Consider the following 71,936-nt stretch of genomic DNA (forward strand, 5'->3'; position numbering starts at 1 on the left):
AAGAGGAGAGATGTGGAATGACTTGAATAATTGACAGTGCTTGGCCAACTCTGTTCGAGGTTTAGAATTCCCATGTCCACTGGAAGTTCAAAAGGTCATAGCCACAATTACATAATACATGTAGTCTATTGCTCAACCAGCAACAGCTACAAAATGACAAGCCTATTTGGGCAAACAGGCTGCTATTTATTTTTTCATTCAACCCCCTTACATAAAAAGGCAGACCAGACAAGCTTAATTTAAAAAGTGTTTTACAAGAGAGATACGATCAGTGAATGTATTATCTTTGTAAACAATAAAAGTGAGGCCTGTGCGTGATTGTTTAAGGATCTGGGTGTAGCTGGTGCATAGGAGTCAGGCGCAGGACAGCAGAGATGAGTAATAGAAGTAACTTTACTCAAAATGTCCAAATACATGAAGTAATACCAAGCCCAGAAACATCGGACCGGACTTACAATAAATCAATCACGCACAAAAAACATGGGGAAAACAGAGGGTTAAATAATGAACATGTAATTGGGGAATTGAAACCAGGTGTGCAAAACAAAGACAAAACAAATGGAAAATGAAAAGTGAAAAGTGAATCGGCGATGGCTAGAAGGCCGGTGACGTCGACCGCTTCGGCGGAAGTCGTGACAACCGTAGAGTTACAACAGGACAATGCAACTGTACAAAGGTTAACTGAAGAAGCCTACTCTCATTAACCCGTAAACTAAAACTTGACACGGTTTACGTGACTTCACTTATAAAATCTAATCTAATTCTTAGAAAACGTCCTCAGTCACCTTCCCTCACTCTCCTTTTCCTATTGACCACAATTCGTTTCAGCTGTTTTTCCCCTTATCAACCGTTTTCTGTTACCGTTTTTTTTGTTTGTTAAATGGCTCAACAAGAGTATAAGCGTCTCGGTGAGAAGTTGTTTACGTATAAAGGCCAGGTGTTTCCCGTGGCTGACACGCAGGAATTAACCACGGAATATATCGACAGCTTGGAACACTTTGAGATCAAGGACAGTGATGTTTTCCTTGTCACTTTCCCCAAATCAGGTAAGTAAATGATTGAAAAGTATTACTTTCACACTGACAGTAGCTACAGAGGTATAATAAACATGACTGGTGCTTGAACATCTATGACAAATTGAGTAGTTTGTAATTAAAGCATGAATAAGCCAACGTTCGTAGTAAACACATTAACAGCTGACTTTCAGCATTCTGATAGGGAAGATATATGGCACTTACACAAATGATGATTGGCTGAAAGAAATTGACAATAAGAAGATTGTGGGAGCTGTTTTGATTGACTTCAGTGCAGCTTTTGACATGATCAATCATAGTCGGCTGCTGAAAAACATGTGTTATGGCTTTACATCCCCTGCTTTATAGTGGTTCGAGAGTTACCTGTCTAACAGAACAGAGAGGGTGTTCTTTAATGGAAGCCTCTCCAACATGATCCAGGTAGAGTCGGGCATTCCCCACAAGACATGCCACCAGGGGTCTCTTCACAGTCTCCAAGTCCAGAACAGACTCTGGGAAAGGCACAGTACTACATAGAGCCATAAATACATGAACTACACCTTATGGGACAATGCAAAATGTGAAGAAACACACACAAAGGCACACACTAGCTAACACACACTCTACACACAAGTACATTGTGATGTGGATATATTGTGGTATTATAAATGTTGCAGTGTAGATATGTAGTGGTAGAGTAGTGGTGTAATAATGTTTTTCTTGTATTATGTAGTTTTATTTGTTTTAAATTGGGATCTAAATGCCTTAATCTTGTTTGGACCCCTGGTAGAGTAGCTGCTGCCAAGACAGCAGCTAATGGGGATCCTTAATACATACAACAAAAATTATAATAATATAACTATTTGTGGTAGGCTATTTCATCTCAAACATATTGGTTAAAGTTTGCCTTGCTTTGACAACATCTCTCTCTCTCTCTCTCTCTCTCTCTCTCTCTCTCTCTCTCTCTCTCTCTCTCTCTCTCTCTCTCTCTCTCTCTCTCTCTCTCTCTCTCTCTCTCTCTCTCTCTCTCTCTCTCTCTCTCTCTCCTCTCTCTCTCTCTCTCTCTCTCTCTCTCTCTCTCTCTCTCTCTCCTCTCTCTCTCTTCCTCTCTCTCTCTTCCTCTCTCTCTCTTCCTCTCTCTCTTCCTCTCTCTCAGCTCTATATTGCCCATTGTCTTTAGACCAGCAGGTCTGCTCTCACACTCTGAAGGATTGAGGAGCCCATATGTTCCTCCAGCATGGCATCTGAGGTTTGAGTTATGAACAAGAGGTTACCTCTGAGCCACAGGGAATAGCAGGAACACTGTATAATCAAGTGCAGCGCTGGTTCATACAGGGAACCCTTGTATTGGCTTCATACAGGGAACCCTTGTATTGGCTTCATACAGGGAACCCTTGTATTGGCTTCATACAGGGAACCCTTGTATTGGCTTCATACAGGGAACCCTTGTATTGGCTTCATACAGGGAACCCTTGTATTGGCTTCATACAGGGAACCCTTGTATTGGCTTCATACAGGGAACCCTTGTATTGGCTTTATACAGGGAACCCTTGTATTGGCTTCATACAGGGAACCTTTGTATTGGCTTCATACAGGGAACCCTTGTATTGGCTTCATACAGGGAACCCTTGTACTGGCTTCAGCGGTGCATCAGCGACGTCGCATCAATCATATTCTACAAACACTTCCTACCTTAATATGGCAGTCTACTTGGCTGATTAGTTTTACTCACTCATGCTCTGCTGCCTCTACTGCTGTTGGGTGCTGGATAGCATTTGCTAGCACCGCCCACCACCCCAGGCACCACCTGTTAGGTTCTGGGTTTCCTTCCTGCAGGGGGATTGGTAGAGCGTACCTTGCTCACTGCCTGTATTTATTATCATCTTAACATGATGCATGCCCTGGCGGTGAGCTAACCTGAAGGAGGAGAGCCTAACGCCAAGACAACTTACTGCATGTCCTGTAACCTATCTACTAAATGGTTCAACAAATACGTGGCGTTTCCTGTCTGAACTATGACTACTCTTAAGAGATATATGGACTATATTGATCTGTGCTATAACCTGTTGTGATTATAATGTACAGTTCTTGCCCTTAGGCCACATAGCTCTTGAGAGTAGCAATGTACCTGTCTAGTTATTGGTCTGATAACCTAATTATAAACTGGTTGATTCCAGCCCTGAATGCTGATTGGCTGACAGCCGTGGTATATCAGACAATATGACAAAACATGTATTTTTATAATAACATTGGTAACCAGTTTATAATAGCAATAATGCATCTCAGGGGTTTGTGATTTATGGCCAATATACCACGGCTAAGTATTGCATTGTGCCTAAGAACAGTCCTTAGCCGTGGTATATTGGCCAGCAGGTAGCCTAGTGGTTAGAGCGCTGGGCCAGTCACCGGAAGGTTGCTAGATCGAATCCCCGAGCTGACAAGGTAAAACTCTGTTGTTCTGCCCCTGAACAAGGCAGTTAACACGCTGTTCCTAAGCTGTCATTGTAAATAATAATATGTTCTTAAGTTACATAGAAAATAAATATGCCACATTATCTTAACTATAATATACTGTACATGGCTACAGTATATAGCCTAGTTATCTGTGTTACCTGTAAGGTCAGTGTAGTATTGGACAAAGGGATGGTACCTTGGACAGCAGCCTTATTGACAGAACCTGGGATTCTTTTCTCCCTCTCTTTATTTTTTGGGGGACAAACTATATTCACCTTCACTGCCACCTTTCTCTCTCACTCTCTTGCTCTCTCTCTCCCTCTCCCTCCCCCTCCTCTCCCAGGTACAGTATGGACCCAGCGTATCATCACCCTGATGTTTGAGGATGATTTCCCAGAGGAGGCTAACCAGATCACCTTTGTGAGGATGCCATGGCTGGAGATCCTGGAGAAGGGGAAGACCTACACCCAGAGGCCCTCTCCACGCCTCTTCTGCTCCCATCTACACCAGCATCTTATGCCCAAGGGCCTGCAGAAGAAGAAGGCCAAAGTGAGTGGGGTTAGATGGTAGTGAGTGGGGTTAGATGGTTACACATACAGCATTATGCCTTCAGTGAGTGGGTTTAAATGATAGTGAGTGGGGTTAGATGGTAGTGAGTGGGGTTAGATGGTAGTGAGTGGGTTTAAATGATAGTGAGTGGGTTTAAATGGTAGTGAGTGGGGTTAGATGGTAGTGAGTGGGGTTAGATGGTAGTGAGTGGGGTTAGATGGTAGTGAGTGGGGTTAGATGGTAGTGAGTGGGGTTAGATGGTAGTGAGTGGGGTTAGATGGTAGTGAGTGGGGTTAGATGGTAGTGAGTGGGGTTAGATGGTAGTGAGTGGGGTTAGATGGTAGTGAGTGGGGTTAGATGGTAGTGAGTGGGGTTAGATGGTTACACATACAGCATTATGCCTTCAGTGAATGGGTTTAAATGGTAGTGAGTGGGGTTAGATGGTAGTGAGTGGGGTTAGATGGTAGTGAGTGGGGTAAGATGGCAGTGCGTGGGGTTAGATGGTAGTGAGTGGTAGTGAGTGGTAGTGAGTGGGGTTAGGTGGTAGTGAGTGGGGTTAGGTGGTAGTGAGTGGGGTTAGGTGGTAGTGAGTGGGGTTAGATGGTAGTGAGTGGTAGTGAGTGGGGTTAGATGGTAGTGAGTGGGGTTAGATGGTAGTGAGTGGGGTTAGATGGTAGTGAGTGGTAGTGAGTGGGGTTAGGTGATAGTGAGTGGGGTTAGGTGGTAGTGAGTGGGGTTAGACGGTAGTGAGTGGGGTTAGACGGTAGTGAGTGGGGTTAGATGGTAGTGAGTGGGGTTAGACGGTAGTGAGTGGGGTCAGACGGTAGTGAGTGGGGTTAGATGGTAGTGAGTGGGGTTAGATGGTAGTGAGTGGGGTTAGATGGTAGTGAGTGGTAGTGAGTGGTAGTGAGTGGTAGTGAGTGGGGTTAGGTGGTAGTGAGTGGGGTTAGGTGGTAGTGAGGGGTTAGACGGTAGTGAGTGGGGTTAGATGGTAGTGAGTGGGGTTAGACGGTAGTGAGTGGGGTCAGATGGTACTGAGTGGGGTTAGATGGTAGTGAGTGGGGTTAGATGGTAGTGAGTGGGGTTAGATGGTAGTGAGTGGGGTTAGATGGCAGTGAGTGGGGTTAGATGGCAGTGAGTGGGGTTAGATGGTAGTGGGTGGGGTTAGATGGCAGTGAGTGGGGTTAGATGGTAGTGTGTGGGCTAAGAGGGTAGTGTGTGGGGTTAGATGGTAGTGAGTGGGGGTTAGATGGTCGTGAGTGGGGTTAGATGGTAGTGTGTGGGGTTAGATGGTAGTGTGTGGGGTTAGATGGTAGTGTGTGGGGTTAGATGGTAGTGAGTGGGGTTAGATGGTAGTGAGTGGGGTTAGATGGTAGTGGGTGGGGTTAGATGGTAGTGAGTGGGGTTAGATGGTAGTGGGTGGGGTTAGATGGTAGTGAGTGGGGTTAGATGGTACTGAGTGACGTTAGATGGTAGTGGGTGGGGTTAGATGGTAGTGGGTGGGGTTAGATGGTAGTGAGTGGGATTAGATGGCAGTGAGTGGGGTTAGATGGTTACACATACAGTACTATGCCTTCAGTCAGACAGGCACAGCAGTGAGGGGGAAATCTAGAGAAATACACATACTTACAATGTACAAACATCTGCAGGCACTCTCTTAACACACTACACTGTTAACCCTATATCACCCCTATCTCCTTCATACACACTACACACTGTTATTCCTATATCACCCCTATCTCCTTCATACACACTACACACTGTTAACCCTATATCACCCTGTCTCTCCATATACACTGTTAACCCTATATCACTACTGTCTCTCCATACACACTGTTATTCCTATATCACCCCTATCTCCTTCATACACACTACACACTGCTAACCCTATATCACCCTGTCTCTCCATACACACTGTTAACCCTACATCACCCCTGCCTCCTCCATACACACTGTTAACCCTATATCACCCTGCTGTCTCTCCATACACACTGTTAACGCTATATCACCCCTCTCTCTCCATACACACTGTTAACCCTATATCACCCCTGTCTTCTCCATACACAATGTTAACCCTATATCACCCTGTCTCCTCCATAAACACTGTTAACCCTATATCACCCTGTATCTCCATACATACTGTTAATCCTATATCACCCCTGTCTCTCCATACACACTGTTAACCCTATATCACTACTGTCTCTCCATACACACTGTTAACCCTATATCACCCTGTCTCTCCATACACACTGCTAACCCTATATCACCCTGTCTCTCCATACACACTGTTAACCCTATATCACCCTGTCTCTCCATACACACTGTTAACTCTATATCACCCCTGTCTCCTCCATACACACTGTTAACCCTATATCACTCTGTCTCTCCATACACACCGTTAACCCTATATCACCCTGTCTCTCCATACACACTGCTAACCCTATATCACCCTGTCTCTCCATACACACTGTTAACCCTATATCACCCTGTCTCTCCATACACACTGTTAACTCTATATCACCCCTGTCTCCTCCATACACACTGTTAACCCTATATCACCCTGTCTCTCTATACACACTGTTAACCCTATATCACCCCTGTTTCTTCCATACACACTGTTAACCCTATATCACTACTGTCTCCTCCATACACACTGTTAACCCTATATCACCCTGTATCTCCATACACACTGTTAACCCTATATCACCCCTGTCTCTCCATACACACTGTTAACCCTATATCACTAATGTCTCTCCATACACACTGCTAACCCTATATCACTACTGTCTCTCCATACACACTGGTAACCCTATATCACTACTGTCTCTCCATACACACTGTTAACCCTATATCACTAATGTCTCTCCATACACACTGTTAACCCTATATCACCCTGTCTCTCCATACACACTGCTAACCCTATATCACCCCTCTCTCTCCATACACACTGTGTGGTGGAATCATTGTAATCAAAAGGAGAAACTTTTAGATTTCTTCAAAACAATCAAACTGTATTATTTAATTAGTGCAGTAATGGAGCTGGTCAGTAATCAACCCTGGAGGTGATCACTGAACTCAACCAGCTGGTTTGAGCCACAGCATTTTATAGCAAAGTCCATCCTCCAGTCTACATGACAAACAAAAGATGTATGGAATGGGTCACAAGGTTAAGATTTGTATGAAAGACACTTATAATTAAAATTGTAAAAACTGTACTCACTGTGTAGAGACCAGGGTCTGCACCCAACTCCATACTGGAGCCATCTCCCCCTGGTACCCCAGTACAGAAACATTAAATCATGCTCTGGAATGCGGTATCAACCAAAGACATTGCACATCTCCTGTCAGTGTTAAATCTCCCAGAGGCCCACTTTCAGTTCACAGAGACACTATAGAGTTATAAGAACCCTCTATTCTGTTTCATAAAGCAACCATTTGATGCAATTACAGCATTATAACAACATCTTGCAATTTTGCTCTCACAACTGTTAACCCTATATCACCCTGTCTCTCCATACACACTGTTAACCCTATATCACCCCTATCTCCTTCATACACACTACACACTGTTAACCCTATATCACCCCTATCTCCTTCATACACACTACACACTGTTAACCCTATATCACCCCTATCTCCTTCATACACACTACACACTGTTAACCCTATATCACCCTGTCTCTCCATACACACTACACACTGTTAACCCTATATCACCCTGTCTCTCCATACACACTACACACTGTTAACCCTATATCACCCTGTCTCTCCATACACACTACACACTGTTAACCCTATATCACCCTGTCTCTCCATACACACTACACACTGTTAACCCTATATCACCCTGTCTCTCCATACACACTACACACTGTTAACCCTATATCACCCTGTCTCTCCATACACACTACACACTGTTAACCCTATATCACCCTGTCTCTCCATACACACTACACACTGTTAACCCTACATCACCCTGTCTCTCCATACACACTATTAACCCTATATCACCCTGTCTCTCCATACACACTACACACTGTTAACCCTATATCACCCTGTCTCTCCATACACACTACACACTGTTAACCCTATATCACCCTGTCTCTCCATACACACTATTAACCCTATATCACCCTGTCGCTCCATACACACTACACACTGTTAACCCTATATCACCCTGTCGCTCCATACACACTACACATTGTTAACTATATCACTGCTTTCTCCTCCATACACACTACACATTGTTAATTATATTTCACTCCTGTCTCTCCATACACACTGTTAATCCTATATCACCCCTGTCTCTCCATACACATTGTTAACTATATCACCGCTTTCTCCTCCATACACACTACACACTGTTAACCATATATCACCCCTGTCTCCTCCATACACACTACACACTGTTAACCCTATATCACCCTGTCTCTCCATACACACTACACACTGTTAACCATATATCACCCTGTCTCTCCATACACACTACACACTGTTAACTATATATCACCCTCTCTCCATACACACTACACACTGTTAACCCTATATCACCCTGTCTCCTCCATACACACTGCACGCTGTTAACCATATATCACCCCTGTCAACTCTATCACCCCTTTCTCCTCAATATACACTGTTAACTCTATATCACCCTGTCTCTCCATGCACACTACACACTGTTAACCTTTTACTGCAGTGGACTAAATCAGGGTCACACAGAGTGTGTCTTGGTAGTCAAACAAATCTACTTTGAAACAAAAGTATACACCTCACACACATGGTTATGGGCTTAAAAAAGAGGACACCTGTACCATGTCAGATATAGAGTTGAAATGTATTACATTTTGAGTTTGCATCCCAATATTACACTTGATATACATCACAGAAGACTGAAATATAACAAAACGATTTGACGTAAAAACACCAGATTTTTTTATTTAAAAAAAAATGTTTAATTATGAAATGATGAAAAATATGAATAATATTCCACCCATGAGGCCACTAAAGGGCGCTTTTGGTCCTTCGACAGCAGGAAAGAGCTACTATATCCCCTATCTCCTCCATAGGTCATCTATGTGACCAGGAACCCTAAAGACATCATGGTGTCCTACTTCCACTTCTCTAAGTTCATGAAGCATCTGGACAGTTCAGAACACTATGACGAGATGCTGGACAAGTTCTTCTGTGGATGGAGTGAGTGCCACTAATCACCCTCCCTCCATCACATGGCACTTCTTTGGCCAAATTGGCTTCATCAGCGTAACACAGTATCATACACAACCGTAAGCTAATTAACAACTAACACACTGACTAACACTTACTGTCTGCTGTCCTATGTGAACCCGTCTCTTCAGTGCTTGGTGGCTGCTGGTTCGACCATGTCAGAGGATGGTACAACCACCAGGACAGATACAACATCATGTTCCTCAGCTATGAAGAGATGATCAAGGTAACATGACATTTACCCTGATTAACGCCATATGTACCACATGAATACCTACACCACTGCGCTGACCTGTTATAAGATGCAGTAGCCTACATCAATGATGCAGCTGTTACTACTGCAACAAGTCGTGCAACAGATGTAGTATTCTGAGTATTTAGGTGATTTTAAATCAACCTGAGACATCCAGCTGAAATAAACTTGACTGCTATAACATCTGCAGTGTATATGGGAAAGGGGGATACCTACTTAGTTTAACAATAATGCTCGTACGAGCTCGAACCCAGGAGCAGAGAAACACAGCAAGCAGAGGTCAGGGTAAATCCAGAACGTTTACATTGAGTCTTAACAGAAACAAGGCGACCGCACAAGAGCACACTAATAAAACATGAGACCTAAGCAAAGATACAGGCCACCTGAGGAACCTAAATAACAAGGCAACCAGGTGAAAAGAGAAGGTCATTAAACACAGGTGAATCCAATAAGTAATAATCAGGGTAACCTGGAAACTAGAAATCGATATCCATGTCTTCGGCACCCGGGGAGCAATTGTTGTTGGGGTTAACTGCCTTGCCCAGGGCCGGAACAACAGATTTTTACCTTGTCGGCTCAGGGATTCGATCCAGTACCCTCAGTTACTGGCCCAATGCTCCAACCCACTTGGCTAATTGCCAGTATCTGGGTACTGGCATAATAATCCTATTTATTTTTTATTTTTTTTCACATCACAAATATACTGAACAAAAATATAAACATATAAACATAAACATGCACCAATTTCAAAAATCTTACTGAGTTACAGGAAATCAGTCAATTGTAAGGAAATTAGTCAATTTAAATAAATGTATTAGGCCATAATCTATGGATTTCACATGACTGGGCAGGGGTGGAGCCTTGGAGGGCATGGGCCCACCCACTTGGCAGCAAGGCCCACCCACTGGGGCACCAATCAGAATGAGTTTTTCCCCACAAAATGGATTTATTACAGACAGAAATACTCCTCAGTACCCCCCCTCAAACGATCCCAGATGTAGAGATCCTGGGCTGGTGTGTTTACACGTGGTCTGCGGTTGTGAGGCCAGTTGGAAGTACTGCCAAATTCTCGAAAATGACGTTGGAGGCAGCTTATTGCAGAGAAATGAACATTAAATTATCTGGAAACAGCTCTGGTGAACATTCCTGCAGTCACCATGTCAATTGTAGGCTCACTCAACGCTTGAGACATCTATGGCATTGCGTTGTGTGACGAAACTGCATATTTTAAAGTGGCCTTTTATTGTCCCCAGCACAAGGTGATCCTGTGTAATGATCATGCTGTTTAATCAGCTTTATAAAATGCCACACCTGTCAGGTGGACGGATTATCTTGGCAAACGATAAATGCTCACTAACAGGGATGTAAACAAATGTATGCACAAAATTTGAGAGAAATAAGCTTTTTGTGCGTATGGAAGATTTCTGGGATTTTTTTATTTCAGCTGATGAAACATGGGACCATCACTACAAATGGTTTATATTTCTGTTCATTTACATGCCATATTGGTTTTATTCCATGTGTCCTGCTACAACAGGACCTGAGATCGGTGGTAGTGCGTCTGGCTGAGTTTGTCGGGAAGAGCCTGTCTGATGCAGCTATAGACAGCATAGTGGAGAAAGTCACCTTCAATAACATGAAGAAAGATGACAAGGCCAACTATGAGTTCTTGCTTGACAACGTCAAAGACAAGAACAAGGGGAAGTTCCTACGCAAAGGTGAGGAAAATAAGAAATGTTTAGAGGCTTTATTGTTGAAATTGATACATGAAAAACATGAGTATAGGTTTGTATGGGTATCGTGGGGGCAGAAACGAGAGGGGGTGTATTTAAAGAGGTTTATAGAACTTCCAGTCAGAAAGTGAGCCCCCTAGACCCCCTTCCAGTTTCAATGTATCTGAAATACATCAAGCATAGCTTTATCTATAGCATAGCTTTATCTATAGCATCTATAGCATAGCTTTATCTATAGCATAGCTTTATCTATAGCGTTATCTATAGCATAGCGTTATCTATAGCATAGCGTTATCTATAGCATAGCGTTATCTATAGCATAGCGTTATCTATAGCATAGCTGTATCTATAGCATAGCTGTATCTATAGCATAGCTTTATCTATAGCATAGCTTTATCTATAGCATAGCTTTATCGGCAGGTAGCCTAGAGGTTAGCACGTTAGGACAGTAACCGACAGGTTGCTAGATCGAATCCCCAAGCTGACAAGGTAAACATCTGTCGTTCTGCCCCTGAACAAGGCAGAACCCACTGTTCTTAGGCCGTGACTGTAAATAAGAATTTGTTCTTAACTGACTTGCCTAGTTAAATAAAGGTTAAATAAAAATAATTAATAAAACAATCTCTCTCTCTCTCAGGTACCATAGGAGACTGGAAGAACTCGTTGACGGTGGCCCAGAGTGAACGCTTTGACCAAGTCTATCAGGAGAGGATGAAGGACCTGTCTCTCAACTTCGTCTGGGACATCACAGAGCTTCAAGGCTGAAACAGACACATATGCAAGCATGCGCACACACGGTTCTAGCTTGTATGGCTCCTTGGGCGAACCTTCCCTTCAGCGCACCCCCCCCACCCCCCCAAAAAAAGCATAATTCTGCACTAAATAAATAATAAATAAATAATTATAACATGTAAAACTATATAAATATAAAAATACTAAAATAAGACTCATAAATATCAAAAAGAAGTAACAAAGACAAATAGAAACAAATTGTAGTATATATATACAAATAAAAAGAGAATTTAATTATTACACTGTTACCCTATTGCTAACAAAAAACACACAAATAAAACTAAACTGCACAAATCCTATATCACACAAATAGAATAACACACTTATAAAGAAGAGAACCTGATTATTACACTGTTGCACTTCAAACAAGAAACACAAACTAAATTCCAGAACTAATTGCATTACTAATTACATTAGTACTGTACAAAGTTAGAGGTGCGCTATTTGATAGATTCCCCGCCCCCCTACCTCTGGCTTCCAGTGGGGAGACCTGAGGTCAACCTACCCACGCCCCCCTACCTCTAGCTTCCAGTGGGGAGACCTGAGGTCAACCTACCACCGCCCCCCTACCTCTAGCTTCCAGTGGGGAGACCTGAGGTCCACCTACCCCCGCCCCCCTACCTCTGGCTTCCAGTGGGGAGACCTGAGGTCAACCTACCCACGCCCTCCTACCTCTAGCTTCCAGTGGGGAGACCTGAGGTCAACCTACCCACGCCCCCCTACCTCTAGCTTCCAGTGGGGAGACCTGAGGTCAACCTACCTCGCCCCCTTCCATCTTGTACTTCTGAGTGGGAGACCTTCCCAGGCAGTAGCCTACCTGGCTCACAAACTAGAATCAGGGCTCCAACTCCGACAAGGTTAATTGACCCACAGACCCACAGTCCCATACTATTCTGAATGGTGACATGATATCATTGATGTAACGAGCAAATGAGTGATAGAAAACCGATCGAGCAAATGTCACCATTCAGAATAGTATTATTTTATTATTATTATTATTTTGTGTGGGCGCCCCATGCCGCCCCCGGCAAGATGCCCATGTCACCTATGCCTAAATCCGCCACTGCATACACACATAGTCTCTCTCTCACACACACACACACACACACACACACACATTGTCTCTCTCTCTCACACACACACACACACACACATACTCTCTCACACACACACACACACACACACACACACACACACACATACTCTCTCACACACACACACACACACACACATTGTCTCTCTCTCTCACACACACACACATACTCTCTCTCTCTCTCTCACACACACACACTCTCTCACACACACACACACTCTCTCACACTCACCCTCACACTCACACTCACACTCACATACTCTCTCTCTCCAACACACACACAAACTGTTCAATTTAGTTCCACAAATATCCTACTCTTTTAATAATTTGAATAAAAATGAAATATATTAATTTAATTAAAAGACTGCAAATATAATCGGTATAATATACTTCATTATATTAAAATGGAATATTGTAGTAACTTGTGTTTGTGTCTGTTATTATTGTAGACTATAGGTTATTATTCGTTTTTTATGGGGAATTACTGTATTATAAGTAATAATCTGTAGTATTGTGCTTTTATTATGGTGAACTAGGTAGTTGAAGTCATACGGTAAAGGGAGACGGGTTGACGTCAGGGTTTGTATTTACATGGATCCCTAAAACGCTTTCTGATGTAGTCTACTCTCGTAATTAGCTCCCGTATGGAATGGATGACATATCGGAAGCCTAGGCTATTCCTGTAAGACCTGAGCCGCAACCGCTCCCCGTCACATACACAAACAACCAACCGGGAATCACCGGGAATCAGGGGGTGCCTTTTTTGGTTTCTTTTCTTTTACGGAGAAATAGTCTACAGAGGCTCGAGAGGGAGAACATACGAAAACTCCTTACCGATATGGCAGAGGCGAATATTTCGGTAACAGAGAGACAATTCAGGTGCCCTATTTGCCTGGATATCTTGAAGGATCCGGTGTCCATTCCGTGCGGACACACCTACTGCATGGCATGCATGAACTGTTATTGGGACCAAACCGACCTTGGTCACTACAGTTGTCCGCAATGTCGGGAAGAGTTTATACCTCGACCGGTGCTACGGCGGAACACGGTGCTACAAGAGGTAGTGGACAAACTCAAACTGAACGAACTAGTTACGGCGCCGGAGTTGTATCTAGGCGGCGTAGGGGACGTTCCGTGCGACTTCTGCCCGGTTCAGAACAAACTGAAAGCGCTCAAGTCGTGTCTGGTGTGCTTGGCGTCTTTCTGCGAGCTCCACGTCTTGCCGCACCGCGACGTGGGGACGTTGCGGCGGCATAAACTTGTTGCCGCGGTGGAGAGCTTGGCGGAAAGGCTGTGCGCGCAGCACCGTTTGGGCCTGGAGCAGGGCGGCGACGGGGGCGATGCGGTGGAGTGGAGCGGCGAGTGTTTGCTGTGCGAGTCTAACCAAGAGGAACTGCACAGCATCGACGAGCAAAGGGCGCGGAAACAGGTAGTAATCATAATCATAATACATGGGACCAGGGGCGAAAATCTGAGATCAACCTTGGAGGGGACAATTACATTAAATTTTCTCAAGAGCAATTCCTGAGGGGGACACCAAAAGTAGTGCTGTAACACATAGCATACGTTGTTAAATGTATATTGAGGAACCATAATTCCTACAACTGGATAATTGATAGGTACAGTAGTTAACTGAAGGGTTTTCCCAACTTGTTCAAATGTTTAAATCATTATAATTCTACTACTAATAATAGTTATATCAGTGCTCCTTACCAGTCCAGTATGTATGCAGGTATTCGTACTTACAACCAGCAATATCAAGAAAGGTCAGTAGGTGACAATGGTACTGTACACTGTATGGGTGTAGTTTTCATAAATACAATGAACATGGTGTGATCACATCTAAAAGAATCTCCATTGAGAACCATCACAAAGTTGGTCTCCGTATTGAATTGACCTTTTAATTGGACGTTTTCTGATACATTTATATAGTCATTAAATATGTCCACCTGGCCTGAGTCTACAATATCTTTGCAAGAACAAAAAGCTTAAAATAAGTAGTTCTAAAAGCAAAATAACTACTTCAATGAAAAACCCAAATAAATCAAACAAAATATCCTTCAGTGTCTCAACTCAGCCAGTGTCTCAACTCAGCCAGTGTCTCAACTCAGCCAGTGTCTCAACTCAGCCAGTGTCTCAACTTTTCAAACAGCAGCTATGGACAAGTATGTCGCACAAAGTAGGCCATTTTAAATAAAATAACATGAAATAAATCATTTGTAAGTGTCCTGAAAACTACTAAACAAAAGAACAAATATCAATTACACCAGGGGTTCTCAAACAGGGTTCCATGGACTAATTGCAAGGGGTCCGTGAAATAAAAAAGTGTAATGAATGTAGTCAGTACCACAAGGTTTCCAGTAAGTTTACATATAATATAGAGGGGGTGGAGGTCCCTGAGGACTGCTCAAAACCTTGCCTGCCTTGCCTCAAAATATGCAGGGGTTCCAGTACCCCAAAAAGGTTGAGAACCACTGCTATACACACTACTGAACAAAAGAACCGAGCATATGTTTGCGGGTTTCCTCAACAACACATCCGTTGGCACTTTCGCAATGCCCTCGCCTGTTGTCTCCGACACCCTGTATAGCCCAATAAACTCCTTGTGAGGGACATGGTCATGGTCAACATAACGCAGACAGACATTCTCCTGTTCAGCACCAGAGACATCTTGAGTACCATCAACAATTAATGAAAATTGTACAATCGGAAGAGACCTAATCTCAGCTGCAATGCCTCGAATGACTATTGGCCATGATGTTCAGAATTTCATTCTGTGCTTTGGGGCCTGTGTACATTGTGGTACGCTCTGTTAACCACTTCAGTAAAATGGGATCATCCTCTTCTGCCCTAAGTTTCAAAATCTGGTATAAATTCCCAATGTCATCCGTGTGGCCTCTAAAGGCTTGTCCCTGTCTTACTACATGCCGCACCGAACTAACAATTTTCATCAAGCAATGCCTTGCGTCATCCAGCTGTTTAACCCACGCGCTGGACATAACTGGACACTGATTGGATTTAGCTGGTGTGCTGTTACAATTACAAAGTGGCGGTGGGTTTGGCAATTTTGATGTGCTGTGAATTTTTCAATGCCTTTTCTCCAGTTCCTAAATCCTGCACTAATGAAGGCAGCATCAGCTCTTTGGCCAAAAGATGGCTGGCTTGAAAACCCTTGGCTACAGTGAAAACACAACACTCCTTTTATTGATGGATTATAATGTAGCCAGGGGAAATCGCGAAACCATCTCTCTTGAAACGTCAACACTCTGTTGGCAAGAGTTTGCGGTTCTATAAATTGTGGGTGTGGCTGATATGGTTTTGTGCCATCACTGTGGTAACTGGACAATGCTGTGCCACTGTCCCCTATACTGGTGCTGCTGGCAACAAGGGTGACACTTGGTCCTGCCGTGGCTGTGACACTGTCCTCTGAAGTCTCTCTCCCTGGCTCTTTCCCTTTCACCCCCCTAACTGACTCAGTCTGTCTCCTAGAAAATAAATAAGGTGTTTGCCGTACTCCTAACTACCGGTACCCAAAACTACACAATTAATCACAACAGCAATACCATTGCCGTAAACAAATCTTAGTTTAGTCACCAGTTTAAGTTGAGAGTGGGGGTATCCATGGCATTTTCCAATTATGTCCCTATTTTACAAGTCCAAAAAATTGAGAACCTTTCATAATGTTGCCAAACAAAGACTCAACAAACTTACCTGAGACTCCCTGTCTCTGCCAGTCTGTCCCTGCATATCTGTCCCCAGCTCTGCTGTCTGTGTGCCATCTGTTGCCTGCTCTGCCTAATGACATCATTGTGAAACATTACCATTAGCATTTCACTTCTTTCTTATGAACATTTTATCAACTAGTCTTTGAGATATTAGGATACTAGAGTTCTTACTATGCGTTTTGGTGTACTGACAAATACTCTGATGTCCGTCTTCTTACTTTTTTCTGCCATTTTTCTACCTGGCTGGCTGGCTGGCCTAGCTGCACACACACACATTTACACAACACATGCTGCAACCTTTTGTAATTTAAATAGTTTGTTTCATATTGGCTGGCTTCCAACAATAGCTGAATTTGTAAAGCTAGCGAGCACCAATTCCGTTTCTGTGTGTTTGCTATAATCTTTGCTACCTGGTTAAATAAAGGTGAAATAAAATAAAATAAAAAAAGTTCACTAGCGACAATTTATCTTTTGCAACGAGACCATTATATATATTTAAGACAATGGTAGAAGAGAGTGTAGTTCTGTTCTGTTCAGTTTGGACTTCAGTTTATTGCTAACCTTATCACAGGGACGTCGAAGCACTACAGCTGCATGCTGATCTTGGAATAAACTGACGATAGCAAAGATTCCATCTTTGACGACGCCACATAAATGGAATAGGTACTAGCTAGCTTGATAGTTAATGTTTGCTTTAGTTTGCGCGCTAGCTCTGCAAATTCAACTAGTGTGTGAACCCTGCCAACATAAAAATAAATAAATAACATTGCTATGGACCTGCTATGGATTGACTGGATTAACCTCACGTCAGTTACGTACATGTCCCTTTCGGACAGTAGATACGAACCCTTTATTACCTTGCCAGCTAAAGAACTGGCAGTGGATCAAACCATTGTGAGGCAAAGGGCGGGGGGGGTCGCAATCTTTTGAAATTTAAATGCGCTATTAAGTGTCTATAATCAGCACAAGTGCTTTCATTGCGTATTATTAATATTATTGAAATTACATAGTTATATTTACAGTGATATATTGGGGGGGACAAATCATATTTTTCCCAAGATGGGGGGGTCGTGTCCCCCCCGTCCCCCCTGGGATTTCCGCCTATGCATGGGACTTATATAGCGCTTTTCAAGGACCTTTACAATTTTGCAAAGCCTACTCATCACTCTGGTGATTAAAACTGATTCAAAACAAAGTTGTTTCCCAAAAACACTTGTTGATCTTTCCACCTAGGAGTACAAACTGTTAGCCTGGTTCCAGACGTGTTTGTGCTCTTGCCAACTCCATTACACATTACCAAGCCGAACATTGTTGGCATGACAATGAGAGACAAAGAGTTGGCACCCTACTTTAAATGTCTATGGTTGGCACAACACATGTCTGTACCCTGCAGGCTAACAAGCTACCACTATCCCTAACAACTGAATAGAGGATAAATAGCTATGTAGCCTATGAATATGATTGATTGTGACAGATGACATCCCTCTGCACCAGTTTGATGCAGGTTAGTTACTTCACTGGGAAACACCCCGCTGTGCCCCCTCTGCTGTGGGCAGGCTGTACTATCTGGGGTATCGCTCCCATACCAGGAGAGAAGTAGGCAGGTGCTGTAGGTGTATGTCACTAATGGGGCTATAGTGTGAAAAATTCAGAGGGTGAATGGGTAAGACAAAAGATTGAAGTGCCTTTGAACAGGGTGTGGTACTAGGTGCCGGGTGCACCGGTTTGAGTGTGTCAAGCTGCAACACTGCTGGATTTTTCACCCTTTCCCGTGTGTGTCAAGAATGGTCCACCGAAAGGACATCCAGCCAACTTGACACAACTGTGGGAAGCATTGGAGTCAACATGGGCCACCATCCCTGTGAAACGTTTTCGACACCAAAAGGGAGTTCAACTCAATAATAGGAAGGTGTCATATGTCAAGGTGAGTAGATCATCTCTCTCTCTCTCTCTCGTTCAGTTGCAGGATTCTCAGAGGTCAGTACAGGGGAGAATCAGGAGTAGAGAGAGGGAGCTGGGAGAGTTTCAACAGAGCATAGAGGCCGTCAAGGTGGGGTTCGCACACACACACACACACACACACACACACACACACACACACACACACACACACACACACACACACACACACACACACACACACACACACACACACACACACACACAGTGAATCAGAAACATAAAAAAAGCAGTGAATAGTAACCAGATTAAAAGTATTTTAGTGCCGGGGCGACTTTTTTCAGACAGTCACCCCGGAACATAAAACTGCTGCTATCTGGAAGTTTAGTTTATAAATTCAACCATTTCAAAAAAACAAGCACACATAAAACTAGAAAAAGCCGTACATGCACATGAGTAAAATCCTGAAGGATAACACACAATTGTCACGTTCTGACCTTAGTTCCTTTTTTATGTCTTTGTGTTAGGTTGGTCAGGGCGTGAGTTGGGGTGGGTAGTCTATGTTCTTTTTTCTATGTTGTTATATTTCTGTGTTTGGCCTGGTATGGTTCTCAATCAGAGGCAGCTGTCGATCGTTGTCTCTGATTGAGAATCATACTTAGGTAGCCTGTTTTCCCCATTTTGGTGGTTTTATCTTCGTTGTTATTTTGTGTAGTGTTCAGTTTTCAATTAAATTATGACGAACACTTACCACGCTGCATTTTGGTCCTCTTCTCCTTCACCAGACGAGAATCGTTACAACAATAAAGTCTGGGACTTATTTCTATTGTGCCCTATTGTTCCCTTGAAACAAGATGGCTAGGCAAGATCCAACACGGTTGCACACAAAAGGGGAGAAACGTTCTACAGATGTAGGATTTTATTTGATCAGTCTGTTGCAGGAGAACTTTCCTGCAATGTAGGACATTTAAAACGTGTAATGTACTTGAGGTTTAAAAAGTCTTGAGGTTTGTAATTTCCACTTTGGAAATTCAGACTTGATTTTCCCTTACGAAACATGTATCTGTGACGTGGTGAGGTTGGACCCAGGTGCAGAGAAGAGACCAGACGAGGAATCAGTGGTTAAGGATAAACATAATACTTTACTGAGGAACTGTAGCCGCAGGATCACAGTACACTTGAAAAAATAACAAACACTAAGTCTCAAAAACGCACTCAGGAAACAACCACACATGGTAACCAATTCAACCTTCAGCCTAGGACCACAGAAAACACGCCTCTTTTAACAGGGACATGATCATGAGTAAATAAGACGCCTGAGTGTCGTTAATGTCTCTTGGTTGGTCTCTGCCGCCCTCTGGTGGAACCATGACTATCAACCCTTACAAAAAGGTCCATTAATTATAATTGACATAATAATTGACATTTCATGTTGCTGCAGGATTATTTTCCTGCTGTAGCAAACTGTCAGGTCAAATGAAGGTCCTACATCTTTATTGTCTGGCCATGTTGTTGCCCGCTGTCAAAAGCCAGTCAAGCCAGGCTACCGTTCTGCCCTCTATTCCCCTGCCAGTCAAGCCAGTCAAGCCAGGCTACCGTTCTGCCCTCTATTCCCCTGCCAGTCAAGCCAGTCAAGCCAGGCTACCGTTCTGCCCTCTATTCCCCTGCCAGTCAAGCCAGTCAAGCCAAGCTACCGTTCTGCCCTCTATTCCCCTGCCAGTCAATCCAGGCTACCGTTCTGCCCTCTATTCCCCTGCCAGTCAAGCCAAGCTACCGTTCTGCCCTCTATTCCCCTGCCAGGCAAGCCAAGCTACCGTTCTGCCCTCTATTCCCCTGCCAGGCAAGCCAGGCTACCGTTCTGCCCTCTATTCCCCTGCCAGGCAAGCCAGGCTACCGTTCTGCCCTCTATTCCCCTGCCAGTCAAGCCAGGCTACCGTTCTGCCCTCTATTCCCCTGCCAGTCAAGCCAGGCTACCGTTCTGCCCTCTATTCCCCTGCCAGTCAAGCCAGGCTACCGTTCTGCCCTCTATTCCCCTGCCAGTCAAGCCAGTCAAGCCAGGCTACCGTTCTGCCCTCTATTCCCCTGCCAGTCAAGCCAGTCAAGACAGGCTACCGTTCTGCCCTCTATTCCCCTGCCAGTCAAGCCAGTCAAGCCAGGCTACCGTTCTGCCCTCTATTCCCCTGCCAGTCAAGCCAGTCAAGCCAGGCTACCGTTCTGCCCTCTATTCCCCTGCCAGTTAAGCCAGTCAAGGCAGCATTGACAAATAAAAGTACATTTCAGCCGTATGGTTTGAAATCAAATTAAAATAACAAATGAAACCAACATTATTTAAATGTAAATGTTTACTTTCTTGGTGCTTATTACTGAAGACAATTTTGCTCCTTTGCTTTCCTTCATTTGGTGTCCCTTCTCCCCTTACCTAGACATCAGCTGCGTTAGTCCTGGAGGACAGCAATATCCTGTTTGTGGACCTGGCCCTCCGTCTGGAGAGGACCAGGGGGGAGGTGAGGGCCAGGCTGGAAGCCCGGGAGAGAACTGTCCTGGGCAGGGCAGAGAGAGAGCTGGAGACCCTGGAGAAAGAACTGGAGGAGCTGCGGAGGAGAGACCAGGCAATGGGCCAGCTACTGACGGAGGATAATGCTCAGTTCTTACAGGTGGGGGGGGGGACGGGACTGAAGGAAGAGCAGAAGAAGAGAAGAAACAGTCAGGAATTGATGGGAAAAGAAAGGGATAATTGAGAGAGAGACTGGATGCTAAAAAATAAAGGAGAGAGAAATATTAATGAGGAAGAGATGGAGAAAAATAATAATGCAGTCAAAACAGACAGAGAGAGAGAGAGAGAGAGAGAGAGGGACGAACGGTGACATGATAAAAATGCTCCACTCATCACCCCTCTCTCCTCCATTCCTCCCTCTCTCTCTCCTCCATCCATCCCTCCTTCCCTCGCTCTCTACATCCCCAGGCGGCTCCCCTGCTGTGTGTCCTCCCACCCACTGGGCGGCGCCACCGAGCCCCTCTCATCCTTCCCGCAGAAGGCTTCAGTGCAGCCCGCAGAGCTCTGTCCCACCTCAGGGCCCGGATGGAGGAACTCTGTAGAGAGGAAGTGGACAAGATCAGCCGCGCAGGTGGAGGGAGTAAAGACCCCACACACACACACACACACACACACACACACACATCCCCCCCCCCCCCCCCCCACACACACACACACACACACACACACACACACACACACACACACACACACACACACACACACACTGGTTCATACTCAAACACACACAACTGCATGCATCTTTTCATAGCTATGCTCTCAGAGACTCCAATACTGCATCTCGTATGACAATGTGTGATGTCACTATGTGACACACTTTTTTATCTCTCTGTAGTGAACGAGAGCTCCTCTGTCTGTCACATGTCTGGTGGAGAGTGTTTGAAAGGTAAGCCCAGAGAAACAGGACACAAACGCACACACACACACACACACACAGCTCTCTCAGGGTCACCTCTGTGGTGTGTTTCTCATCTAAGACTCAGGCTTTAGGGTGAACATGTGGATGTTAGTTGAATTGTTTTCAGTAACTTCTGATATGATTCATTTGGATGGAATGTAACACTGAATCCTCTTTGTCTCATTCTCTACCTCCCTCCCCCTCCTTTCTATTTCTGTCCCTCGCCTCCTTACTCCTTACCCCCTCTCCCTTCTTTCTTCTTCTCTCTCTCTGTAGCAGTGCCTGCATCGTTTCCTCTCTCCCCCCTCTCTCTCCAGCCCTCGGACCAGAGGATGAGAGTATCCTTCCTCAAGTGTAAGTACTGACACACACACACACACACACACACACACACACACACACACACACACACACACACACACACACACACACACACACACACACACACACACACACACACACACACACACACACACACACACACACACACACACACACACACACAGCAGCCTTCCTGAGGTGTAAGTACTACCCACGAGACACCTTGTCAGTCTGACGATGCCACCAGTATACCTTGTCACCGTGGCGATGCTGCCCTGGTCGCGTGGTATCCCGAGATGACCTTGTTTTCACACCCTGCCCTGTCCTATGACAACCACGCCATTCCTTCAACACACACACACACTGACACTCACACAAACACACACACACAAACACTGACATACACACACACTGACACGCACACAAACACAGGTGTTTGTGCTCTGGGCACAAACCCAGAGCTACTAAGAAAGGGGATCTCTCTCTCTTTCTCCCATGCCCTTCTCCCCCCCTCACGTTCACAGTTAATGAGGGTGACAGGGTAACCTGAGAACGCACCGCACTTGTGTCCCTAATGGCACCCTATTCCCCATATAGTGCACTACTTTAGACTAGGGCCCTGGTCAAAAGCATTGCATTACATAGGGAATAGGGTGCCATTTGGGAAGTACTCCATGTCTGTCTGGTGCTTTCTTTACCTTCATGAATAGTATGTGGATATGATATTTCTGACATTTAGTAGTCTGTTGTTCACAGTGAACAACGGGTACATGATGAGACAAGCCCATGGACAGGATGAGATCATGGAGACGGGTGTTAGGTTTAATAATTCACACTGTCTGGGTTAGAATAAAGGCCGCTACGCACTTTACTCAAACTACACAAACGCAGCGACGGAGCGTCGTTTTCCTAGTTCTACGTACTTCTGTGCGGCTCAAATTTTGGAACGGACCGTATATGGCGCTCTGTCGCTCTGTTTGCATACGGTGTGTAGGGCCCTTAAGAGTCTGGCAGCCATATACTGTATCTGTCTGGGCTAGATGTCAATCAGAACACTGTCCCTCTGGCCAGGCAACCACGCTATTGCATAATAGTGCATTGTTCATTTCTTGTATTTCATTCTAATAGTTCTATTAGATTAAGACTGTCATATTTGCAGACAGACATTCATAGGGTCACTGTTCTTTTTACTGCGCCGAAAACTGTTGCGTATTTAGTTCAATAATCTCTGTTAGAAATAGTACCCGGTGGTCATGATAATGCTATTGAGAGTTTATGACACTTCTAAGCTAACAGGTAAATAATTGTCATGGATTGTTCAATCAATCACTCTGGACTCAGGCATCTAATTGATTGATTGGTTGGTTGATTGATCTCGTCAATCTCCTGTCCCTGGATCCAGACACGGCCCGCCCCCACCCTGGTCCTTCTGGAGGGTCCCGATGGATCTCTCGCTCGCTTATCTTTAACCCCCTCCTCTCTCTCTTCAGGCTCCTGTCGTCTGTCCCTGGATCCAGACACGGCCCACCCCACCCTGTTCCTCTTGGAGGGTCCCCAGGGGGCTCACTGTGGAGAGGAGCCCCAGTCCTACCCCCTCCACCCCTTGCGCTTCGACTCCGTGGCCCAGGTCCTCTGTAGGGAGGGCCAGTTTGGAGGGGCCAGCTACTGGGAGGTGGAGTGGAGGGGAGGAGGGTGGGTGGACATTGGGATGACGTACAAAGGGATCGGACGTAAAGGTAGCTGCTTCTAGGGATTGTTTTTTATGTCAGTTATGTTGAGCAATTTGCAAATGTCAACATTTCACACACAAAGTGTTTGTAATAATCACTTTCTAATCAAGGCTTTGTCTGAAACGGTATCCTATTTGGCTCGGGACAAAATGTGTGCATTATATAGGGACAGCCAAAGGTTTTCTAATCTTATTTTCTTTCTTATTTTTCTAATCTAAAGGAGGCGGAAAACCCTGTCTGCTGGGACGGAACGAGAACTCATGGCGTCTGAGATGCACGCACGCCGGGTACGCCGCGTGGCACGATAACCGGAAGATGACCGTAGCTGCGCCCCTGTGCCCGCGGATCGGCGTGTTTCTGGAACACCAGAAGGGAGCGTTGTCATTCTATAGTGTGGCGTCGGACGCGGTTTCCCTGCTCCACACGTTCAGGGGTCCGTTCTCTCAGCCGCTCTACCCAGCGTTTCGGTTGGACCTGGACGCCACACTGTTGATATGTCCACATGAAACACACAACGGGAACTAACCTCTTCTGTTTCTGGATCTCTTATTTCCACCCAATGGGAACTCTTCCTGCGTACTGCCGAACAAATACCATTGATTACAAGTAAACACAAATGGTCTTTTCTGCCCCAGAAAGGACTCAACATGAACCCTACCTAACTCTTTACTGCTCCCGAACCTCTCTCTTTCTGAACACCTTCTCTCGACCCAATGGGAACCCATCCTAGAGCCCAAACCTAACTCTGCTGCCCTCTCTTGTTATGGCCAGACCCCTGCTTTAGCTTTACCGGGTACCTCAACTCCTCCACTGTTTTTTAAAATGAACCCCCTAAAAGCTACAACCAACAACTGATTGTTTACTCATTGCTGTTGCTCTACATTTCAGTCATTTAGCACACGCTCTTATCCAGGGCAACGTACAGGAGCAATTAAGGTTAAATGCCTTACTCAAGGGAACAATCGACAGATTTTTAACTTAGTCAGCTCGGGGATTCAAACCAGCAACCTTTCAGTTACTGGCCCAACACTCTTAACCGCTCGGCTACCTGCCTCCCTGAAATGTCGACTCAAGATGTCAACTCAGCATAGGTCCACGGTAAGGGATTAATCATTTACATTGACATCAATCAATAATTTTTGAAGTATCGTTGCCAAAAAAACTCTAATCTGTGCTCAACTCCGTGGAGGCATTGTGTTACTTGGATAGCCTTCCCTAGGCCTATCTCAAGTCACCAAACTAGTGATGCTGATAATACAATGTTTTTGTGTAAGGAGAGTCTGAACTGAGCAGCATATTGTATGTATGCATGGCCTCTCCATTCAAATATCATTCACAATGTGGCCCTATTGTAAACAAAGACTTCACTTCAGCAGCCATGAAGACATCTTGATCAATCACCCTATTCTATTGATCACTGTGACTGTTACTTAACAATAACATCATGTGAAAAATAAGCTCAGGTCAATCCAACTAAATGCAATGTAGCCGAATGTCGAATGTAGCTATTTCAAAATACTATTAGTTGGAAAGGTTTTGAATGCCAGTATATCATCATGAAGGGACATTGAAGGAAATATGTATTTGCTATAAAGTGCATTATTTCATGAGTTATAGTCAAGACGAATAGTGGGATAGGCTATGCTGGGTAGCCTATGGTTTCTATGGCCCCATCTCTCTCTACCTCCCCATTCCTTCAATCATTTATTTCTCTGTGACTATTACAATGAATGCGTAGCTTTGTATTCATGTGGGCTGTGTAACTGTTACTGTCTTCAATAAACCAATTATACATTTTCAATCTCAATTTTTCTATCAACGTTCCAATTTTCCCCTTCAAAGTATAAAAAAAGAATAGGACTGCCCCTAGAGGGCGTGGTCTGGGGGCAAGTCACATGATATAAAAGATACATAAACAAATGTCACATGACTCGTGGTTGTTTTCCAAGATGGCGACTCCGGTGTATACACCGTTTGTGTTCCTCCTGTTATTATTTCAAAGCGGCGTTTGGGGCTTTCCCGTCCGTCAAACACCCCAAGAAAGTCCGACATGTGGATACAAGGTACGTCTATAGTTCCTATCCCTATTGTGGTTAATAAAAACGCAACTGAAACACTTAAACCGTGTATTGGTATAGCAGCTTTGATAAACTTTTTCACTGTTTCCCGCTTTAGCCGATTTCAAACACTTTCATTTTCGTGTAGAGAACACAGTAGCAGAAGTTATATTCCTGGCATAACAGATTTTTACTTCCACATAAAACGTGAAATGGAAGCTACAAATCACATTCGATCTAACCAGTGTTGCACTAAGTCTGGTCTTGCACTGTTATCATTGGTGGTTTAATTAAATTACAATTACAACGTTACAATTTTTGTAAAGCTAAGTAGCCTCTGATATGCCTCTCTCCTTCCCATAACATTAGCCCACCAGCTAAAATCCCTAATTATTTTCCCATTGTGTGTACTACACATCCTAGTCATGTCATGCTACCAAGCCTGGGATGTTGAACGTGCATCTGGTGCCACACACCCACGACGACGTCGGCTGGCTCAAGACCGTGGACCAATACTTTTATGGAGGTCTGTACCCCCCCCCCCCCCCCCCCATCTATCATGTGGCTCACATCTAGACACACAAACACACTGATAAACAGCTATGTCATAGGTCAAGGTGGTATAGTTAAAAGTTAAACTGACCCATTGTTAAAACCATAGCTGTGAGGCTTTTATTATATTTTATTATAGGCACACATAACACCTACAATAACCTAGAATCACATGGTTTTACAGTTCAAACCTCATGACTGGGTGGATGTGAACCGCATGATAGATGTTATATCATGTGTGCATACGTCTTATCACGTTAGTGTGTGTGTGTGTGTGTGTGTGTGTGTGTGTGTGTGTGTGTGTGTGTCTAACCTGTGTATGTAACCTGCCTGTGGTGGTTCCAGACCGTAATGACATCCAGCACGCGGGGGTGCAGTACATTCTGGACTCTGTGGTGGACCAGCTGCTGAAGAACCCTGACAGACGCTTCATCTACGTAGAGACAGCCTTCTTCTACCGCTGGTGGAAACAACAGACTGATGACATGCACAACACTGTCAAACAGCTCGTCAATGAGGGTGAGGCCAGAGAGGGGTTATAGAGCCTTTATAAAACATGTCAGGAAGAAGTTATAAAGATGTAGAGTCCACCTTCTACCGCTGGTGAAGGAGCCAGTCAGACAGCAGGTTAATGAGAGGAGGGATGTAGGTGTTATAAGGATGTAGAGTCCACCTTCTACCGCTGGTGAAGGAGCCAGTCAGACAGCAGGTTAATGAGAGGAGGGATGTAGGTGTTATAAAGATGTAGAGTCCACCTTCTACCGCTGGTGAAGGAGCCAGTCAGACAGCAGGTTAATGAGAGGAGGGATGTAGGTGTTATAAAGATGGAGAGTCCACCTTCTACCGCTGGTGAAGGAGCCAGTCAGACAGCAGGTTAATGAGAGGAGGGATGTAGGTGTTATAAAGATGGAGAGTCCACCTTCTACCGCTGGTGAAGGAGCCAGTCAGACAGCAGGTTAATGAGAGGAGGGATGTAGGTGTTATAAAGATGTAGAGTCCACCTTCTACCGCTGGTGAAGGAGCCAGTCAGACAGCAGGTTAATGAGAGGAGGGATGTAGATGTTATAAAGATGTAGAGTCCACCTTCTACCGCTGGTGAAGGAGCCAGTCAGACAGCAGGTTAATGAGAGGAGGGATGTAGGTGTTATAAAGATGTAGAGTCCACCTTCTACCGCTGGTGAAGGAGCCAGTCAGACAGCAGGTTAATGAGAGGAGGGATGTAGGTGTTATAAAGATGTAGAGTCCACCTTCTACCGCTGGTGAAGGAGCCAGTCAGACAGCAGGTTAATGAGAGGAGGGATGTAGGTGTTATAAAGATGTAGAGTCCACCTTCTACCGCTGGTGAAGGAGCCAGTCAGACAGCAGGTTAATGAGAGGAGGGATGTAGGTGTTATAAAGATGTAGAGTCCACCTTCTACCGCTGGTGAAGGAGCCAGTCAGACAGCAGGTTAATGAGAGGAGGGATGTAGGTGTTATAAAGATGTAGAGTCCACCTTCTACCGCTGGTGAAGGAGCCAGTCAGACAGCAGGTTAATGAGAGGAGGGATGTAGGTGTTATAAAGATGTAGAGTCCACCTTCTACCGCTGGTGAAGGAGCCAGTCAGACAGCAGGTTAATGAGAGGAGGGATGTAGGTGTTATAAAGATGTAGAGTCCACCTTCTACCGCTGGTGAAGGAGCCAGTCAGACAGCAGGTTAATGGGAGGAGGGATGTAGGTGTTATAAAGATGTAGAGTCCACCTTCTACCGCTGGTGAAGGAGCCAGTCAGACAGCAGGTTAATGAGAGGAGGGATGTAGGTGTTATAAAGATGTAGAGTCCACCTTCTACCGCTGGTGAAGGAGCCAGTCAGACAGCAGGTTAATGAGAGGAGGGATGTAGGTGTTATAAAGATGTAGAGTCCACCTTCTACCGCTGGTGAAGGAGCCAGTCAGACAGCAGGTTAATGAGAGGAGGGATGTAGGTGTGATAAAGCATCTCTCTCACCTGAGTGTGACTGCTATTGGTGGTGTTATTGAACAGATGTAAATTGCTATTCAGAGGTTATGAACAGTTATAACCCCTTTAACCTGTGATTAAGTCATATTACGTTAAATAAATCTTTATTGCTTTTTTCATCACTTTTGTCCTCTCAGGGCGGTTGGAGTTTGTGAACGGGGGCTGGTGTATGAGTGACGAGGCCACCACCCACTACAGTGCAGTCATAGACCAGATGACCATGGGTCTGCGGTTCCTCAACGATACGTTCGGACACTGCGGTCGCCCCCGCGTCGCCTGGCACATCGACCCCTTCGGACACGCCCGCGAGCACGCCTCCATGTTCGCACAGGTACGGGCCGTATTCATTAGTGCACACAGTAATGTTCCTTATTACTGGTTGGTCCCTCCCTGTTTTGGCCAGTTTGGTTCCTACTGAATACAACCCACAATCTCCTGTCTTGTTTCCTACCTCACAATATCCTGTCTGTCAGACTTTCTATGTCTATTCTTGCCCAGGTAAATCTCTTCCACTCCTTTTCCCATCATGTCTTAATCCATTGTCTGAATAGATATAGTACAACCATCCAAGACTGTCGTCTGTTGAAAGGTTGTCAGTGTCAGAAGGTTCTTGTGGGCTCCCAAGTTGGGAATAGAAGTGGGGCAAAACAAATATAGTCAAAGTTTTCCATGTCAGAAATAACACGATACGAGTCTCCCTCATCTTTCCATTCAGTTCAAAGGTCAGAGGGACGATTAGAATCCTTACTGTGTTTATTGTATTGAATGGGTGGCAGGTAGCCTAGCGGTTAGTGTTGAGCCTTGGCCCAGTAACCTAAAGGTTGCTGGTTTGAATACCCGAGCCGAGAAGGTAAAACATTTAGAAGGCACCAAACTCTAATTTTCTCCAGGCGGCACCATGGATGACCGTGTAAAACAACACATCTCACTGCACCTACCCGGTGTGTGGGACAAGAAACCATGTTGTGTGTGTTGTATTGACTGATGGTTCTCTGTTCTAGATGGGTTATGACGGCTTCTTCTTTGGTCGTCTGGACTACCAGGATCGTAGCAGGAGGATGGTATCCAGGGAACAGGAGATGTTGTGGAGAGCCAGTGAGAGCCTCACCCCCCCTATGGCTGACCTCTTCACTGGTACTGACCTTTGACCTTCAACCTCTAGCAATATAGCAACAGCTTCACGTACTCGTTCCATTAGATATTTTCTGTCATATTGCTCACAACCTATTCAGTTTTTGCAATAGACCTGGGATATCCCATATTTCTTCATCAATATTACTCTTTCGGCACTAACATCTGTCCTCTCTCCCCCCTCAAGTGTAGTCTATAGTCTAACAACCGTCTCCCCGGTCAATGTTTAGATGGGATACAGCTTGTGTCAAATTGACGTCAAAAGTGTAAGTTCACCTAACCTGCTACGAAAAGTCAATTTTGACGAAAGCTGTATCCCTTCTAGACAAAACCCCTCTCCCTTCATCAATACTGATCTCACCTTCAACCCCTGACCCCTAGCCACCGCTGTAGCCTAACCCAGCTCCCTCTCCCATAGGTATCTTCCCTAACAGGTACGACCCTCCCGACGGCTTCTGTTGAGACCAGTCATGTGATCAATCCTGACCTGACCTCCCACCTATGAACCCTGACCCCTAGCACCCCAGTAGCCTAACCCAGCCCCCTCTCCTCCAGGTATCCTCCCTAACGGGTACAACCCTCCGGAGGGATTCTGTTGGGACCAGTCATGTGACGATCCACCAATCAGAGACGACCCTGATCTGGAGGACTATAATGTTGACGATGTGGTGACCAGGTTCCTCCGCATCGCACAGGCACAGGTTAGAGATGACACACACATACAGGTCGACACACACAGGTTAGTCATAATAATAACACACTCTCTCTCTTCTCCCCTGCACCAGGCATTGGTGTATAAAACCAACCACATCATAATGACTATGGGGTCAGACTTCCAGTATGAGAACGCCAACCTGTGGTATAAGAACCTGGACAAGCTCATTCGCTACGTCAACCAGAAGCAGAGTAACGGCTCTGAAGTCAACGTTCTCTACTCTACTCCCTCCTGTTACCTACAGGAGCTACACAGGGCTAACCTCACATGGTACTATACCACTATATTAACTATATGATGCTGTTAGAATACTATACTAAACTATGTTTAGCTAGTCAGAGTAACGGCTCTGAAGTCAACGTTCTCTACTCCCTCCTGTTACCTTAAATTATGTACAGGTCATTTAAATGTTCTCTCTCTCTCCCCCACCCCCGAGTCAGGCCTCTAAAAGGGGATGATTTCTTCCCCTATGCTGACTCAGCTCATGACTTCTGGACAGGATATTTCACCAGCCGTCCAGCCCTGAAACGCTATGAGAGGATCAGCAACAGCTACCTGCAGGTACACTACTCAAACCTCAGACAATGGCTTTGTCTGAAAGCCTCAAAACCGTGATGTGTCATGGATAAGTTGTGACTGACTGACTGATCTACAAGTCATATTGAGCAGTTATTGATGATGTAAGGTGATTTGTAGATTAGTCAGTCTCGACTTGCCTTTAAAGTTGGCTGTATGTCGAACTCGGCCATTGATTCCTCCTCATTGGAGGAGGAGGTCGAAGGGGAGGGACTTGGAGCCTCTTCTCCAATGAGCTTTCCAGAGGGAAATCATGGATTTGACAGCTTGTACACTTTTCATACAAAGCCACCAGACATTCACTAAAGGATGACAGTTGAGTAGTCCCACACTGAGGCCATGTCTGGAGACTTGGTTAATGCATCACTCCTCTCCTCTGGTTTCACAGACGTGTAATCAGCTGGAGGTCCTTGGTGGTCCCATCTCAAGGAAAGGTCCCTTTGGAGCTGGAGACAGTGACACCCTGAGTAAGTGCCTAGTGTACACACTTTCATCACATTCAAGTGCACTACTTCATCATCACTACATGAGTTGACTAAGCCTAGTGGCAGTCAGACACAGTGTTTCAATGTCCATTCTAGCCTCCTTCTTATTAATACTGGCCTCCTTCTTATTAATACTAGCCTCCTTCTTATTAATACTGGCCTCCTTATTATTAATACTGGCCTCCTTCTTATTAATACTGGCCTCCTTCTTATTAATACTGGCCTCCTTCTTATTAATACTGGCCTCCTCCTTATTAATACTGGCCTCCTCCTTATTAATACTGGCCTCCTTCTTATTAATACTGGCCTCCTTCTTATTAATACTGGCCTCCTTATTTATTTATTTTTTATTATTTTTTAAATTTTTATCCCATTTTCTCCCCAATTTTCGTGGTATCCAATCGCTAGTAATTACTACCTTGTCTCATCGCTACAACTCCCGTACGGGCTCGGGAGAGACGAAGGTCGAAAGCCATGCGTCCTCCGAAGCACAACCCAACCAGCCGTACTGCTTCTTAACACAGCGCGCCTCCAACCCGGAAGCCAGCCGCACCAATGTGTCGGAGGAAACACCGTGTACCTGGCCCCCTTGGTTGGCGCGCACTGTGCCCGGCCCACCACAGGAGTCGCTGGAGCGCGATGAGACAAGGATATCCCTACCGGCCAAACCCTCCCTACCCCGGACAACGCTATGCCAATTGTGCGTCGCCCCACGGACCTCCCGGTCGCGGCCGGCTGCGACAGAGCCTGGGCGCGAACCCAGAGACTCTGGTGGCGCAGTTAGCACTGTGATGCAGTGCCCTAGACCACTGCGCCACCCGGGAGGCCTGGCCTCCTTCTTATTAATACTGGCCTCCTCCTTATTAATACTGGCCTCCTCCTTATTAATACTGGCCTCCTCCTTATTAATACTAGCCTCTTTCTTATTAATAAGCTTGAAGCGGATTAGAGGACGGCGAGGTTGACAGGGAGTGTTCTGTGTTGTGATTGGTAGAGAAGGCCATGGCAGTGGCTCAGCATCACGACGCTGTATCCGGGACTGAAAAGCAACACGTTGCCAACGACTACGCTAGGAGACTGGCCAACGGCTGGGCACACTGCCAGGTACCTACCGTGTGTGTGTGTGTTCTTTCTATTGATCCATACGGTCTCTCTTGTTAGATTAACTGTGTATGATTGACTCTCCATCTGTCTCTCCCCAGTGTGTGGAGGACTATAGGACACAGACTAAATAAAGAATATTACTGTACAGTGTGTAACCTCTCTCATCCCCTCTGTCCCAGGTGTTGGTCAGTAACACTCTATCCTCTCTGAGTGGATCATCTGCTCCTCGTGTTTACTGTGAACACCTCAACATCAGTGTGTGTCCCCTCACAGAGACCAGCAAGAAGGTAACACGCACACGGGCACACTCACAATCCTCTTTGGTTCCGTGAAGTTAAATTCTCCTCTCTTTTCCCATGTTTCTCTGTCAGTTCTCAGTGAACGTGTACAACCCTCTAGCTCGTCCAGTCAGTTGGCCAGTCAGACTGCCAGTCAACGGGACGGCCTACAGTATCTCAGATGCTAAGGGCAAGGCTGTGGACAGTCAGGTTGGTCTGTCTGTTCTGATAATGGTTGTCATATGTAGTTGTTCAATAACTTTTGTTATGACAGTTATGTATTGTGTGTATTTGCGTTTTGTGTACGACTTGTGTGTTTGTCCGTTCGGTAACCCCCCCCCCCTCTATCCCCACCCCCTCAGGTGGTCCCAGTGTCCCAGGCCACAGCAGCGGTGCGAAGGGGCAGGGGGTACGCTGTCAACGAGCTGTTGTTCCAGGTTCAGGCCCCTCCCCTGGGCTACAGCACCTACTCTGTCTCCCTGCTTCAGAACGGGCCTCCATCTCCACAGTCCTCTCCACTGCCCAGGGCTCCCAAGACTGTACAGAACAAGGTCTGGGTCTTATGCCTGTACACAAACTTACTTTTTACTATGAAAGCAAATATTTGATGGAGACAAATATTCCAAAATGTATAATGTCTCCATTAATGATGACATATCAATGTATAAAATCAGTTGGAAAAGGGTTGTTTTTAGGTTTGGAAAAGTATTGTATCTAGGTTTGGAGGTCACCTGTTCTGTCACTTTGACGTGTCTCCTCTAGTTTCTCAGGGTGACCTTTGACCCAGAGACGGGTCTCCTCAGCAGCCTCAGTAACCTGGAGACACAACAGACTGTCAAACTGTCACAGAACTTCTACTGGTCCGTACTACTTACTCTCTACCTCTCCATTTCCCTCTACCCTTTCCTCTACCTCTCTACCACTCCTTCCTATTCTCTATACCCTTCCCTAATTATTTCTCCCTCAGTCTCTCTCCCCATCCTTCCCTTCTTCTTTACTCTCACTGTGTGCTAGCATTGTTACATTGAGGGATTTTCTGTCATCTTTGCTCTGTGTGTGTTTCTCCAGGTACAACGCCAGCGATGGTAACAACTCAGAGAGTATTCAGATGTCAGGGGCCTACATCTTCAGACCGAACACCTCTACCCCCTTCATCATCAGCAAGACGGCTAAGATAGAAACACTACAGGTACCTACTACATTATACTTCATGTAGTGTATTTACTTGCATGTGTCTCAATAATTCAATATGCAGAAGACCCACTAAACATTCAAGAGATTCATTCCAGTCATCTCACAATTTCTTGTCTACGCCTTAACCCCCCCCCTCCTGTCTTATGCCCCCCTCCTCCCCATCAGAATTCTGTGGTGCAGGAGGTGAGACAGTGGTTCAGTCCCTGGGTCTCTCAGGTGGTCCGTCTCTACACAGACAGCAGGGCTCTAGAACTGGAGTGGACTGTAGGCCCGGTGCCTATAGGGTGAGGAAGGGGCTCAGAGCCACATGGGGCCTGGTCACAGATAATACACTGGAAGGAGAATGGCGCGTTATTGAGACAGCCTGTGTATGTCTGGCAGTAGGAGTGAGTCTTTAACAGACTAGAAAGTATTCCTGTACCATAGATCATAGTGTACCATGTTCTCTCTCTCCACCCCTTCTCTCTCTCTGTCCCCCCTTCTCTCTCTGCCCCCCCTTCTGTCTCTCTGCTCCCCCCTTCTCTCTTTCCACCACTGCTCCCCCCTTCTCTCTCTCTGCCCCCCCCCTTCTCTCTTTCCACCACTGCTCCCCCCTTCTCTCTCTCCACCCCTTCTCTCTTTCCGCCACTGCTCCCCCTTCTCTCTTTCCGCTCCCCCCTTCTCTCTCTCCACCCCTTCTCTCTTTCTACCCCCCCTTCTCTCTCCACCCCCCCACCCCTTTCTCTCTTTCTGCCCCCCCTCAGTGATGACCTGGGTAAAGAGGTGATAAGTCGTCTAGACAGCAGCATCAACTCCTCTGGTGTCTTCTACACAGACTCTAATGGCAGAGAGGTGCTGCAGAGACGGTGAGGAACCTGTGTGTGTGTTTACCAAATCTATGCATCAGTATGTGTTCATGATGGAGTACTGTATTCCAGTAGTATGTGTTCAGACACACAGTATACACCCTAATGCGTTGTATATCTGTCTCTGACAGGAAAGACTTCCGCCCCACGTGGAACCTGAGGCAGTCTGAGCCAATTGCTGGCAACTACTATCCAATCAACTCTAGAGCTTACATTAAGGTGTGTCTCATTGGTCATACACCCCTGTCTGCCACTCCCTCTTCCTTCTCATGATCATGCACTTTCCTTTCCTCTTTTCCTCTTCCCACTTAGTTTCTTTTTCTGCGGTAGCCTTCTGGTTCACAACTCTTGACTCTCCCTCCTGTTCTCTTCACTCTGTTTTACAAATTCATGTGATATTATCTGACAATAGTAAGTCGTGACTTACTGTCATGAGAATTTTTAATCCCAATGATAATAACAATCAATAGCTTTGACCAATCCGAGGTTTGTAAGACCATGGGTTTAATAATAATTAGTCAAAGACTCAGCTTATGCAAAAGGTTAATACAGTTTATTCACGAGAACGTTCTGCTGTCCACAATACAAAGACATCCATTTTATAGCAGCGCACATACATACACACTAACAGTAGGTATCCTACGCACATACATACACACCAACAGTAGGTATCCTACACACATACATACACACCAACAGTAGGTATCCTACACACATACATACACACCAACAGTAGGTATCATACACACATACATACACACTAACAGTAGGTATCCTACACACATACATACACACCAACAGTAGGTATCCTACACACATACATACACACCAACAGTAGGTATCCTACACACATACATACACACTAACAGTAGGTATCCTACGCACATACATACACACCAACAGTAGATATCCTACACACATACATACACACCAACAGTAGATATCCTACACACATACATACACACCAACAGTAGGTATCCTACACACATACATACACACTAACAGTAGGTATCCTACACACATACATACACACTAACAGTAGGTATCCTACGCACATACATACACACCAACAGTAGATATCCTACACACATACATACACACCAACAGTAGGTATCATACACACATACATACACACTAACAGTAGGTATCCTACACACATACATACACACCAACAGTAGGTATCCTACACACATACATACACACCAACAGTAGGTATCCTACGCACATACATACACACCAACAGTAGGTATCCTACGCACATACATACACACCAACAGTAGGTATCCTACACACATACATACACACCGACAGTAGGTATCATACGCACATACATACACACCAACAGTAGGTATCCTACACACATACATACACACCAACAGTAGGTATCCTACACACATACATACACACCAACAGTAGGTATCATACGCACATACATACACACATACATACACACCAACAGTAGGTATCATACGCACATACATACACACCAACAGTAGGTATCATACGCACATACATACACACCAACAGTAGGTATCCTACACACATACATACACACCAACAGTAGGTATCATACGCACATACATACACACATACATACACACCAACAGTAGGTATCATACGCACATACATACACACCAACAGTAGGTATCATACGCACATACATACACACCAACAGTAGATATCCTACACACATACATACACACCAACAGTAGGTATCCTACACACATACATACACACCAACAGTAGGTATCCTACACACATACATACACACCAACAGTAGGTATCCTACACACATACATACACACCAACAGTAGGTATCATACGCACATACATACACACCAACAGTAGGTATCATACGCACATACATACACACCAACAGTAGGTATCCTACACACATACATACACACCAACAGTAGGTATCCTACACACATACATACACACCAACAGTAGGTATCCTACACACATACATACACACCAACAGTAGGTATCATACGCACATACATACACACATACATACACACCAACAGTAGGTATCCTACACACATACATACACACCAACAGTAGATATCCTACGCACATACATACACACCAACAGTAGGTATCATACGCACATACATACACACCAACAGTAGATATCATACGCACATACATACACACCAACAGTAGATATCATACGCACATACTTCCACACCAACAGTAGGTATCCTACACACATACATACACACCAACAGTAGGTATCCTACACACATACATACACACCAACAGTAGGTATCCTACACACATACACACACACTAACAGTAGGTATCCTACACACATACACACACACTAACAGTAGGTATCCTACACACATACACACACACTAACAGTAGGTATCCTACACACATACACACACACTAACAGTAGGTATCCTACACACATACACACACACCAACAGTAGGTATCCTACACACATACATACACACCAACAGTAGGTATCCTACACACATACACACACACTAACAGTAGGTATCCTACACACATACACACACACCAACAGTAGGTATCCTACACACATACATACACACCAACAGTAGGTATCCTACACACATACACACACACTAACAGTAGGTATCCTACGCACATACATACACACCAACAGTAGGTATCATACGCACATACTAAATCAATACCCAGCCGACAAAGATTAGGGACCGTGAAAAGCACTCCCTGTCCTCTCCCAAATCTCGGTGGCCCCTAGCCAAGGTCGGCACCGAAGCTTGCTCAGACAGTCTGTGTTTAAGATACTATAGAAACATATTGTACAGATATATTGTTTTACCCTAATTCTGACTAAAACTACACACATAATTACAATAAATGTTACTGATTAAAACTACACACATTAATAATAATTTTATGATTCTAATCAATTTCATACAATTTCATATGGTTTCAGGGTGGAATATTCTAATCATTAATTTATAAATTCCATCAACACTGTGTGTGTGCAGGATGACAAGGAGCAGCTGACTGTAGTGACGGACCGTTCTCAGGGAGGCGGCAGCATTCAGGATGGATCACTGGAGATCATGGTAACACACACACACTCTCATTTTTCATGTGGTAGCTTTTTGGCATCTGTTGCGTTTCACACATCTCACCTCTTTCCTCCGGCTCCACACCTTGTCTATCTTTGTGCCTCACATTTATCACGGTCACATCTGACAGCTCCACCGTAGGTTGCTGTACGACGACGTCCGGGGTGTAGGTGAGCCCCTCAATGAGACGTCTGACATTTACCCAGAAGGCCTGGTGGTTCGTGGTCGCCTCCTCCTCTCCCTCAGCCCCCCTGCCACGGCCGCTGACACACACCGCCCCCTAGCACAGGAAGTGGTACTGCAGCCTCTCATCACGTTCACCGACGGAGAGCTGCACCCTAGTACCAGGCTGGAGGTGAGAGATAGAGCCCACCTCAAATGATTCTTTCTTCAAGTTCTCCTTGCCTCTTTATCAACTGTATTGGAGAAGGTCCTGCCCCTCAGGCCTTCTTCTCCAATGGATTTTGAGAAAGAGGTGAGGAATCTAGGAAAGGAAGAGGCTGATTGAGGAACAGTTATCAGCCCTGCAGATGAAATACATGTCACTTTGGACTATTGAAATGAACCCTGTTTAACTCCAACCCCCCCCTTAGTTCTCTGGCCTACAGGCAGTGCTGCCCCCTGCTGTTCACCTGTTGACAGTGTCTCAGTGGGACCAGGACTCAGTGCTGCTCAGACTGGAGCATCAGTACCAAGCCTCAGAGAGCAAGGAGCATTCCCAGCCTGTTACTGTTAATCTGCAGGTTAGTGATATGTAACACTGTATATACACACACCATACAGAGACTGTGGTTCTAAGGCTGGAGCACCAGCAGCAAGCCCAGGAGAGCAAGGAGCCTTCAGTCTCACTGTCAGGTTAGTGGTGAACACACACACAGTGCTGCTAAGACTGGAGCATCCGTATCGGGCTAGGGAGAGCAAGGAGCCTTCAGTCTCACCGTCAGGTTAGTGGTGAACACACACACAGTGCTGCTCAGACTGGAGCATCCGTATCGGGCTAGGGAGAGCAAGATGAACTGTCAACCTACAGGTTCAACACTCACACACGTATGCATATGACCCATAAACAAAGTGAAACCTTTTACTAATACCATACATTCCTGTCTCAATGTGATGTAACAACTGTTATTCACAAGTTCATTTCAAACAATGTAGATATTGAAGTTACTGGCAGATGGTCCATTTTCTACTCTCTGCCAGTCACTCACACACTGCTCTCTCTGTAGAAGCTGTTCTCCACTCTGGACGTGCTGGGCGTGTCTGAGATGAACCTGTCAGCCAATCAGTGGAAGGATGAGATGACGCGTCTGGACTGGAAGGCGGAGTCAGGTACACATCACACAGGTCTAACAAACTCCTTCAACTCGGCTTCCTCAGCCCTCTAGGACGAGTGAAGACCGCTGACCTGCTTTATTGTAGCGATTCCTTTGTGAAACTGGGCTTGTTGCTCTGTTCATTGCACAGAACTTGATGCCTGTTGTCTCCGTTTGCCTCAGGTGAGATGCCCCTGCCGAAGAGAGGGGGAGACCCCTCTGTGTGGGAGGTGAACCTCAAGCCCATGGAGATACGCACCTTCCTGCTCCGTGTCAGGCAGAGATAGTCCAGAACTAGCCAATGACCAATCAGCACTGCAGTAGCAATCAACCAATCCCTGTGGCTTAACAATTATGAACTCACTGCCTTGATTGTATGTAAATAATTTGGGGTCTGAGTACATGGAGATAATGAACAGGATTATCATGTTTCTTGTCATAATTCAGTTGACAGGAGTGGGTTTTAAATAACCTTCTATAAAAGAGCTTGAAGCATAAGAACAATTCCTTTATTGTAATATTACAGTGCCAAAACCACAACCTTCCTGCCATTTCAAAGACATTTTCCAGAACTACTTATTACTAAATCTTCATTGTTGATACGTTAGTGACCAACTATTCACACACACCTGTAACCAATATATATTTTCTATATGCCGAGTGAATATTCTGTGCCATAAGTGATTTTTTATTTATCTCGAATGCACCTTTCGTAATTGAATGCCTTTTTAAAAATGAGTGGTTTAGGCTGCATTTACACAGGCAGCCCAATTATGGGCAAAAGATCCAATCTGATTGGTCATAAGACCAATTAGTGGCAAAAGATCAGAATTGAACTGCTTGTGTAAACGCAGCTTTTGTGTTAAATCATAGTGATCAATGTGCAGCTGATATTAAACCCAGGTTGTTTCTCAGTGTGTGTGTATTCACTCACCCATTCCTCCACATGATTACAATGGAAATGTCTTTGCTACAATGGAAGTCAAAGCACATAGGAAATTATACAAGTTGTTATAAAAATGAACCATCAGTAAAAGCTATTTTCCACCAGAACAAATGAATTCTCCACACTTGCATTAGACTGTCACAACAGTCATAAATAAAACATAACTGATGGTTCACTTCAGTATGAAGCCAATATGTGGATTTCCAATACAGGGCTAACTAGACATCCCATAATGTTGTGGAATGAAGTTGCCCATAGATGCTGATCTTGGGTCAGTTTTGCATTCTCCCCACTAATGGTAATGTAGAGGATTGGGGGAGGGAGAGCTGATCCTAGATTTGTACCAAGGGGCAAACTTCACCCCGGAGTTCAACGTTAGTTATGTCTGGGGCCTGGAGTTTCACCTGGTTGCTTAGCCATGATTGTGTCCAGTATACCTTACAGTGGACCGATTCTGCTGAGCTGGACATGAGGATACCAAGTGGGAGGGAAGAAAAGAGAGGAGGAAGGACTCGCTCCACCATCACTCCATCTTGTCAGTCTGTTGCGGGTCATGGGAGTAACAGCATTTTTCACCGTGTGTGCATTTCCCCTGGAGAGAGAGAGGGAGAGAAGGGGGCAAAACGTATGTAAGACAATCAATGAGGGGCTATGTGTCCTATGGAAAATAATGAATGACAGATGTTCCACTAGCGGAGTGGAACTGACCTTCCATGGCATTGCATCATTTCCCACAGAGTTGATCATCTCTTTTACACCATGGCTGGAATGTAACATTCACCACTAGAAATGTGTTCAACATCCACTGAAGTAGCTAGCAAGTTAACTAAATTGCTTGGTTACCAAGGCAACTACTGTAGCTAACAGACCTGCTAGTTTAGCTAACCCAACCATCAGTCTTAGCTGGCTATTATGAAAATCAAATTAAAACAATACCAATACTTTTCCCAATTAGACTTACTTTAAAAAGCAGCTCAAACAAAATATGTATAGCCCTTAAATTCTACCGTGCGGATATACCGTGTGTTATAGGAACTATTGCAAGCTCTAGAATGCCCTTCAAGCCAATAACCAGTATTTAACAATGCCCGTTTAGAAGGTTTGTTATTGTGTGGAAAATGTATCCGTAATAATAGCTGAAGTGTTATGATTCATAATTAATGAGCCACTGTCTGTTGCTGGGGAGATAGAACACCTTGTTCTCTGGTAGTGTACGGTTACTATGCCGACAGTGTTATTATGAAAAGAACAGAGTGTGCTCACACCCTTCAGAACATTTCACCAAAGAGAAAGCTCCTGTGAAACATTACTGTGGCTGCCTCTACACAGGCAGATAGTTTTCTACTAATAGCCTTTTTGACAAATCAGATCAGATCTTTTCACATCAATCTTTTTTTAGAGCTGGTCTGATTGGTCAAAACACCAATTAGTGTAAAAAGATCAGCATTGGGCTGCCTGTGTAAACGCAGCCTTACAATTCTACTATGTCTATATGGTTATTGTGGGGTGTTTCCCTGTACCTTTCTGAACCTTTTGCAAGGAAAGCTCTTGTGACTTCCTGAATCTTGTGTAATGCAATGCCTAGCGTTACAGGGTGTGGTGAGGGAAACAGTGCTCCCATACCTTCCTGAACCTCTTGCAGGGGAAGCTCTTAAGCTGGGTGGCGTCTGTGATCTGGTTCTTCCTCTTGTTCTGACCCTGTTTCCTCCTGTCCTCCAGGTCGGATGAGATACCTCCACCACTAGGAGAGAGAGACAACAAATTGAGACAGGATATTTTTGCAGGATTCTCCGTATACAACGGAAAACACCAAATAATGCATACAGAGCAGATACCCACTAATTATCAAAACCCAGAAAAGAGACGTTCAATTCTACAACCACCTAAAAGGAAGTGATTCCCAAACCTTCCATAACAAAGTAATCACCTACAGAGAGATGAACCTGGAGAAGAGTCCCCTAAGCAAGCTGGTCCTCTGTTCACAAAAACAAACAGACCTCAGAGCCCCAGGACAGCAGCACAATTAGACCCAACAAAATCATGAGAAAACAAAAAGCTAATTCTTTCCAATGCATCAAGTAATAATAAACAGAGCAAACTAGAATGCTATTTGGCCCTAAACAGAGAGTACACAGTGGCAGAATATCTGACCACTGACTGACCCAAACTTAAGGAAAGCTTTGACTATGTACAGACTCAGTGAGCATAGCCTTGCTATTGAGAAAGGCCGCCGTAGGCAGACATGGCTCTCAAGAGAAGACCGGCTATGTGCACACTGCCCACAAAATGAGGTGGAAACTGAGCTGCACTTCCTAACCTCCTGCCAAATGTATGACCATATTAGAGACACACATTTCCCTCAGATTACACAGACCCACAAAATCCAATTTTGAGAAACTCCCATATCTATTGGGTGAAATACCACAGTGTGCCATCAGAGCAGCAAGATTTGTGACCTCAAGAATAGGGCAACCAGTGAAGAACAAACACCATTGTAAATACAACCCATATTTACTTATTTTCCCTTTGGTACTTTAACTATTTGCACATCATTACAACACTGTATAGACATATGACATCTGAAATGTATTTTTTCTTTTGGAACTTGTGTAATGTTTACTGTTCAGTTTCTATTGTTTATTTCACTTTTGTTTATCTATTTCACTTCCTTTGGCAATGTAAACATATGTTGAAAGACAGAGAAAAGAGAGAATATCGGGAAGAACACAGTAAGAGGCAGGTGGAGACCGCAAGAAACAATGGGGAGAGGTTTAAACCAATACTGTATAAATATTTATTTAGCTAACTTCATGTTGAGATCATCATTAATAAGTGTCTGAGGGTCCGTACCCAGCCTTGGCGCGGGTCTTGGGCCCCCAGCTGGCCTGAGGTTTAGAGTTAGAGGTCAAGGACGGGGATAGTATTAATTAGCGTATCCTACCCAGCATTGGCGCGGGCCTTGGGCCCCCAGAAAGGTTCAGGGTTCTCCTGGAAGCGGGTGAGGTGACGACGGCGCGACTGGGGATTGGCATCCTCCCTCACATCAAAACATGCTTGTAGACTAGAGAGAGAGAGAGATGGGGGAGGGAGAGAGTTGGGGGAGGGGGGTAGAGAGAGAGATGGGGGAGGGGGGGGAGAGAGAGAGATGGGGGAGGGGGGAGAGAGAGAGATAGGGGAGGGGGGAGAGAGAGAGAGATAGGGGAGGGGGGAGAGAGAGAGAGATGGGGGAGGGGGGAGAGAGAGAGAGATGGGGGAGGGGGGAGAGAGAGAGAGATGGGGGAGGGGGGAGAGAGAGAGAGATGGGGGAGGGGGGAGAGAGAGAGATGGGGAGAGAGAGATGGGGAGGGGGGAGAGAGAGAGAGATGGGGGAGGGGGGAGAGAGATGGGGAGAGAGAGAGATGGGGAGAGAGAGAGGGAAGGAGAGAGAGAGACAGGAGAGAGAGACAGGAGAGAGAGACAGGAGAGAGAGACAGGAGAGAGAGACAGGAGAGAGACGGGGGAGGGGGAGAGAGAGGAAAGAGAGAGATAGGGGAGAGAGGCAAGACATGATGGCTTGTTTTCAATACACCTACCTTTCCCTAATATTCATCACTACATTATACCATCTCTATGTTAAACTCTCCTGGCATCTTCATCTCCCAGGCAGTTGGTTCAGTCCCAGACTTACATGGGTTCAGTATTGAGGATGTGGTGAGCAGGGCTGCTCTCTGACAGTCTGTCTCTCTTCACTGGATTAGACTTTTCCTGCAGGATACAAGATAACCACCACATACAGTCAAATCTACACCTGGATTGGGACTTGGACTTTCAGTTTCATCCCATATTGAAATGGTTCCCATGGTGCATTGTGTCTTACCCAGCATCGCATGACGTCCCAGAGGACCCTGGGAGGAGCGTCCGTCTTTAGAGCATTCTTACAGGCATGAGACAAAGACACCCTGTGGCCCGCATGAAGCAGAGCCGACCTAGAGAGAGAAAGAGCGGGTGAGTTCAAGAATAGAGGGGGAGTTGTATTTGATGTAATCAGACAAGACAGTCATATGAGAGGGAGAGCAGGTCTGACCTGAATTGGAGCAGAGGGGGAGTGCTGCAGTGTACTGTGCTGCTCAGGTTGTCCAACGTGTAGTATAGAGGCACATCCTCCAGCTCCTGGACACACAGAGACAACAGTTCAAGTTTGGACATTACACCTGGCTCATCTTAGGCAGACCTCAGATCAGCTGACCCTTTCTCCCAATCCTATCATTAAGAGTGACAACCCCAACCTAACCTCAGATCAGCTGACCCTTTCTCCCAATCCTACCATTAAGAGTGACAACCCCAACCTAACCTCGGATCAGCTGACCCTTTCTCCCAATCCTACCATTAAGAGTGACAACCCCAACCTAACCTCAGATCAGCCGACCCTTTCTCCCAATCCTACCATTAAGAGTGACAACCCCAACCTAACCTCAGATCAGCTGACCCTTTCTCCCAATCCTACCATTAAGAGTGACAACCCCAACCTCAGATCAGCCGACCCTTTCTCCCAATCCTACCATTAAGAGTGACAACCCCAACCTAACCTCAGATCAGCCGACCCTTTCTCCCAATCCTACCATTAAGAGTGACAACCCCAACCTAACCTCAGATCAGCTGACCCTTTCTCCCAATCCTACCATTAAGAGTGACAACCCCAACCTAACCTCAGATCAGCCGACCCTTTCTCCCAATCCTACCATTAAGAGTGACAACCCCAACCTCAGATCAGCCGACCCTTTCTCCCAATCCTACCATTAAGAGTGACAACCCCAACCTAACCTCAGATCAGCTGACCCTTTCTCCCAATCCTACCATTAAGAGTGACAACCCCAACCTAACCTCAGATCAGCCGACCCTTTCTCCCAATCCTACCATTAAGAGTGACAACCCCAACCTAACCTCAGATCAGCCGACCCTTTCTCCCAATCCTACCATTAAGAGTGACAACCCCAACCTCAGATCAGCCGACCCTTTCTCCCAATCCTACCATTAAGAGTGACAACCCCAACCTCAGATCAGCCGACCCTTTCTCCCAATCCTACCATTAAGAGTGACAACCCCAACCTAACCTCAGATCAGCTGACCCTTTCTCCCAATCCTACCATTAAGAGTGACAACCCCAACCTAACCTCAGATCAGCTGACCCTTTCTCCCAATCCTACCATTAAGAGTGACAACCCCAACCTCAGATCAGCCGACCCTTTCTCCCAATCCTACCATTAAGAGTGACAACCCCAACCTCAGATCAGCTGACCCTTTCTCCCAATCCTACCATTAAGAGTGACAACCCCAACCTAACCTCGGATCAGCCGACCCTTTCTCCCAATCCTACCATTAAGAGTGACAACCCCAACCTCAGATCAGCCGACCCTTTCTCCCAATCCTACCATTAAGAGTGACAACCCCAACCTAACCTCAGATCAGCTGACCCTTTCTCCCAATCCTACCATTAAGAGTGACAACCCCAACCTAACCTCGGATCATTCTCCTCGCCCCTGACCTTCTCCTCGCCCCTGACCTTCTCCCCGCCCCTGACCTTCTCCCCGCCCCTGACCTTCTCCCCGCCCCTGACCTTCTCCTTGCCCATGACCTTCTCCTCACCTCTGACCTTCTCCTCACCTCTGACCTTCTCCTCACCTCTGACCTTCTCCTCACCTCTGACCTTCTCCTCACCTCTGACCTTCTCCTCACATCTGACCTTCTCCTCACCTCTGACCTTCTCCTCCAATGGGTTTTGAGAAGGAGGAGAGCAGCATGCAGTTGAGAAAAGGCCTCCCATGTCTTATTCCATGTAATAATAGAAAGTGTATTTCAGACTGCTTCTTGTTGCCCTTTGACCCCTAACCTCTCACCTCTGTGACCATGCTGAGCATGCCCTCTATGCGACGGGCGGTTCCAAAGCGGGACGGGTTCCCAGACACGGCAGATAGAACCTTCTGAACGAAGCTCAGGTCATGGAGGGCCTCACCCCAGATAGGACCACCCAGCTACAGAGGAGGAGGGAGAGACGTGTCAGAGAGAATGCGTGAGAAAGTAAGAGACTGTGTGTGTGTGTGTGTGTGTGTGTGTGTGTGTGTGTGTGTGTGTGTGTGTGTGTGTGTGTGTGTGTGTGTGTGTGTCCTCACCTGGTGTCTGTGTCCACAGTGTTCACACTCTGCTCCGACCGGCGGTCCAGTGGCTGCAGAGTACTTTATACTGAAACACACACACAGAGAGCGCGAAACATTAACACACACACAGAGAGAGAGAAACATTAACACACACACAGAGAGAGAGAAACATTAACACACACACACAGAGAGAGAAACATTAACACACACACACAGAGAGCGAAACATTAAAACACACACACAGAGAGAGCGAAACATTAAAACACACACACAGAGAGAGCGAAACATTAAAACACACACACAGAGAGAGCGAAACATTAACACACACACACAGAGAGAGCGAAACATTAACACACACAGAGAGAGAGAGAGAAACATTAACACACACAGAGAGAGAGAGAAACATTAACACACACACAGAGAGAGCGAAACATTAACACACACACAGAGAGAGCGAAACATTAACACACACACAGAGAGAGCGAAACATTAACACACACACAGAGAGAGCGAAACATTAACACACACACAGAGAGAGCGAAACATTAACACACACACAGAGAGCGAAACATTAACACACACACAGAGAGCGAGAAACATTAACACACACACAGAGAGCGAGAAACATTAACAAACACAGAGAGCGAGAAACATTAACAAACACAGAGAGAGCGAAACATTAACACACACACAGAGAGAGCGAAACATTAACACACACACAGAGAGCGAAACATTAACACACACAGAGAGAGAGCGAAACATTAACACACACACAGAGAGAGCGAAACATTAACACACACACAGAGAGAGAGCGAAACATTAACACACACACAGAGAGAGAGCGAAACATTAACACACACACAGAGAGAGAGCGAAACATTAACACACACACAGAGAGAGAGCGAAACATTAACACACACACAGAGAGAGAGCGAAACATTAACACACACACAGAGAGAGAGCGAAACATTAACACACACACAGAGAGAGAGCGAAACATTAACACACACACAGAGAGAGCGAAACATTAACACACACACAGAGAGAGCGAAACATTAACACACACACAGAGAGAGCGAAACATTAACACACACACAGAGAGAGCGAAACATTAACACACACACAGAGAGAGCGAAACATTAACACACACACAGAGAGAGCGAAACATTAACACACACACAGAGAGAGCGAAACATTAACACACACACAGAGAGAGCGAAACATTAACACACACACAGAGAGAGCGAAACATTAACACACACACAGAGAGAGCGAAACATTAACACACACACAGAGAGAGCGAAACATTAACACACACACAGAGAGAGCGAAACATTAACACACACACAGAGAGAGCGAAACATTAACACACACACAGAGAGAGCGAAACATTAACACACACACAGAGAGAGCGAAACATTAACACAGACACAGAGAGAGCGAAACATTAACACAGACACAGAGAGAGCGAAACATTAACACAGACACAGAGAGAGCGAAACATTAACACAGACACAGAGAGAGCGAAACATTAACACAGACACAGAGAGAGCGAAACATTAACACAGACACAGAGAGAGCGAAACATTAACACAGACACAGAGAGAGCGAAACATTAACACAGACACAGAGAGAGCGAAACATTAACACACACACAGAGAGAGCAAAACATTAACACACACAGAGAGAGCGAAACATTAACACACACAGAGAGAGAGAAACATTAACACACACACAGAGAGAGAGAAACATTAACGCACACACAGAGAGAGAGAGAAACATTAACACACACACAGAGAGAGAGAGAAACATTAACACACACACAGAGAGAGCGAAACATTAACACACACACACAGAGAGAGAGAAACATTAACACACACACAGAGAGAGAGAGAAACATTAACACACACACAGAGAGAGAGAGAAACATTAACACACACACAGAGAGAGCGAAACATTAACACACACAGAGAGAGAGCGAAACATTAACACACACACAGAGAGAGCGAAACATTAACACACACACAGAGAGAGAGAAACATTAACACACACACACAGAGAGAGAAACATTAACACACACACACAGAGAGAGAGAAACATTAACACACACACACAGAGAGAAACATTAACACACACACAGAGAGAGAAACATTAACACACACACACACAGAGAGAGAAACATTAACACACACACAGAGAGAGAGAAACATTAACACACACACAGAGAGAGAGAAACATTAACACACACACAGAGAGAGAGAAACATTAACACACACACAGAGAGAGAGAAACATTAACACACACAAGTTCCCCAACTCGACAGGAATAACCCCTATAGAGAAATAGTGTCTTACTGTTTTCCCTGAGTCGTCCTCTTGCCCAGGCGTTGTAAGTGGAACGAGCCACAGCCTACACAGTTATACACCAACGCTTGTTTACTGAAACACAACATCAAATCAATCAACACGTCATGACCGGCGTAACGGCATCATATCTTCAGAATAACAACTTTAAAGTCCGTTATGAAGACTTTATATCTAGATAAAGTATTGTTACAGTGTGTGTGTGTGTGTGTGTGTGTGTGTGTGTGTCCATACCTTGCTGAGTTTTTGACCATGGCCTGTCCAGTGTGTACCCTGACAAACACTCGTATGTAGAAGTCCACACTGACACAGAGCAGAGGGTGGATGTACCGCTGGTACACATTAGCTCTCTGGTCCAGACTATGCAGGATGATACGCAGAGCCTGGGGGAGGAGGGAGACGAGACAAGCTACACAGCTAAACTCTCAAACTGATATTCTAAATGGATTCACACAACTTTCCTAAATGTTCCTTCTACTACACACGTATTCTACCAACAAGGTTGTTCTTGCAACCAGTTTCAGTTGAAACTACACGCTGCTGGAATACAGTTCAGCCCAGCGTTCCTCACCATCTCATGGCAGTACTTGGCTTTGATGGAGACAGAGCCGTATTTGCTGTAGCAGGTCTCCCCACTGTTACCAGCCATCACAGCCATGTCAGTACACGTCACACACAACAGACCTGGGGGAGAGAGAGAGAGACGGCTTTAGGAAAACCACACTGGAAAACACCCCCAATGTTTCTGTCGCTGACACATAAACATGTTCAGCAGAGAGGTTAACTGACGGACGTCTACGGACCTCCTTCACCGACGGCCTGGACGGCGGCATCCAGGAAAGGGGCGGGGCTTCCGTAGGGGTCCAGGTCTATGACATCATAGCGGTCCTTCTTCCCCCGCATCTCATACATCAGCATGCTGGAGGAATGAGACAGGACGGGATTAACATGATGGATGAACGAGACAGGACGGGATTAACATGATGGATGAACGAGACGGGGCGGGATTAACATGCTGGATGAACGAGACGGGGAGGGATTAACATGCTGGAGGAACGAGACGGGGCGGGATTAACATGATGGATGAACGAGACGGGGCGGGATTAACATGATGGATGAACGAGACGGGGCGGGATTAACATGCTGGGGGAACGAGACGGGATTAACATGCTGGGGGAACGGGGCGGGATTAACATGCTGGGGGAACGAGACGGGGCGGGATTAACATGCTGGGGGAACGAGACGGGGCGGGATTAACATGCTGGGGGAACGAGACGGGGCGGGATTAACATGCTGGGGTAACGAGACGGGGCGGGATTAACATGCTGGGGGAACGAGACGGGGCGGGATTAACATGCTGGGGGAACGAGACGGGGCGGGATTAACATGCTGGGGGAACGAGACGGGGCGGGATTAACATGCTGGGGGAACGAGACGGGGCGGGATTAACATGCTGGGGGAACGAGACGGGGCGGGATTAACATGCTGGGGGAACGAGACGGGGCGGGATTAACATGCTGGGGGAACGAGACGGGGCGGGATTAACATGCTGGGGGAACGAGACGGGGCGGGATTAACATGCTGGGGGAACGAGACGGGGCGGGATTAACATGCTGGGGGAACGAGACGGGCGGGATTAACATGCTGGGGGAACGAGACGGGCGGGATTAACATGCTGGGGGAACGAGACGGGGCGGGATTAACATGCTGGGGGAACGAGACGGGGCGGGATTAACATGCTGGGGGAACGAGACGGGGCGGGATTAACATGCTGGGGGAACGAGACGGGGCGGGATTAACATGCTGGGGGAACGAGACGGGGCGGAATTAACATGCTAGGGGAACGAGACGGGGCGGGATTAACATGCTGGGGGAATGAGACGGGGCGGGATTAACATGCTGGGGGAACGAGACGGGGCGGGATTAACATGCTGGGGGAACGAGACGGGGCGGGATTAACATGCTGGGGTAACGAGACGGGGCGGGATTAACATGCTGGGGGAACGAGACGGGGCGGGATTAACATGCTGGGGGAACGAGACGGGGCGGGATTAACATGCTGGGGGAACGAGACGGGGCGGGATTAACATGCTGGGGGAACGAGACGGGGCGGGATTAACATGCTGGGGGAACGAGACGGGGCGGGATTAACATGATGGAGGAACGAGACGGGGAGGGATTAACATGATGGAGGAACGAGACGGGGAGGGATTAACATGATGGAGGAACGAGACGGGGCGGGATTAACATGCTGGGGGAACGAGACGGGGAGGGATTAACATGCTGGAGGAACGAGACGGGGAGGGATTAACATGCTGGAGGAACGAGACGGGGAGGGATTAACATGCTGGAGGAACGAGACGGGGAGGGATTAACATGATGGAGGAACGAGACGGGGAGGGATTAACATGATGGAGGAACGAGACGGGGAGGGATTAACATGCTGGAGGAACGAGACGGGGAGGGATTAACATGCTGGAGGAACGAGACGGGGCGGGATTAACATGCTGGAGGAACGAGACGGGGCGGGATTAACATGCTGGAGGAACGAGACGGGGCGGGATTAACATGATGGGGGGGCAGAGGGAAGGAGAAATAGGTGGATTGAAAGAGAGGTAAAGAGGGAGAGAGATTGAATAATAGGGAGAAAGAAGAAAAGATAAATGGAGAGTGATAGTTTGACTCCGAGAAGACTGTCTGAGTGAGCAAGCACATAAAGAAAAAAGAAAATAAGAAGAAAAGAATGAGATAAAGGAGAGAGAGAGACCAACCTGGCGTCTCTCTGGCTGGCCTGCAGTAGGTGTGTGACCCCATTGTGCTGGGCATTGCGGGCGATGAGGGCAGCAGCCTTGGCTGAGAAGTCGTTAGCCGTGACGCTAGATAGACCAGGCACCTCCAGAGCAAACCTCACAGAGCGTAGGCCAGACGCTGCCAGACCCTCCAACACACGCAGACCATTCTGGATGGAGGAGAACGGTAGGGTTACAATACCAACACAAACACACTGACAGACCATTCTGGATGGAGGAGAGGAGAATGGTAGGGTTAGAATACCAACACACTGGCAGACCATTGTGGAGAGAAGAGAATGGTAGGGTTAGAACATGGATGCAAGCATACACACACACACACATCTCCATACACATCTACATACACACACACACATCTCCATGCTTTTTCATACCTGACAGCGCTCCCCCACTGAAGCAATTACGACTGGCTCCTCTCCTCCTTTCTCCCCTGTCTGCATCTCTGTCTCTTTCTCCTCGTCAGCTAGATTGACCACCACCCTCTTCTTCTCCCCTGGCACTACCACCTTCACCCCCCTCCGGGACATCTGCTCCCGGGCAAACTCTGTAACCACCGCACACCTGGAGAGAAGGGGGGCAAGACGGAGACATGAAGCAGGTATACCTGTGATGAACAACCAGCTAGCTACAATAGCCTGAGCCATATTTATTGTACCTTCATTTAACTAGGCAAGTCAATTAAGAACAAATTCTTAATGACGGCCTACATGTAAAGCCCCGCCGGTCAAACCCTCCTCTAACCCGGACGATGTTGGGCCAATTGTGCAGGGATAAAGGACCAGTAGGGGTGTATGAACGTTGGGCCAGCTAAGGAATAAAGGACCAGTAGGGGTGTGTGAACGTTGGGCCAGCTAAGGGGTAAAAGGACCAGTAGGGGTGTATGAACGTTGGGCCAGCTAGGGGATAAAGGACCAGTAGGGGTGTGTGAACGTTGGGCCAGCTAAGGGATAAAGGACCAGTAGGGGTGTATGACCGTTGGGCCAGCTAAGGGATAAAGGACCAGTAGGGGTGTATGACCGTTGGGCCAGCTAAGGGATAAAGGACCAGTAGGGGTGTATGACCGTTGGGCCAGCTAAGGGATAAAGGACCAGTAGGGGTGTATGAACGTTGGGCCAGCTAAGGGATAAAGGACCAGTAGGGGTGTGTGAACGTTGGGCCAGCTAAGGGATAAAGGACCAGTAGGGGTGTATGACCGTTGGGCCAGCTAAGGGATAAAGGACCAGTAGGGGTGTATGAACGTTGGGCCAGCTAAGGGATAAAGGACCAGTAGGGGTGTATGAACGTTGGGCCAGCTGAGGGATAAAGGACCAGTAGGGGTGTATGAACGTTGGGCCAGCTAAGGGATAAAGGACCAATAGGGGTGTATGAACGTTGGGCCAGCTAAGGAATAAAGGACCAGTAGGGGTGTATGAACGTTGGGCCAGCTAAGGGATAAAGGACCAGTAGGGGTGTATGAACGTTGGGCCAGCTAAGGGATAAAGGACCAGTAGGGGTGTATGAACGTTGGGCCAGCTAAGGGATAAAGGACCAGTAGGGGTGTGTGAACGTTGGGCCAGCTAAGGGATAAAGGACCAGTAGGGGTGTGTGAACGTTGGGCCAGCTAAGGGATAAAGGACCAGTAGGGGTGTATGAACGTTGGGCCAGCTAAGGGATAAAGGACCAGTAGGGGTGTATGAACGTTGGGCCAGCTAAGGGATAAAGGACCAGTAGGGGTGTGTGAACGTTGGGCCAGCTAAGGGATAAAGGACCAGTAGGGGTGTATGAACGTTGGGCCAGCTAAGGGATAAAGGACCAGTAGGGGTGTATGAACGTTGGGCCAGCTAAGGGATAAAGGACCAGTAGGTGTGTATTCGTAAGTGCACACCAAAGCAAACTGTATGAGAGTTTCTATTGGACAAATTCAGGTAGGTCCCTCTGTTCTGTTTACTTCCTAGTGAATACGCCCCATCAGATAAACTCACGTCAGATCTCTGTTGAACTCCTGCACAGGGTTGTAAAACACCTCGTTGGCACTGGGAAACAATATGGCCGCCTTGCCCTCCCTGACAACTGTCTCCCCTGGCAACAACCCCGTTGTCGGGGGCATCTCCTGGTCAGGTGTTGAGGCAGCTGGAGTTGGGTTCAAGCCCTCCATTGGGACTCCAGAAGTAGGGGGCTGAGGCTTGGTGTCTACCCCAGACAGGGTGGTGTTAACTTGTGGATCCTGAGGGGCCCTGAGGGGCTCCATGGTTCTCAGTCCCCTGTAGGCAACACTGCCAACTGTCCTTAGAATCCTCTGGTGGGTGAAGGGTACAGTTAAGAGGGGGAGTAGCGGTGATGATCAGCATAGGGCACTTCTCAGTCCTGGAAGAAATTACAACAATGTGTTATAATGGTCAGTTGTCACAGACAGCCATTGATCATGACCACCAGTTCCATTACATTACACATAAGAGTCATCAGACGAAGGCGTCTACTGTCCGGGGGAGTTTTGTTAAGAGACCAGATGCTCGGTCTGAAAATTAACATGCATCGCTTGCAGTGTACAGTACGTGTATATTTTGCATTTGTTTAATTATTTTGATGTCATATGAAAGTCATGGGTTTTACGTTTCTAGAACCATATTGCAATTGAGAATCGATTCACGTTTAGATGGGAGTACTTGGCTGTCAGGGCCAGTAAATTATACCTCTGAAAATAACATAGGTCTCCTTAAGGACCTTAAGGAGTCAAGTTACAGTACAAGTTGGAACCCTGACCTGTCCACCGGACGTGCTACCTGTCCCAGACCTGCTGTTTTCAACTCTCTAGAGACCGCAGGAGCGGTAGAGATACTCTTAATGATCGGCTATGAAAAGCCAACTGACATTTACAACTGATTATTATTTGACCATGCTGGTCATTTATGAACATTTGAACATCTTGGCCATGTTCTGTTATAATCTCCACCCCGCACAGCCAGAAGAGGACTGGTCACCCCTCATAGCCTGGTTCCTCTCTAGGTTTCTTCCTAGGTTTTGGCCTTTCTAGGGAGTTTTTCCTAGCCACGGTTCTTCTACACCTGCAATGCTTGCTGTTTGGGGTTTTAGGCTGGGTTTCTGTACAGCACTTCTAGATATTAGCTGATGTACGAAGGGCTATATAAAATAAACTTGATTTGATATTGGGCGAGGTTACACAGTGCTGTTGGAAAAACATATTGGTTAGATTTAGGGCTCTTCCTCCACAGTTTAAACTAGAGCATGAACTGACAACACACACAGAAAATGAGCTGTTGGACAAAGACTGTTAGCTAAACCATGGCTTGAAGCAAAGATGATCTATTACGTTAATGATGCCTGAGTTGAAGTCAGAGCAGCTTGCTAAGGTAGCAAGCTAGCTACATAAACCAGGGCGCACCCCCTTCAAAGTAGTCAGAGCTTGTTTTGTCAGAGAGAAAAAAAGACACCAGCAATCTAACTAATATTGAACATACACACCCTAAAAGTTATGATAAAACACTTGCAACTTTGACATGCTGACACCGGCTAAGTTCACAATGATAGCTAACTGACTGCATTGAAATGAGCCGAAGCGCTTACAGGCTAGCTACCGGTACTTAGCTATCAAGTAAGATAAAAACGATTACCTTCTCTGCGGCGCACTTTCCCAAGTTGACAACTTAAAATGTAGCTGTATTTGATGATTTTAGATATTTACTGTATGACAACGGTAATAACTCACTAGCTATTTGTTGCAAAACTCAAGTTAACACATGGACGCAGACATGCATGGACCACAACTACAGAAACTGCGCAGAACCAAACAGAAAAAGGTAAAAACGCGTTTCGAATTCTTCTTCTTCGCTGAGGTTTAACTGCGGTTAGTATCCAATACATGTTGCATTACCGCCACCTACTAGACTGGATTACAACTTGCTTATACTTTGCTTGAAAAAAATATATACACAAATACCCTACCATGTAACACTACAATCACAAAAAAATAAAAAATAATTAAAATATCACCACCCTACTCCACTTTCTAAATCTATTTAGTCCTACCTCAGGCCAACAACCTGAAAGGATGGGACAACACCACTTAACACACACTGTAACTCTTCTGATGTCACGTCTCGCACACTCAAATTCCTCTCTGCAGCTGCCACCACAACCTCAATTTTCTGTGACTTACATTGCATCCCTGCAGTACAGTTGATAACCATTACTATAAATGCTAAAAATCTAATCTTACTGAAACACATATCACTTGTTGGCCTATCCTTCTGTACTGGTACAGATCTACTACTCACACCACTCCTCTCAGGATCCCTCCCCATGACCCATTTTCTTCTACCTTCTTCACTGCCTCAGCATATGACAACTTCTGCAATACTCTAACCCTGGAAACCTCAACCTGCCTCTCTCGCACAGGACATTTTTCAAACAGAAATTTGCATCCTGAAGCACAAACTCCAAAATATTCTGTGACACTGTAAAGTCCATGGAGAATAAGAGCACCTCCTCCCAGCTGCCCACTGCACTGAGGCTAGGAAACACTGTCGCCACCGATAAATCTGCGATAATTGAGAATTTCAATAGGCATTTTTCTACAGCTGGCCATGCTATCCACCTGGCTACCCCTACCCCGGTCAAAAGCCCTGCACCCCCCACAGCAACTTGCCCAAGCCTCCCCCATTTCTCCTTCACCCAAATTCAGATAGCTGATGTTCTGAAAGAGCTGCAAAATCTGGACCCCTACAAATCAGCCGGGCTAGACAATCTGGACCCTCTCTTTCTAAAATTATCCGCCGAAATTGTCGCAACCCCTATTACTAGCCTGTTCAACCTCTCTTTCGTATTGTCTGAGATCCCCAAAGATTGGAAAGCTGCCACGGCCATCCCCCTCTTCAAAGGGGGAGACACTCTAGACCCAAACTGCTACAGACCTATATATATCCTACCCTGCCTTTCTAAGGTCTTTGAAAGCAAAGTTAACAAACAGATCACCGACCATTTCGAATCCCACTGTACCTTCTCTGCTATGCAATCTGGTTTCCGAGCTGGTCATGGGTGCACCTCAGCCACGCTCAAGGTCCTAAACGATATCTTAACCGCCATTGATAAGAGACAATACTGTGCAGCCGTATTCATAAACCTGGCCAAACCTTTCGACTCTGTCAATCACCACATCCTTATTGGCAGACTCAACAGCCTTGGTTTCTCAAATGACTGCCTCGCTTGGTTCACCAACTACTTCTCAGACAGAGTTCAGTGTGTCAAATCGGAGGGCCTGTTGTCCGGACCTCTAGCAGTCTCTATGGGGGTGCCACAGGGTTCAATCCTCGGGCCGACTCTTTTCTCTGTATACATCAATGAGGTCGCTCTTGCTGCTGGTGATTCTCTGATCCACCTCTATACAGACGACACCATTCTGTATACTTCTGGCCCTTCTTTGGACACACTAAACTCCAGACAAGCTTCAATGCCATACAAATCTCCTTCTGTGGCCTCCAACTGCTTTTAAATGCAAGTAAAACTAAAAGCATGCTCTTCAACCGAATGCTGCCCACACCTGCCCGCCCGTCCAGCATCCCTACTCTGGACGGTTCTGACTTCGAATATGTGGACAACTACAAATACCTAGGTGTCTGGTTAGACTGTAAACTCTCCTTCCAGACTCACATTAAGCATCTCCAATCCAATATTAAATCTACAATCAGCATCCTATTTCGCAACAAAGCCTCCTGCACTCATGCCGCCAAACATACCCTCGTAAAACTGACCATCCTACCAATCCTTGACTTCGGCAATGTCATTTACAAAATAGCCTCCAACACTCTACTCAGCAAATTGGATGCAGTTTATCACAGTGCCATCTGTTTTGTCACCAAAGCCCCATATACTACCCACCACTGCGACCTGTATGTTCTCGTTGGCTGGCCCTCATTTCATATTCGTTGCCAAACCCACTGGTTATCTATAAGTCTTTGCTACATAAAGCCCCGCCTTATCTCAGCTCACTGGGCACCATAGCAGCCCCCACCCATAGCACGCGCTCCAGCAGGTATATTTCACTGGTCACCCCCAAAGCCAATTCCTCCTTCGGCCGCCTTTACTTCCAGTTATCTGCTGCCAATGACTGGAACGAACTGCAAAAATCACTGAAGCTGTAAACTCATATCTGCCTCACTATCTTAAAGCACCAACTGTCAGAGCAGTTCACAGATCACTGCACCTGTACATAGCCCATCTGTAAATAGCCCAAACAACTACCTCATTCCCAAACTGTTATTTATTTTGCTCCTTTGCACCCCAGTATCTCTACTTGCACACTCATCTTCTGCACATTTATCACTCCAGTGTTTAATTGCTATATTGTAATTATTTCGCCGCTATGGCCTATTTATTGCCTTACCTCCCTTATCCTACCTCATTTGCACACACTGTATATAGACTTTTTCTATTGTATAATTGACATGTATGTTTATTTATTCCCTATGTAACTCTGGTCGAAATTGACACACAAAAAAAGAATGTCATATAAAAAACAAAAATGTGACATGGCATCAGCAAAAAGACCGGTTCCGACTGTCATCATATCCTTTGTTTGGCCGCCTTTCCTTCCAGTTCTCTGCTGCCAATAAATGGAACAAATTGCAAAAATCACTGAAGCTGGAGACTCATATCTCCCTCTCTGACTTTAAGCATCAGCTGTCAGAGCTGCTTACCGATCACTGTACCTGTACAGAGCCAATCTGTAAATAGCACACCCAACTACCTCATCCCCATATTGTTATTTATCTTTTTTCTCTTTTGCACCCCAGTATCTCTACTTGCACATCATCATCTGCACATCTATCACTCCAGTGTTAATGCTAATTGTAATTATTTCACCACTATGGCCTATTTATTGCCTTACCTTCCTAATCTTCTACATTTGCACACACTGTACATAGATATTTCTATTGTGTTATTGACTGTACGTTTGTTTATATGTAACTCTGTGTTGTTGTTTTTGCCGCACTGCTTTGCTTTATCTTGGCCAGGTCGCAGTTGTAAATGAGAACTTGTTCTCAACTAGCTTACCTGGTTAAATAAAGGTGAAAAAAAATAAAATAATAATAATTCTGATCCCCAGCACCATGGGCATGCGTACAATTAACACATACCGCTACTATTCCCCAATGCTACACATTCCTTTGTTTAATGCACTTCTGCACACTTCATCACACCTAGGAACTTCCCTCCTACACACTGCTGCCACATGCACATAAGCTTGACACCTGTAACAATGTAACGTATTTGGCACAAAAGCTTGTACAGGACAACGTATATATCCTAACATCACTTTGTCAGGCAAAGACTCAACATCAAAACTCAAAAGAACAGACAATGACTCTTCTGCTTCACTATTCACACCACCCTGTCTGCGTCACACCAAACGACGAACATCACAAACACCCCGGGAATCTTCCCCTTCATTTAGTCAACTTTTACATTTACTGCTACCCCAGTAATCACTGCTTTCAATGGCACCCTTTTCTTGAGAGCAAAACAATTCACATTTCTTGCCCCCACGTTTCAAATGAGAGAAGAAAATGCATATAGAGTACCACAGTATGAGTCATAATACCCATAAAACCTAGCGGTCAAACAGAGAAATGGTTCCACCAGTTATTTTTCCCATTAGAAACACTTAAAATAAGGGCTGTGTTTTGTGTAGGCTTACCCTGGCATGATGTTTTGATAACTGTGGAAATCTCTCGAGGACAAGGTGACTTTTATCAATATTTTCACCTGTATTTACCCCCCAAAAATGAACTGCTAATTGGCTGCTAATAAAGAACTACAAATGCCATATTGATCTGGACGAGACTGCTGAATCGAGGCAAAGGTAACAATCTTTGGATTAACTATATAATGTTAGCTAAATGTAGTAATTAATAAATTGGCAACATGTCTTTAAATTGACAATTCTGTGAACTGTCTTGTGCAAGTTTTAAATTGACACAATACCTGTTAGCAAAGGTGTCAGCTAGAGATGACGTGCAGGAGCTTGCAGGGATTTGTAGTCTTGTATGTCTACTTTGATGCTAATAAGCATTTTCGAATAAGAGACTATTATATTGATAAAAGTCACCTTGTCCGACACAGATTTATATGGTTATCAAAACGTCACGCCAGGGTAAGCCTACATGAAACACAGCCCTTATTTTTCGTCTTACTAAAATCCCCAATGGGGGAAAAATGTATGGGGGAAAAATTATTGGAACCTTTTCCCTGTTTGACCACTAGGTTTTATGGGTATTATGACACCTCCACTGTGCAGCTCTATATAGAGTTACTAATTTCCTAATTCTATGAGAGAATTCTCATAACTGGGTCATATTCATTCTGCACCAAATGGACTGAAACAGGGAGAGATTCTGAGTTTTTCGTGTTCCATTGCAAAACATTTTGCTACGGTGTATTGTAATGAACATGTATTTTGTAATAGAAAGACATAGGACAGAGCGGTCATTCATCCGGCGGTTGGCCTACTTTCCATGCCTTGGATGTGCGAAGAAGAAAATGTTCAAAAGTTACATGAAAAGCCTTTATTCAATAGGCCTAAATGTGATACTGTAGATAAAATTAGAAGGGTTTTAATGTTGTTTTACATTATGTTTCCATTGCAGTCATATTAGGCGCATATGATAGGACTAGGAGGCAAGAAGCAAGCAAATGTTGGCGATGAGATCCCTATTAGTTTGACAGATGCCTCATTTCTTCACAAGTTTTCTTCATTTCTGGCACTGTGTGCAGCAGCATGTACTTGACAATTATCATTGCCATCGTGATTTCAAGTGATACCCTGAACGCGTCAGGGCTAAAGCATTTATAATACGTATGATTAAAGAGAATTATGAATTGTTATGAAATTATTAATTATCATTATTTAACATCTAAAGCGGGAGGTGGCGCTCGTCTAACAACAATTATGGCCATGATGAAGAAAGATGCATTTTAACAGTAAGAAAGAACTGTATCTAGGCAGCTCTATAGCTTTTCCCATTGTTTGAATGCAGATGGTAGTTTGTACTCTGTGCGCGTACTATAGACGCCTAGGGGCTCACCTGAGAAGTCTAGACATACGAAAATAGCACATTCAGCACCGCAGCAAACTCTCAATCCAACCGGGGAGGAGATTTAAGCGTTACCGACGGCTTCCCGTCGATCTCCACTCTGAATCACCAGTCAACTGGGCTGTCTGGACAAGAGGGAGTCCCACAGGTATGGGAGAGACGGAAAATCTGTGTGTGATTTGAATTGGGCAGTTGGTGGAGACAGACAGGGGCATCCGGGTTGGTTGGGGACGCTTTCTGTCTGAGAGATCGGTTAGCTCTGTGATCTTTTCCTCCACCTCTGGGTACCGTTTTGGGCTCCCTCGATAGCTCTGCGCTCTGCTTCTCCACCTGTGCTGTGCTCACACTGAATGGCTGCCTGTAGAGAGGGAGAGGACCGAACGCTTCTGCACTACACCATTGAAACACTTTCCAACGGAATATAGTGAGGGGGGTGGGTTTTACCGGGGTCAGAAAGGACACGGGAAGTCGGCGAGGTGGCTAGCTGTTGTGAAGTGGCTGTTCTTCGGGGAGGAATTGAGAGCGGTTCCGTGTGAGTTTTTTGGGGGAGTGGGCGGGTTAGTTAGCTATTGTTTTTGGGAAGGTGTGCGGTGGGGGATGGGCTGAGTTGGAACACCGAAAAGCAGCACCAGCAAAACTTTAACCACTTTAGTGGCTATATAGCTACCGTCTATGCTTCACACTCACACTGCCTGCAAACACCGCGGGTTGCCTAGCCTGCCTTTCATCGGTGAGTTCACAGTATTCCGCGCTCTCTCTCGCTCTTTATTCCTCAACTTTTGAAACGCGGCCGGGTTTTACCTGGATGTTTCGTTGAAGAGTGACATTTTCCCAGTAGAATGAGTCTACTCCTAACATAAATGGTTAATGCGATTGGGGGTTTATGTTCATCGCGTGTTGTCGTTAACTGGTTTTAAATTGGTGTCTTGGCTAGCATTAACTCATAGGCTACTAGCTATATCACCACTCGCTGCAAGCGTGCATGGTTCAGTCTGACTCGGCCCCCCCCCAGTTGCTTGCCTACGTTTGTCCCGGATTGACCTGTTGAGTGTTGACCGGGGACCACCCCCAAGCTACCTCCCAAAAATAACTAAAATATTTAGAAATTCAGATTTTTACTAAACGACACATTAATTGGATGATCCATTGTTTCGGGCGACAAATACTTAATTTGGGTGATAACTCAGCTGGCGCCGGGTTACATTATGCGATGGGCTAACCCAAAATAAAAGTACAGTGTATCCCGAGTAGCTAGCCTAGGCCCAAGGAGGTAACTCTAACCGACAGCTCTGGCACAGAGTGGGGGCGAGAGCGACTGGTGATGCGAACTCCTGAATATTTTATTTGTTCTACTATTTTTGTGACAGAATACGTGCCGTTGTCTTTTAGCTAGTTTGATAGAGCAAATTAACGGCTGTATCGACATAAACAGAGAAAGAGAACCGGTGATAAAGTATTGTTTTGTTATCCAACCGTCCGCTCTTTCCGTCGCCCCCCGGCCCGTGCCAGCCCGAGCGCTCCGAATCTCACGGGGCAAAGATACTGGCACAAAACGGGGCACGGACAGCTCTCTGCCCACTCCGTCTGGCTGTTCTACCGCTGTTCAAGCCTCTAGTCTTCCCTTGGCGGGCACCATCGAGTCTCTCCCGCTATCCTTCGATGTGAGATTGAGCTATTAATGATTCATCGAAGTACAGTATATTCCGTTTAAAGTTAATATTATTCGTGCTCTTGGGAGGCTAGCTACATAATATAGCCACATGCCGGTTGATGCAAAGTAGATTCCTTCATTTTTGACTCTTTAAAGCAAATGTTTTCAAGTAAATAAGCAAATGCTTTTACTTGACAGTGTTCAATTGATGACTTGGACGTTCAAGAATTTGACATTTTAATTTGGTTAACATCAAATTAGCATTAGCTTTTAGCTTGCTACTTGCTAACTGTGGCTACCTTTTCACCTCCCAAACCAGGAAATTGAATATCATAGTATTTGATTGATTGATTGTTGGCTACAGCCATGCCTATCATCTATATAAAAAAATATTTTTACATTTGTATTTGATTAGATTGCTGAATGTGCGCTTATTAATTGATCTTATATGCTTGTACAAAATAAAAAATAAGGTGGCATCAGCAAAAAAATAGCATTTAGTTTCTTAACCCGTAATATAATCCTGTCTGACTAATCGGTTTGTGGTGGTGTGTTGTTTTATAATGTTACTGCTGGGGGGGTTAGAGGTTGAATAAAGTATACATATTTTTTCTTTCATTAATGTAAAACTTCAATTCAGGTGGCAAAATATGGATTTTTATTCAGATTATGTAATATTATTGTCCCTCACAACCCTGACATAAACATTGTGTGGTGGTAACGTGTGGCCATAAAATGTTACTGGTAGGTAGAGGGTTAGAGGTCAAATCAGTTAAATGAACTGCCTTTATGTTCTTGGATGTTGTGTCACAAGAGGAAATGGAACCTAATGTGATGATGGGTTTAGGTGGTCGTTTTGATTGGTTCTGTTCTGCATTCCTCCAATCAAAATTAACCAATATGTTCTCAGTTTGCTGATAAGGAAATTTACTTGGCTAAAATAAAGTTCAACCTGTTTTAATTGTTAGTTGTGAGAATAATTATTGAAAAGTTGAAAGCGTGCTCTCCTGTGCAGTGGCAGTAGATAAATTGTTATGCATACTTTCTCTGTTTATATAGTTTTAATGGAGAAATACATGTATATTAACTTACAGATACAAATGTGTATGCAAAGAGCAAGACCATAGATCTTAATTAGCCACGGTCCTATAAATATAAAATGTTTGTTTTTAGGCTATTCCATAGGCTATCTTCCTTCAGTTGGCACTTGAGTAGCTGTTTTTAAGGACAACATATAGGTCCGTTCATTGTTTAATCGTATGAGTGTTGATGAAATTAGCTTTGCTTGACCTTGTTATTAAATAGGCCTAATCCCCATCGGAGTGTTTTTTATTAGCCTATTGGCTCATGGTCGTGGCCTTTCCATTGATTCCCAGTCACATGTGGTTCATTACACAGTTAGTGCTCTAAAAATAATCTAAATTAAAAGGTATCATGGTGTCTTATGTGCCGCCAGTCAGTTAAAGTTGTGGCAGTCTTCTTCAATGCAAAGTCTCCAAAAAGAATGGGAAACTTTTAAGGGTTCTTTGTGGAGAGGCAAGCTTGACAGGCATTCTTTCTACTTGTGATCTTGACACATCAAGGCTGGATGGCAACAAACCAAACAAAACTGAATAATTATGTAATGGAATTATGCTGCCTTTTCTCTTGTCTCATTCAAAAACAAAACAACGAAGTAGGACAAAAGCTAGTTACCCACCGCAGAATTGGACATTTGTTATTTCAAATGAATGAGACAAACTTAATTGGCTATTTAAAAAAAAAAAGAGCTCTCTTTCTAGCGCTCTTTATTAAAGGTGCATTAGTCATCACTCCATCCCCCTCCCTCCCATCACTCTCCTTATTTCAATCCCAGTCTCTCTCCCTTTCCCCCTTTCTCACCTCCAATAATCAACAACAAACAGTAAGCGATCCATAACATATACCGTACATGACATAGACCTATATAACCATTTCTCTCCCTGCTATTGGACCCGGTGGTGCTGGGCTAGAGCGTTATGGCTCAGACGCTACAGATGACGACCCCTAACTTTGTAGCCTACATGACATACCCATGACATAGACAAGACCTAATATAACATTTCTCTCCTTGTTATAGACCCGGTGGTGCTGGGCTAGAGCGTTATGGCTCAGACGCTACAGATGGCGATCCCTAACTTTGGCAACAACGTGTTGGAGTGTCTCAATGAGCAGAGGCTCCAGGGGCTCTACTGCGACGTCTCCGTGGTTGTCAAGGGACACGCCTTCAAGGTAGGAGTTGATAAACATCAATGCGGGCCTCCCGGGTGGAGCAGTGGTCTAAGGCACCGCATCGCAGTGCTAGCTGTGCCACCAGAGATTCTGGGTTCGAGTCCAGGCTCTGTCGCAGCCGGCTGTGACCGGGAAGCCCATGGGGCGGCGCACAATTGGCCTAGCGTCGTCCGGGTTAGGGGGGGTTTGGCCGGCAGGGATATCCTTGTCTCATCGCGCGCTAGCGACTCCTGTGGCGGGCTGGGCGCAGTGCGCGCTAACCAAGGTCGCCAGGTGCACGGTGTTGCCTCCGACACATTGGTACGGCTGGCTTCCGGGTTGGATGTGCATTGTGTCAAGAAGCAGTGCGGCTTGGTTTGGTTGTGTTTCGGAGGACGCATGGCTCTCGACCTTCGCCTCTCCCGAGTCCGTGCGGGAGTTGCAGCGATGAGACAACTATCCATTTGGATACCACGAAATTGGGGAGAAAAAAGGGTTTAAAAAAAAAAAGATAAACATCAATGTTGTTTTTGGGAGTAAACGGAACCAATCTAACCGTTATTTACTTTATTGACAAGCCTTCAAGTTGGGGCGACGGCCTGTTAGGCTAGATTGATCTGATAATGCCTGAATTTTGATTAGGGTTAAGAACCCTGGTGAAATATTCTCTGGTTGTACCTCAAGTTTGTTTAAAAAGAAGCCTGTGTGCTGTATATGTATTCACCCCTTCCTCTCTCCGTCCCTCCCCAGGCGCACCGGGCGGTCCTGGCGGCCAGTAGCTCCTACTTCCGGGACCTGTTCAACGCTGGAGGGAAGAGCAGTGTGGTGGAGCTACCCCCGGCCGTCCAGCCCCAGAGCTTCCAACAGATCCTAGCCTTCTGCTACACAGGCCGCCTCAGCATGAACGTGGGGGACCAGTTCCTCCTCATGTACACCGCAGGCTTCCTGCAGATTCAGCAGATCATGGAGAAGGGCACAGAGTTCTTCCTTAAGGTATCTAGTGTAACCATAGCAACCTGTTTGTGCTGTCTTGCCAGCTCCTATGATCACCATAGGTAGATGTTGGGAGATAATTATCGCCATAGGTAGATGTTGGGAGATAATTATCGCCATAGGTAGATGTTGGGAGATAATTATCGCCATAGGTAGATGTTGGGAGATAATTATCGCCATAGGTAGATGTTGGGAGATAATTATCGCCATAGGTAGATGTTGGGAGATAATTATCGCCATAGGTAGATGTTGGGAGATAATTGGACTGCAACTGACAGCACAAGTGGATTGTTTCATTAGGACAGGGGTTGGCAACAGGTGTTTTCTTTTGCCCCCCCCCCACCCCCAAAAAGTTTATAGTAAATATATATTTATTATTTTAGTTTTTGGTATAAAAAATAAACTGTAAAATCACCATGAATTCAGCTTAAACATAGTTTATTTTATGAAATCTGTTCCCAAGTATTCCTTCACAAAATATAAGACATGATCATGTCTCAATGTAATCAAGGTATGAAATGATTGTTATTTTTAAATCTCTTTTTGGGGCATTGTTGTAGTCAATTTCCAGTGTGCAAATTATTATAATAATTATTATTATTATTATTATTATTTTCAGGCCCCCGATTATTCGCTCCCAACAAAAATCAGCCCACGGCTGAATCTAGTTGCCTACCCCTGCATTAGGCTAAGGTTCTCCCCTGTCAAAGCTTTCCAGTTCACACTTTACATAGTCTTAAATATTTTACATGTTTTTCTCAGATTTATTTACCTCTTCATTTGCATATTCTTCCTCCAGGTCTCCTCCCCTAGCTGTGACTCCCAGGGTCTTCATGCAGAAGAGACTCCGCCGTCCGAGCCCCAGAGCCCCGTCACTCAAACCACAGGGGGAGGGGCTGGGGTGGTTTCCTCGGCAGCATGTAGGCCCGCCTCCTGCCTGACACCCCTCCCCCTGGTGTTGAGGGTGAAGACGGAGCAGAGCGGGACTACGCCACAACCCACACCACAGTCACAGCAGGTGAGTTGGCCAAAAATATATAGGTTATTTGTCATAGTGGAGGAATGGAATATAAATTACATGTTCTCAATTACTTTCCTGGTTAAAGAAAGGCAAAGCAAATAAGTGTGTTCTAGAATATATGTCTTTTCTGGGAGGGGATGCAATCTTCAGTGGAACGTCAGGTCTTTCATAGAGCAGAGGGGGGTACTACACAGCAGGATAAATGAGGTAGGCGGCTAACTTGCCTAAATATTCTAAAATGTCTTTATTTGAAAGATAAGCTTGAAGTTGACATAGTCTAATTGACTCAACAAGTTTAGCTTTCTTAATGAACCAAAAATTCTATAGTTATTTGTTTTTTTAAATAAAAATCCTTATTTAGTTAATCCTGCTTTGTAGTATGCCCATCTGGTCAAAGGTGCAAGCTGTGAACTTCTTTGTCTCCTGTGCCATACAAGGAAGTACACAAACACTCAATGCTCAAGCATAAATGCACATGTTTGGCTGCCCTCTCACATGATGAACGGATGACAACACACTAAATAGTTGTTATGTAGCTAATCTCTTCTCTCTCGTTCTCAGCAGGAGGCCACGTCCTACTCGGTGGTGTGCAGCCCTGTTGCCAAGCGCCTGTGGGAGGGGGGCAACCGCGGTGACGGGGGAGGGGGGTCGGGAGGAGGGGGGTCCAGGAAAGCCGCCCGCTACTCTTCCTCCTCCGCCTCATCAAACAACTGCAACTCCCAAGATGCAATGGGCAGAAATGTTGTTAACCACAGTAACCATAACAACAACAACAACAACAGTAACCATAACAGCAGCAGCGTGGGGACGCCGGACGGAACGAGTCCGGGGACGCTGAGCATATACACCAGCGACTCGCCCCTTAGTTACCACGATGACGAGGAGGAAGAGGAAGTGACCGACGACAGCGCCGAAGAGCAGTACAGGCAGATCTGTAACATGTACACAATGTACAGTATGCTCAATGTGGGCGCCACAGGTGAGAGCGAGAGTTGGTGAGGTAGGAATCTGGAGGAGCGTAGTTATGGGGGGAGGGAATTGATAAAGTCACATATCGCAATATTATTTTGGGATGATATTATACCAATATTTGACTCCCAAGTATTTATAAAAATAAATAAAAAATCTATATATTTTCTACCGTTCAAAAGTTTGGGGTCACTTAGAAATGTCCTTGTTTTTGAAAGAAAAGCACACAAAAAAGTCCATTAAAATAACATCAAATTGATCAGAAATACACTGTAGACATTGTTGATGTTGTAAATGACTATTGTAGCTGGAAACTGCAGATTGTTAATGGAATATCTACATAGGCGTACAGAGGCCCATTATCAGCAACCATCACTTCTGTGTTTCAATGGCATGTTGTGTTAGCTAATACAAGTTTATCATTTTAAAAGGCTAATTGATCATTAGAAACCCCTTTTGCAATTATGTTAGCACAGCTGAAAACTGTTGTGCTGATTTAAAGAAGCAATAAAACTGGCCTTCTTTAGTGTAGTTGAGTATCTGGAGCATCAGCATTTGTGGGTTCGATTACAGGCTCAAAATGGCCAGAAACGAGGAACTTTCTTCTGAAACTTGTCAGTCTATTCTTGTTCTGAGAAATGAAGGCTATTCCATGTGATAAATTGCCAAGAAACTGAAGATCTCGTACAACACCTTTACAGAACAGCGCAAACTGGCTCTAACCAGAATAGAAAGAGGAGTGGAGGCCCCGTTGCACAACTGAGCAAGAGGACAAGTACATTAGTGTCTAGTTTAGTACCCGCAAAACACCAGTCTCAAGTCAACAGTGAAGAGGCTCCTCTTTCTTTTCTGGTTAGGGCCAGTTTGTGCTGTTCTGTGAAGGGAGTAGTACACAGCGTTGTACGAGATCTTCAGTTTCTTGGCAATTTCTTGCATGGAATAGCCTTCATTTCTCAGAACAAGAATAGGCTGACAAGTTTCTGGCCATGTTGAGCCTGTAATTGAACCCACAAATGCTGATGCTCCAGATACTCAACTAGTCTAAAGGCCAGATTTATTGCTTCTTTAATCAGGATCACAGTTTTCAGCTGTGCTAACATAATTGCAAAAGGGGTTTCTAATGATCAATTAGCCTTTTAAAATGATAAACTTGTATTAGCTAACACAAGGTGCCATTGGAACACAGGATGGTTGCTGATAATGGGCCTCTGTACGCTCATGTAGATATTCCATAAGAAATATGCCGTTTCCAGCTACAACAGTCATTTACAACATTAACAATGTCTACACTGTTTTCTGATCAATTTGTTGTTATTTTAACAGACAAAATCTTTTGCTTTTCTTTCAAAAACCAGGACATTTCTAAGTGACCCCCTTTTGAACGGTAGTGAATATATTCAAATAATTTGCTAGATAGCGTTAGCCGGCTGTACCTGCACCAAAACTGGTATTTTTCATTCCATAGCTGGTTCTCCATCTCCTGTTTAAATAGTGAGCCAATGTGTTTCCAGCACTTATCTCCGTGACTGATCAAAACGTGTTTTCTCAAGGCTCCTCTTGTCTCTCTGCAGCAGACAATATATTTTGAACATCAATTCACAATAAAACCTCCGTAAAAAATCGCAATACATATAGATTTGTGAGAATCGCAGTAGACATCATATCGTGATAAAATCGTATGGTGAGGTCCCTGGCAATTCCCAGCCCGAGGGGGGAGGGAGCAAGAGTGCTTCAGGTCAGAACAATAGACTGATAGATGAGGGAAGAGACGAGATTAGAGGGAACAACTAGGCAGCTGATTGTGATCGTGATTTGGAAGAGGATGGGGAATTGGCATCACTCTGACGCTATTTGCTGTATGTTCTGTTTGCCTTTGCTTATGTCTGTACATTAATGCTAGTTGTAGGTATGTCAATATGAATAGATACATATTTAAGTGTGAATATCTGTCGTTACATGTACCCTCTCCTCCTCTGACCCACTCCGTTGCAGGATAGTGTTAGCTAGACCTGCATGTCATTATAGCCAGTTGTACACTGGGTGTACAAAACATTAAGAACACCTTCCTAATATTGAGTTGCACCCCCTCTACTACCATACCCCATTCAACTTCAGTCTTTTGTCTTGCCCATTCACCCTCTAAATGTCACACTCCTCCCCTTCATCTACACTGGTTGAAGTGGATTTAACAAGTGACATCAATAAGGGGTCATACTGCAGCTTTTACCTGGATTCACCTGGTCAGTCTGTCATGGAAAGAGAAGGTGTTCCTAATGTTTTGGTACACTTAACAAAAATATAAATGCAACATGCAACAATTTCAAAGATTTTACTGAGTTACAGTTCATATGAGAAAGCAAAAAAGATATAGGTTATTTGTCATAGTGAAGGAATGAGAGAAATTAAATACAGAATGTGTTCTCAATGACTTTCCTTGTTAAATAATGGCAACAAAACAGTTCTAGGTGATATATCTGTTATCTGGGAGGGGATGTGATCTTCATTGGAACATCAGGTCTTTGAAAGAGCAGAAAGATATATATATATATATATATATATATATAATATATATATATATATACAGTATATATATACCACTACGATCCACATTTGTGGCCTGCTGGAGGTCATTTTGCAGGGCTCTGGCAGTGCACCTCCTTGCACAAAGGCGGAGGTAGCGGTCCTGCTGCTGCGTTGTTGCCCTCCTACGGCCATCCTCCACGTCTCCTGATGTACTGACCTGTCTCCTGGTAGCGCCTCCATGCTCTGGACACTACGCTGACAGACACAGCAAACCTTTTTGCCACAGCTCGCATTGATGTGCCATCCTGGATGAACTGCACTACCTGAGCCACTTGTGTGGGTTGTAGACTCCGTCTCATGCTACCACTAGAGTGAGAGCACCGCCAGCATTCAAAAGTGACCAAAACATCAGCCAGGAAGCATAGGAACTGAGAAGTGGTCTGTGGTCACCACCTGCAGAATCACTCCTTTTTTGGGGGTGTCTTGCTAATTGCCTATAATTTCCACCTTTTGTCTATTCCATTTGCACAACAGCATGTGAAATGTATTGTCAATCAGTGTTGCTTCCCAAGTGGACAGTTTGATTTCACAGAAGTGTGATTGACTTGGAGTTACATTGTGTTGTTTAAGTGTTCCCTTTATTTTTTTGAGCAGTGTGTATATATATATACACTACGAAGCAGGGTCAATGAGGCTTGAAAATCAGACAATTTGAAATAAATCAATTATTTCACATGACTAGGAATACAGATATGCATCTGTTCGTCACAGATACCTAAAATTAAATGGGCCTCACAATGGGTCTCAGGATCTCGTCACGGCATTTTTGTGCATTCAAATTACCAATCAATAAATTGCTATTGTGTTCGTGTGTCCGTAGCTTATGCCTGCCGATACCATAACCCCACCAGAACCATGGGGCACTCTGTTCACAATGTTGACATCAGCAAACCGCTCGCCCACACAACGTTACAGTCTGCACTTGTGAGGTCGGTTGGACACACTGGCAAATTCTCTAATACGATGTTGGAAGCGGCTTAGAGAAATGAACATTAAAGTCTCTGGCAACAGCTCTGGTGGACATTCCTGCAGTCAGCATGCCAATTAGCACACTCCCTCTGAGACATCTGTGGCATTGTGTTGTGTGACAAAACTTCACATTTTAGTGGCCTTTTATTGTCCCCATCACAAGGTGCACCTGTGTAATGATCATGCTGTTTAATCAGCTTCTTGATATGCCACAATTCATCCACCTGACCGTTATCTTGGCAAAGGAGAAATGCTCACTAACAAAGATATAAATACGTTTGCACAAAACTTGAGCGAAATAGTTTTTTTTGTGCGTATGGAACATTTCTGGGATCTTTTATTTCAGCTCATGAAACATGGGACCAACACTTTACATGTTGCGTTTTAATATTTTTGTTCAGTGTTAATGTTGCTGTGTGTATTCATGTGTAACGTGTGCCCTCTCTGTACCACCCCAGTAGCAGGCGAGCGTGTGGAGTCCCTACCGGAGCACCTCACGGCTGAGACCCGGGGCGGCAGGGGGGTGAGGCTACGCCAGGATCTGGCTTCGCTACCTGCCGAACTCATCACCCAGATAGGTACACACACAGACTTCATTTAGTTTGTAATACTATAGTGTCTGTT

General features: G+C 45.3%; 5 protein-coding genes across 5 annotated transcripts in view; 4 read left to right on the plus strand and 1 right to left on the minus strand.

Moving 5' to 3' along the window:
* The first annotated feature begins 880 nt into the window (after nucleotides 1-880).
* Nucleotides 881-11,990, plus strand: LOC129846173 (amine sulfotransferase-like). Its single transcript, XM_055914135.1, has 6 exons — nucleotides 881-1,046; nucleotides 3,811-4,016; nucleotides 9,083-9,209; nucleotides 9,371-9,465; nucleotides 11,030-11,210; nucleotides 11,863-11,990. Exons 1-6 carry the CDS (start codon nucleotides 881-883, stop codon nucleotides 11,988-11,990), a joined length of 903 nt encoding a protein of 300 aa, XP_055770110.1.
* Nucleotides 11,991-13,696: 1,706 nt separating this feature from the next.
* On the plus strand, nucleotides 13,697-25,989 carry LOC129846174 (E3 ubiquitin/ISG15 ligase TRIM25-like). Its single transcript, XM_055914136.1, has 8 exons — nucleotides 13,697-14,542; nucleotides 18,796-18,885; nucleotides 21,158-21,388; nucleotides 21,697-21,859; nucleotides 22,124-22,174; nucleotides 22,463-22,540; nucleotides 23,998-24,243; nucleotides 24,458-25,989. The coding sequence occupies exons 1-8, from the start codon at nucleotides 13,949-13,951 to the stop codon at nucleotides 24,760-24,762; spliced, it is 1,758 nt and encodes a 585-aa protein (XP_055770111.1). The 5' UTR covers nucleotides 13,697-13,948; the 3' UTR covers nucleotides 24,763-25,989.
* Nucleotides 25,990-26,156: 167 nt separating this feature from the next.
* Nucleotides 26,157-40,475, plus strand: LOC129846175 (lysosomal alpha-mannosidase-like). The gene is made up of 23 exons (XM_055914137.1): nucleotides 26,157-26,300; nucleotides 26,718-26,820; nucleotides 27,192-27,365; nucleotides 28,980-29,173; nucleotides 29,844-29,976; nucleotides 30,529-30,674; nucleotides 30,759-30,958; nucleotides 31,129-31,249; nucleotides 31,653-31,731; nucleotides 32,744-32,853; nucleotides 33,033-33,140; nucleotides 33,225-33,341; nucleotides 33,494-33,682; nucleotides 33,894-33,991; nucleotides 34,200-34,320; nucleotides 34,491-34,609; nucleotides 35,069-35,170; nucleotides 35,302-35,389; nucleotides 38,162-38,242; nucleotides 38,379-38,603; nucleotides 38,842-38,991; nucleotides 39,475-39,577; nucleotides 39,745-40,475. Exons 1-23 carry the CDS (start codon nucleotides 26,157-26,159, stop codon nucleotides 39,846-39,848), a joined length of 3,009 nt encoding a protein of 1,002 aa, XP_055770112.1. The 3' UTR covers nucleotides 39,849-40,475.
* On the minus strand, nucleotides 40,049-55,572 carry LOC129846176 (tRNA (guanine(26)-N(2))-dimethyltransferase-like). Its single transcript, XM_055914138.1, has 16 exons — nucleotides 55,420-55,572; nucleotides 53,773-54,154; nucleotides 52,186-52,372; nucleotides 51,773-51,960; nucleotides 49,805-49,920; nucleotides 49,573-49,685; nucleotides 49,236-49,384; nucleotides 48,993-49,076; nucleotides 46,654-46,723; nucleotides 46,381-46,515; nucleotides 44,571-44,656; nucleotides 44,364-44,472; nucleotides 44,175-44,251; nucleotides 43,449-43,568; nucleotides 42,131-42,248; nucleotides 40,049-41,099 (listed from the first exon to the last, which is right to left on the minus strand). The coding sequence occupies exons 2-16, from the start codon at nucleotides 54,036-54,038 to the stop codon at nucleotides 41,031-41,033; spliced, it is 1,887 nt and encodes a 628-aa protein (XP_055770113.1). The 5' UTR covers nucleotides 54,039-54,154; nucleotides 55,420-55,572; the 3' UTR covers nucleotides 40,049-41,030.
* A 5,356-nt stretch (nucleotides 55,573-60,928) lies between these two features.
* Nucleotides 60,929-71,936, plus strand: part of LOC129846171 (nucleus accumbens-associated protein 1-like) — a gene marked incomplete at its 3' end in the record, with an annotated part of 12,109 nt that continues 1,101 nt past the window's right edge. The window contains exons 1-6 of the mRNA XM_055914131.1: nucleotides 60,929-61,045; nucleotides 64,647-64,798; nucleotides 65,528-65,770; nucleotides 66,570-66,788; nucleotides 67,353-67,770; nucleotides 71,771-71,890. Coding sequence (XP_055770106.1) covers nucleotides 64,673-64,798; nucleotides 65,528-65,770; nucleotides 66,570-66,788; nucleotides 67,353-67,770; nucleotides 71,771-71,890 — 1,126 coding nt within the window. The remainder of the gene's footprint in view (nucleotides 61,046-64,646; nucleotides 64,799-65,527; nucleotides 65,771-66,569; nucleotides 66,789-67,352; nucleotides 67,771-71,770; nucleotides 71,891-71,936) is intronic.

This window comes from Salvelinus fontinalis, unplaced genomic scaffold, assembly GCF_029448725.1.
Source record: "Salvelinus fontinalis isolate EN_2023a unplaced genomic scaffold, ASM2944872v1 scaffold_0465, whole genome shotgun sequence".
Taxonomy (NCBI): domain Eukaryota; kingdom Metazoa; phylum Chordata; class Actinopteri; order Salmoniformes; family Salmonidae; genus Salvelinus; species Salvelinus fontinalis.

Coding starts and splice junctions, on each gene's coding strand:
- LOC129846173 (XM_055914135.1), top strand. CDS start 881: ATGGCTCAACAAGAGTATAAGCGTCTCGGTGAGAAGTTGTTTACGTAT. Junction 1,047..3,810: donor TGTCACTTTCCCCAAATCAG/GTAAGTAAATGA, acceptor CTCCTCTCCCAG/GTACAGTATGGACCCAGCGT. Junction 9,210..9,370: donor CAAGTTCTTCTGTGGATGGA/GTGAGTGCCACT, acceptor CCGTCTCTTCAG/TGCTTGGTGGCTGCTGGTTC.
- LOC129846175 (XM_055914137.1), top strand. CDS start 26,157: ATGTCACATGACTCGTGGTTGTTTTCCAAGATGGCGACTCCGGTGTAT. Junction 31,250..31,652: donor TCAGCAACAGCTACCTGCAG/GTACACTACTCA, acceptor CTGGTTTCACAG/ACGTGTAATCAGCTGGAGGT. Junction 33,683..33,893: donor CCAAGACTGTACAGAACAAG/GTCTGGGTCTTA, acceptor TGTCTCCTCTAG/TTTCTCAGGGTGACCTTTGA.
- LOC129846174 (XM_055914136.1), top strand. CDS start 13,949: ATGGCAGAGGCGAATATTTCGGTAACAGAGAGACAATTCAGGTGCCCT. Junction 21,389..21,696: donor ATAATGCTCAGTTCTTACAG/GTGGGGGGGGGG, acceptor CTACATCCCCAG/GCGGCTCCCCTGCTGTGTGT. Junction 21,860..22,123: donor GGACAAGATCAGCCGCGCAG/GTGGAGGGAGTA, acceptor ATCTCTCTGTAG/TGAACGAGAGCTCCTCTGTC.
- LOC129846176 (XM_055914138.1), bottom strand. CDS start 54,038: ATGGAGCCCCTCAGGGCCCCTCAGGATCCACAAGTTAACACCACCCTG. Junction 49,686..49,804: donor CCAGGCCGTCGGTGAAGGAG/GTCCGTAGACGT, acceptor TCTCTCCCCCAG/GTCTGTTGTGTGTGACGTGT. Junction 49,385..49,572: donor CCAAGTACTGCCATGAGATG/GTGAGGAACGCT, acceptor CTCCTCCCCCAG/GCTCTGCGTATCATCCTGCA.